The following is a 67,328-nucleotide window of genomic DNA, read 5'->3' on the forward strand; positions in this document are numbered from 1 at the left end:
CTGCCTAATACAGGGTCAGCTGGGTATAAAAACCGTCCTACATAATGAGAAAATCCGAATTGTCACTTGATTTTTTTTCTGTGTGTTTGTTGTAGGTTGAGCATGGTGGGCCTGGGAGCAGTTGAAGGAAGTGAGCATCCCATCCAACAATTAGAGTTAGTTCAGAGATTCAGTGGGATTGGGAAGGAAACCATTTCATGATCTTGCTTTTCATCTTGTTCTTTAGAAATATTCATGCTATATATACATTTTTATGAAAACATTGTAACTGATTTTTCTTAGAATGAAAGCAATATGTGTCATTTATTTAAAAAATTGAAACCATGTCAGGCATGGTGGCACATGCCTTTAATTCCAGCACTCAGGAGATAGAGGCAGGCGGATCTCTGAGATTGAGGCCAGCCTGGTCTACATAGTGAGTTCCAGGCCAGCTGAGACTACAGGGAGACCCTGTCTCAAAAAGACCAAAAAAAAAAAAAAAAAAAAAAACCTAAAACAAAACAAAAAAAAACCCAACCAGAGAAACAAAAAACAAAACACTCTGGGAATCTTATTTCTTTGCTGATTCTTAAAAATTCTTTCTTCCAGATGTGGAGGAATACCAGTAAGGAAGAGGATAAAAGTAGTTTTGAAGCCTAGAATGATGTGGAACAAATACATGCAAAGAGTTCAGAGAGGCGAAAAAAATAGAAATAACCATTCAAATTAAAATTTTTTTTAAACTTAAAAATTCTGTGATTTGGTTTTTTTTTTTTTCAAGCGGAAGAAATAATTCATTTTGAAGATCTTTAACATTATATTCTTTCTTGAGCAGATTAAAAATATGAGTTTTTAAGTAAACCAAGGGAAATTAATCAGAAAGATGATCAGATTTCTGAGTAATTTCTGGTTTTCATAGTATTCTTTGTTGAGACACTTATGAAAGGTTCTGCATGTTACACCCTCCCTGGTTCTATCTCTACAGAGAGGCTTGTGGGATACCAGAGAGGACCTGGGATGAATAAGAGGCTTTGTATTTTCTTCTTCCTTTTCTTTTTCAGTTAATCCTGGTGTAATCTAAATGTGAAGTCTGTTTTTTCACCAGATATTGTTATTCCTGGACTCAACAGCTCCACAGATGTTCAGGCAAGAATTAATGCTGGCGAGAGCATCCACATCATCCGGGGGACAAAAGGTAAGCCTAGTTAAGGGCCCAACCCCTGCCTTTGTCTGATAGTGCTAAGCTGAGAATCAGAATAAATAGTTATAGTTTGAGTTAGAGGGGGCATAGGAAATATCCCTTGAGTACCACAATTGGGAGAAACATGAGAAAATGACATTTCTATGAACTGAGGTTGAACTTGAGGATTTCAGTCCATAGTTTAAAAGAAGGGAATTAGGGTTTCTTACATTTCTGTATCTCAATATTGTTTTTATAGAAAATCTCAGGATAGAGATGTGTGGCTATAATGAGACTAAAATTGAGGGAAAAGGTTGTAGAGTGATTTATAATCCAAATATGCACTTTCTTTTAGCCAGGGTAATGATCCCAAGCTAGGAAATGTATTCTGTGGATAAATTCATACAGATGAGTGGTATTTTTTAACGGTATTTAAAAGTCCATTATGTCTCTGGCCTCCTTATAGAGGAAGGTGAGATTGCTGGAATGAAAAAATATGGGCTAAACAAAACAGTGTCAGGATATAGCTAAACTTGTTTTTCTATTAGTCTTTAACTAAGTCCCATCCCTGAATGAAGCTGCTTGAGGCTTTATATTCTGGAAGATTTTTGCTCTAACTTCTGTTGGATTGAGAACCTTTAGGCTCAGGGGAAAAGTACATAAAGTGCACAGATATACTTAGATACTCTACCCAGCTCTTTCTTGGTTTTTTCTAGAGTAGAACCCAGCCTTTTAAGTAGGCTTTCTCTAGAGCAGGAATTGACTGTGAGCCATGGGTCAAGTCCGGCCTGCTTCCTATTACTGTAACTGAAACCTAAGAGTGTTTTTTTTTAAATTTTATTTATTATTTTTATATGTGTATGAGTGTATTGCCTGCATGTGTGCAAGTGCACTCATGTCGTGCAATGCCTGCAGAGGACAGAACAGGGCGTCAGATCCCCCTAGAACTGGAGTTACAGATGGTTGTTAGCCGCCACGTGGTTGCTGGGATTTGAACCTGGGTCTTCTGCAAGAGCAGCCAGTCTTCTTAACCACTGAGCTATCTCTCTAGCCCCCTAAGAGTATATTTTACATATTAAATTGGCAGAAAAAAGAAAATAAAAAAAGAAATCAAGAATGATTTTTTTGTGACACATGAAAATTATATGAAATTCACATTTTTCAAGATTATTTTATTCAGAGTGAAATGATAGTACAAATTGAAAGACATTAAAAGAGATATAGGGCCAGCAAGATGGCTTAGCAGTAAACGGCACTTGCCACCAAGCCCGATGTCCTGAATTTGGCCCCTGGATCCCACATGATGGAAGAAACATATTGACTCCTACAAGTTGTCCTGACCTTTATGTGCATGCCCTGGCACACACATATGCATACAGACATATATATATACAAACTATTAAATGTAATAAAAATATTAAGAGATATACATTATCAAGATTGACAGTAGGGCACCTGAGCAAGGGTACTCAAAGGCCATGAATTTCACATTTCAATGTCTATAAAGATCTATTAAAGCTTGACAAGTATACCTATTTATTTTTATAGTATAACAGCAGAACTAAGTAGTTACAACAGAGAACTTGTAGCTCATAAATCCATAAATATTTACTCTCTAGACCCTTAAAGAAAACATTTATCAATCCTTGGCCTAGAAGTAGCCATGGCATTATAGAATAGTGACCAAATGACATACCCAAGACTGCAAAGAAGGTGGATTGATGCCTCGTGGGAACAGAATATAGGTCTTAAATAACCTCAATGCTATTGAGGCAGTTAAGACTCCTTCCCAGATCAAGAAATGGATCTGGGCCAGAGTGCTGAGAGTACAGAGCACCAACTTGTTTTTCACAGATCCTATTTATTCCCTCCAATGCATTGATACTTTCTGGAGTAGTTTGCCTGTATCCTTCCAGAGGTTAGGCTTCATAAGACTGGGCCCATTTCCTTCATAAGTATTCCAGCACGAAAACTACCAGGTACATGGTAGATTAACAATATTTATGAAGTAGATGAGTAATTGTGGATCCATAGTTATTATCCACTCCTTACTTCAGGTATCTTGAGGTGAGTTTGAGACCCCATTTTATAGCTGTATCCCAGTCCATGGTATCTGGAATTTCTCAGGGCTGGCTGTATTGCATGCAGGCTTCTGACAGTCTACCTCATGTCTTAGGGACATACATCCGTACCAGTGATGGACGGATCTTTGCTGTCCGGGCGACTGGCAAACCAAAGGCTCCTGAAGATGGTCGGATGGCTGCCTCAGGTGTGGTGGCTTTTTACTTTCTATTGACTTACACAACATTTGTCCTACTTGTAATTAATTTACTTTGTGAATAGATAATATATACAGTATTTATAGGTCATAGATATAAAAAAGGATAAGGTGATAGTTTTTTTGTCCTCCCAGTTGGCCAATTACTCCTCCCTAGAGATGCTGCTGCTCTTGTCTTTTCCAGGTATTTTGTACATGGTACAGTGTTGTACCATGTGTGTGTGTGCGTGCGTGTATGTACGATATCTCACACATAGAAATACAGTTTTATACATATAAACACACACGCATACTTTTTTTTTTTTTTTCTTTTTGAGACAGGGTCTTCCTATAGTCTCAGCTAGCCTGGAACTTGCTTTGTAGACCAGGCTGGCCTCGATCTCACGGTGCTCTGCCTGCCTCTGCTCCCGTGTGCTGGTATTAAAGGCATGCACTACCATGCCCAGCTTTCTTTGTTTTTTTGTTTGTTTGTTTGTTTGTTTGGTCTTTTTGCTACAGGATCTCCCTATAGACCCAGCTGGCCTGGAACTCATATGTAGACCAGGCTGGCCTCAAGTTCATAGAGATCCTCCTGCCTCTGCTGGGATCAAAAGTGTGTGCCACCACACCGAGCTTCTTTGTATTTTAAAACAAATGCTAAGTATACTATACTGTTTATCACTCACCCATGATAACTCATTTCTTATCCTTTCTTCTAGATATGCCTCATTGAAAGTATCTGGTTGATTTACATTTAGATTATTTTACTACTCCACTACTGACATGTGGATGTATTTATGGGACACAGTGCTAGAAGTGGGATTGATAGGTCAAAGGGTATATGTGTGGCACATTAACAATGTTAAGAACTCTTGCCAAGTTCTCAATGGAAGTGGTTTTATTATCTTACCATTGAGATAAGAGAGCTAGGCTGTTGTTCTAGCTTCATTGTTCTTAGTCTTCACACTTCAGTTGGAAGAACACTAATTGTCCGTGTTCCTTACACCTAGATCCAATGACTAACTTTCCACAAATATGTCTTTCCCTGCCTTTCTATTATTTGAATTGTTTGTAGGCTGAAGTTACTATGGTATTTTCTCCCTAAATACTTCAAGATGCATCTCTCAAGATTAAGGACATTCGCTTCCTAGCTGCATCATTATCACACTAGAAGGAAAGTTAACAGTAATTGCATAATCTTACTTTTTTCTTCAGATTTCAGCTTGTCCCAATTGTCTTTTATAGCTATAGATTTTGTTTTGTCTTAAACCAGGATGAGCTGCCTTTTAATTTGTCTCCTTTTCTCCCCTAGTCATTTAACTGTTACCCCCTGAAAAGTCTGACTAGTTTTAAGAATAATTTCCTAGTATTTATAGCTAGTATTTCATATGATTTACTTTGGTAGAAATGTACCAAATGTCTATTAGTTACTTTCCTTGTTGGTAAGATAAAATACCTGACAAGAGGCCAGATAAAGGAACCTTAAATGCAATAAAGTTACATGTCCTTTTATGGTTAGATTTGTCTATTAGTTACTTTCCTTGTTGGTAAGATAAAATACCTGACAAGAGGCCGGGCGTGGTGGCGCATGCCTTTAATCCCAGCACTTGGGAGGCAGAGGCAGGTGGATCTCTGTGAGTTCAAGGCCAGCCTGGTCAAAAAAAAAAAAAAAAAAAAAAAAAAAAAAAAAACCTGACAAGAAGCAACTTCAGGAAGGGTTTATTTTGGCTTACAGTTCAAGGGATATAGTCCATCATGGCAAGGAAGTAATGGAGTTTGAAGCAGCTGGTCACCTTGTATCCACAGTTGAGAAGAAGAAAGCAGTGAATGCTAGTGCTCAACTTACTTTCTTTTTGTTCTGTTCAGTACCCAACTCATGGAAGGGTGCTGCCCACAGTTAAGATGGGTCTTAACATCTCAATTAACCTAATCTAAAAACTCCCTCCATAGACATGCCCAGAGATTTGTCTCCTAGGTGATTCTAGATCTTGGTCAAGTGGACAATCAATATTAACCATCGCAACTTGTTGCTATGATCAAAGGATTTCTTTCTTCGAGACTAGGTGACTGAATGATGTTTATCAAAACAATTTTGGAATTACATTACAGGACTTGGTTTTTGTTTTGTTTTTGGAGACAGGGTCTCACTATGTGAGCCTTGACTGACCTGGAACTCATAGAGATCCACCTGCCTCTGTCTCCCTAGTGCTGGGATTGAAGGTGTGCACCAGGATGCCTGTCCTACAGGATTTATTTTTAATAGAATTTCCTCCTTTATCCTTCTTTTCTCCCTTTTCATTCTGGTCTCAGTTACCTGTATTTTGTCTCCAGGTTCCCAGGGGCCTTCTCTTGCGTCCACAAGCAATGGCAGACACAGTGCCTCATCACCCAAAGCCCCTGACCCTGAGGGGCTGGCCAGGCCCGTCTCTCCTGACAGCCCAGAGATCATCAGTGAGCTCCAGCAGTATGCAGATGTGGCCGCTGCTCGGGAATCCCGTCAGAACTCCCCAAGCACCAATGCCACCCTGCCTGGACCCCCAGCCCAACTTGTGGACAGCAGCACCATTCCTGGGACAGCTCTTGGAACTGAGCCACGCCTTGGGGGTCATTGCCTCAGTAGTTCCCTCTTGGTGACTGGCCAGCCCAGTGGTGGCAGGCACCCAGTGCTGGACTTAAGGGGCCATAAGCGAAAGTTGGCCACTCCATCAGCCACTCAGGAGTCAGTCCGTCGGCGCTCCAGGAAGGGCCATCTGCCAGCCCCCGTGCAGCCATATGAACACGGGTATCCAGTCTCTGGCGGGTTTGCCATGCCACCCGTCTCCTTAAATCATAACCTCACCACCCCATTCACCTCCCAGCCTGGGGAGAATTCCCTGTTTATGGGTAGTACCCCCTCCTACTACCAGCTGTCCAATTTGCTGGCAGATGCCCGCCTGGTGTTTCCAGTGACTACTGACCCTCTGGTGCCAGCAGGCCCCGTCAGTTCCTCTTCCACGGCTACCTCAGTCACTGCCAGCAACCCCTCCTTCATGCTCAACCCCTCTGTGCCAGGGATACTACCCAGCTATTCACTCCCATTCTCACAGCCACTCCTGTCCGAGCCGAGGATGTTTGCGCCTTTTCCTTCCCCTGTCTTGCCCAGCAACCTTTCGCGGGGAATGTCTGTCTACCCAGGCTATATGTCCCCACACACAGGCTACCCAGCTGGTGGCCTCCTCCGGTCCCAGGTGCCTCCATTTGACTCACATGAGGTTGCCGAGGTGGGGTTCAGCTCCAATGATGATGAGGATAAAGATGATGATGTGATAGAGGTCACTGGGAAATAGCTGGGGAACCCCTTCCCATCTCTCTTGGGGCCCCACCAAGTTGCCCACCAAACTGGAAGGCAGTGACCTGGGCTTTCTGAGAATAGGGTACCTGGCAGGAGGGAAAAGGAAGATGAAGAAGAGCAGTTAGCCATAATGGCAGGGATCTGTTGCTGTTTAGATGAAGGGGGGGGGTTCCAACAGAGCAGCAATAGTGGGTAATCAGGGACCGAAAACAGGGATGGAGGGGCAGGGCAGCCTGCCTCTCTTCCTTCCTGCCTTGCTTACGCTGTCTGCTTACTTGCCCATCTGAGTGTAGCTCACCATCCCATTTCTGTCTTTGGGAACATTCTCTCCCAAGAGAACTGCCTTACTGATTGACTTAGTTTGGCCTGGGGATGGGAGAAAAGGGAGGGAGAGTAAGGGAAAGGAGGGTGGGCAGGGGGAGCAGACTGAGATCCCATTTGAAGCGGTATCTTTTTAGGGGGTGGGGAGGAAGCAGACCAGGTTATGTGTGTTTGTGAGTGTATGTGTGCGTATGTATGTGTGTGCATGTATGTAGCAGAACAGGGGTGAAGGTGGGAGGGGAGGCAGAAAAGAACTAAGAGGGAAACTAAAAAATGAATTTATCTTTTTAAAAGTGGAAATCAAGAATGTGGTAGGTCATGGCTTCTAAGTTGAACATCAAGGTGAGTCCAGGAGAAGAGCCATGGAAATTACAAGTTTTCTTCTTGTTAGGTGAAGAGGAGGCCAAGACAAATGCCAGATTAAGGCTCCTACAGAAGAAAGGCTCCTCTAGTGTTTAGAGCCACATTTGCTTTTTTAATTTAGGGGAAATCATGAGAGAAAGTGGACATTACTGATCTCTTTCCACAGTGGCCATCTCTGAGCAGATCTTCCTTTCTAGATGAGGTAGAAGAGCTCTGCAGTATGAGGTTAGGGTTGTGACTAGAAGACATTCTTCACCAGGGCAGAGTTAAGGCCTTAGGCTACTTGTCCTGGTGGCCTTTCCTCTTCCTTTCCCTCTCTACTTGTGGAGCTCCATTGCTTCTTGTGGGCAATTATTATTTTCATTTGTGGGCAGGGGTGGTGGGGGAGGTTTTAAGAAGGTAGGAGATAGTAAGGGAAGTTCTCAGATATTCCAGACCCCATAGATACTGGGGAAAAAGGTCCCAGAAGGATGGTGAATTGGCCAGGGGAAGAGAAATAGAATTAACTAGGAGTAAACAACTATGTTATGGGGAAATGGCCTCTCAGGAAAATCAGGGAGTCCTGAGACTGGCTAGTTAGGGATGGTGTGACTCATTCCACAGAACTGAAACTTGGGATCATGGAATTTGGTACTGGGAAGTAAGCAACCTCTATCTACATTTGGAGCTGTGTCCCCTGTGATGATTTTAGTGTCAGCTCTCTCTGCTGAATAGTAAAGCTGTGGGTAGCTAGCTGCTAGGTTGAGGAAATGGACTATTGGTTTCCTATTAGGAATTGTCTTGGATTCTCTAGCATATCAGGTGATCAATGTGGGCCTAGTTTCTGGTACCTCCATTTTCTCTGAAGGATCATGGAGGAGCCTTTCCTCTGTAGGAGCCTTAATCTGGCTTTTGTCTTAAAAGAATACAAACACATTATTCTATTGTTTCCTTCCTTGTTGAAAATGCCAGGGAAAAGGGGGTATCTAGTGCTTAAGTATAAACACTGGCTGTTTTCTATTATTGGTGTCTACTGTGTCTTGTAGTAACCCTACCTCCTCCCTGACTATGCCAGGCAGCTCTTTATGATGAATAAATCTTGTCTGGCTTTAGAGCTTTACCACCTTCCCCTGGCTCCCACCTGATTGGGCAACCGCTGGGCCTGCCTCTTTCTCTTCCAAGAAAGATCTTAACTTCCTGCACCTCTTCTGACTAGCAACTTCCCATTGTTGGGGGTCCTAAGCAGACACTATGGGATTATGCCAGAAATGAGATGCTGATGGGGGTGTGTTGTGTGTGTGCATGTGTGTGTGCGTGTGTGTGTATGCTGTCCAGTAACGCCAAAAGTGGAACTTAAGGAGCTTTCTTTCTCTTGTTTTCATAAGCACCCTGTCAGACACTCACCTACTCATAGAAGCCTTAGATCTACAATTTAGCTATGCAGATTATTTTAATAATTTAAAAATAGCAGTTCCAGCGAGTGCTTTCTGTCAGATGCAGCTCAACAATGGACAGTCAAGGGATTTAATTGGAATGGGCTTCTGGTTGAGGCTGGTGCAGTAGGAGTGAGCTAGTCTGGATCGCTAATCTGTAGAACACATTCAGAATTTGGGTTACATGAATGCCTCTCAGACTGTGGAACACTGGGATCCCAGAAATGTGTATGCACACATGCCTGCCTGCCAGCAAGGGGAAGAGAAAAGGGTATTTCTGTGTTCACTGACAGGAAATGACTAGAAATCATTTCCGTAGGGAACTAAAACCAGTCATTTTTTAAGGTGCCAGAAAGTAAGTGGGTATTCTGGGAGGTGGCACATGTCTGCTCTATACTTGATGGTTCCTGGGCTTGGAACTCACCTCACCTCCAAGGCCATAACTTTGGGTGGGTCACCTGGCTAATGAAGGCTTTCTGGATAATGTGCAGCTTCTATTGTATAAGGATGAGAGTTAGATCATAGGAGATTGAAGTGCTTATGAGTTCCATGGACTTTTTTTTCTTAAACCTAAAAACATCTGATTTTTCTGTTGTCTCTTTGTGTGTGCTAATGTGGAGATATGCATGCATACCCGGCATGAGCATGTGTATAAGGAAAGCAGGAAGTTTACGAACTGTATTTTACAGTTTCTTTGATCAGAAACATTTGGTGGTAAATTGGGCATGCTGGTTTATGCTCATAATCCCAGCACTTGGGAAGGTGATGGCAGGAAAATCAGCTTGGGCTGCACAGACCCTGGGGTAAAGGTTGAACAGGCCCATCCATTTTTTCTCACAATTGTCTTTCATGGATGTCTCTTCAAGTCCCATCAATCTGGTATAGCCTAAATTCTTATCCTAGGGAACACTACTAAATGAATCAAGATTACAATTAATAGTAATGCTTGATTTCTATAATCTCTCTGTTCCTTCTGGCAGGGACAGAGCAGCTATTTAAGAAAGGAAGTGAACCATGTTAGGTCAGATCCTTTTCTTCTTGATTGGGTATCTATCCCTTTGAATTGTGCTGCTTAAGCATTTATATTGTCTCTGGCTTAAGGACATCTCTGGCCCTTGGAACTCTCTTCCCTGGTAATTAGTGTATAGATTCTCTATATATTTGTGACTTACACCTAAAAATGAAATTTCCCACTCAGGGAGCATGAAACAAAGAGCTGGGGCAAGTTTTGCTGATTGGTTGAAATAACAAAACATTAACCATATGGGTAGAACTGTTGCTAGCGAGCTGTTAGTATCTTTAAGCCTGACATTCATTGCATTGGAACTGAGTTCTCATTCCATGGAAGGTTTTCTGGGGACTTTACATTCCTCATTCCTAGTATTTTTAGATAGACCTCTTACTTTCCACTTTGATTTCTCACATGACCAGTCGTTCTGAGCCATGGATTTCTGTGCACTCAGCTAGGTTGCTTTTGCCCCATCACAGCTCTTAAGAGGTTACCCTTCCCCCAAAGGATGACTTTCTGGCCCCTCTGCTGACTGTTCCCAGGAAATCAGCACCTCAAGGCCTATCTGAAAATGCTGCCCTGCCCATTGCTCACCTTCAGACTCAGTTCCCTTTCCACGGACTCTTCTGCCCCTGTGTATTCAAATTGCTGTTGTCTCTTCAGTGTTTGTTTTGTGCCACTAGCTTAGTTCTAGGCCCTTTATGAATATCTGAGTCTTAAAACGATGAAATTCTGAGCAGGCAGTGTCTACACTCTTTGCTTTTCAGGGACCCAAGTCTGCGCCTTTCCCCTCTCACAGATCTCTTTGCTATAGTCATCAAGCGTACTGGGGAGAGACAGCGAGGCAGGCTGCATAATCTGCAACGTAGAGAGAGCTGGGGGAAGTCTGGGTACTCCCTCTGTTACCACTACTGGGATGATATTCAAATGAGAGGGGACCTCATACTGTGACCTGACCCAGAACTCTCCCTGGAAGAAAGCTCAGCCCAGCTGTGCTTGAATGAATGTGTGAATGTGTGTGCATGTGTGTGCTCATGTGCACTGTGTTGTAAAATGACTGTTATCTGGTTGTATTACTCAGGGTAGGTTGGGGACTTACCAGAAGAATCCTCCAAGCCTGCCCAAGGTTTTTTCCTTGTACCCTTTCCAGAGGGATCAGAGGGTCCAGGTGGGTTGAGGGGGTCACAATGGATAACCACTAAGGCCACACTGTTGCCAGAGGAGTTGGAAGGTGGGGAGGAGATGAGGTGACCCCAGGGCCCTGGCACCTGGCTTTAGTTTTCTGTCTTCTTTCCTCAGGACGCCCCTGAGGCCTGGGACCTGTGCCTGGCTTAGAGGAGCATCTGTGGCTGGATGATCCAGCTGCTGGTGTGATTATGGGCTTCCCTCCTCTCTCAGCAGGGCACGCACGTCTGCCCCAGAGACTGGGCAACTGGCTGTTTCTATGACGTATTTATTTTTACTTGTGTTTCATGTCACTTTTTTAAATCAAACAGAACAATTGTAAGTCAGTATAACTGCCTATCAGTTTTCTTTATTTCTCTTTTTGTAAAATAAAATTTAAACTAAAGGCAGTGTTGTTTGATCAAGGAATTGTATGGACAGTTGCTTAGCTGCATGATGATGATGAGAGTATCACAGCATAATGGGCACCAGGACAGTACGTAGAGGTAGGACAGGTAGGTCAGAGGACAGACTGCTAGTAGGTTCTATTGACAGTGTCGGTCACTAAGCTTTTTTTCACTTTTGCTTACCTGAAGAGTACTCTGCTACTGATGTACTTCCAGGCTCTTGGTAGAACAGTGAAGCGTTAACCTGGAGTTGAAGCTAGTTGTTCCCCAGCATGGCATATCCTCCAGGGGCCAGCCCTTTCTAGGCTGTGACTGACTAGGGATTGGGCTAGCTTTAGTGCCTTCTTCACAGGGTGGAGGATGGCAGTTGTGGGAAGCATCTTACACTGTGTCTATATTCTGTCATCTGAGTTAAGGAATCTAATCAGGGTTTCGGCGTGGAAAGAGGTAGTTTAACCCCACGAATTTTTAATTTCTTTAAGGGGAGGAGCCCTGGCGAAATAGTCTCTAGCAGTTTTCATGAGGAGATTGAAAGTGGCTCTGTGTTGATTCCTGGGAAAGAGGAATACCAAGTCTGGGCTCACAGTAAGGGAATATCCACTATTTAGAAAGAGGACTGGGAGTGGAATGTGAATAGTTTGGAAGGTTAGGCAACCGGGTCTCAGATCTATTGCAAAGGAGCAATGAAAAGGGCCTTGCAAAGGAGCCTGCTGCCTTCTGGTGGCTCTCTGAGGCCTTGCAGGGATCCTATTGAGGGTGGTGCTTGCATTGTTCGGAAGCAGTTGGGGATGAAGCCTGGTGGGCTGATGGTCTGTAGCCCTACTTGCAGGCCAACTCTCCTTCAACAACACAATGCTAAAGCTCCTAAGGCACACCTGGAATTCTGACATTGGGCTCTGGAATTCTCAATCAGGCTAAAGAAAGTGAGCAGAGAGGGCAAGATGAGGAAAGGGTGCTCCTCAACTATGATTTCTTGGGAGAAACCCATCAATCTGTGAGAAGCAGGAGAATTGACCATGCAAATCCTACAGGCAAAGGCTGTCTTGTCTCTGAACCTGGACCATGCACCTTTCTTGTGTCTCAAATGTTTCCAAGTGTATAGCTCAGGTGATCATTACGTTTGATGTTCACAGGTAAAACTGTGATGACCTTCCTGCTCACCCAGTCTTGAAGACTTAAGAGCGGCCAACTGCCCATTCTGCCAGTTTGCCCAGAGCACTGGGATAGACTTGGTCCTGTGGATGAGGTTCAGTCCTCTCTGCCTGTGGAAGGGAGAATGTGAAGCAGAGGAAAAGCAGCCAGAATTATGCCTGCTTCTGTGTACCCAGCCTACCCTTTGCTAAATGTAGTAGAGGGATTCATAAGATATCTTGTCCCATAAGATGGTTGCTGAGTTTCTCCACACCATCTTTCTGGTGTACCCTTCCAGGTGATCTTTCCAAACTTGTCGGAAGTACCAAGTTAATCTTTGGCCCAGCCTGTAACCAAATTTATGACCAGCCAAGCTTAAGAGCAGAGTTGTGCTCCTCACCTCCATCATAAATCTGGGCTTCTTGGCAAGGGCCCTTAGAGTGCTTTGTGGTTTATAGGCCCTCAGAGATAAGAGCTGAAGATTGAACCTGTTCTAAGGGAGCTTACACTTGGCTTGGGATGTTACATTATACTAAACCAGTAGGCCCTTCCTACAGCCACATCCAGGGCACTGAAGTAGAAGCTTGAGGAAAAGTACTCCCTGGAGCTGTCGTGGCAGGGAGTGGTACTCAGTAAATGTTGAATGGAGGAATGATCATTCCTGTGTTCTCAGAAGGACTGATATCTGTCCTTTCCAGTGGTTGGATCCACTAGCTCCTTTCCTTAGCCCAGACTGGGATTTAGCTTCCTCAGTTGTATAAATCCTGAGCAAGTGGCGGGCCTGCTTGGTTCCCAGGCCTATCAAGAAATCTCCGTGAAAGAACGTGACAGGGTAAGAGTGGTACAATTGCTGAGACTGACACTCCTGTGCGGGTCCTCCCTAAAATACACAAGTGCACTCTTCAGTCCTGGTGGCTTCCTGGACCCTGACTGGCCCTCTAGGACAGGTCAGCAGGATTTTCCCTGTGCTAGGCGCCCACTGTCACTTTGGTGCTTCCCCCAGCCCAGATACCTTGGGGTATTGCTGGGTCACCTTCAGCAGCTCTAGTTAGTTGGAAGTAGGAAGGTGTGTTGGACGCTCCGCCCCAGGCGGGGCGGGAAGTGTGTGTCATTGGGGGTGGGGGTGGGGTTATGCTAGCGTTGCCAAGGAGCCGGGGCGGGAGGCCTCCGCCCTCTAGGTCCGGAGCGCACGCGCCCACGGCCACGGCCACGTCTCGCCGCGAGAGGGGCGGAGCGAGCGTGAGCCGCTGGTGTGTGCAAGATCCGAGACTGAGCCCCGGCCGCCAGCGTGAGTCGGCGTCCGCGGGGCGGCAGCTGAGGTGAGGGCGGGGCCCGAGGAAAGGCGTTCCCGTCCGGGCGTAGGCTTGGGTTCCCCATCCGCCCAGGTCGGGCTGCAGGCTTCCCTGCCCCTTAGGTGGTCCACTCTGCCCCTGCGGCCTGGGCTGCCCTTTGCTTGTCATCATCTGGCCCGCAGCTGTCTCGGGCGGGTTCCGAGGGCCTGGCCACGATCGAGAGGCTGTCCTATCCCCGCCCCCGGGCCGCCCCTTGCGCAGCACATCCTGGGGCAGTGGGGCTGAGGGAAACCCGATCGAGACTCACCTTTCAACTCCCTTTCTTGAGGCCGCGCGCGTCGGCGGCGGGGCCGCAAACTTTAGCGTCTCCTAAGTTGCAGAGGTGCGTGCGGCCTGCGAGGCCTGAGTGCCGAGGGGCTGGAAGCCCCGAGCGCGAGGCGGCGCCCTCCCCGGGGTCGCGGCTGACGTTCAAGTTTGACGGCGCAGGTCCTTTTAAGGGCCCGGCTCTCCGGCAGACGCGCACGTGAGCGGCCTCGGGAAGCTTGCGCGGGTGCACAGTTCCGACCTCTGACTTGACTGGAAACTGAGGCGTAGGAGCGCGCTCCTGCTGCGCAAGGTCAGCGGCGGGGACTGTAGACGCCGCTTGGTGGGGGGCCCTCCAGGAAGAGGGCCCCGTGGAGGGCCCCGGTGAGGAGCCCAGGCCTGACTGTGGAGCTGTTGCGGCCTCCTCCCCGCCCCCCGTGGGATCCGAGGGTGGGGTCGGGCTGCTTGTAGACGCTCCTGTGGGCTTTCCCTGGAAAAGGGTTCATCAGGACATGGTGTCCTGCTCACGGGCTATTCCAGGGCTGGGGTGACTCTTCTTCTCTGCTCCCAGCGCAGGAGTACTTGAAACCTGCTGCACTGGATGCCATGAGTTGCTAAAAGTGAGCCTGGCTTTTCAGGTGAGCCTCTTTCGTCCTGCCCTTGCTCTGTGGGTTTGGGAGAATGCAAAACTTCTCCTTCCTGTGCTGACCAAACTGGGGGGTGGAGGGAGCAGAAGCATTTCCCCTCTTTTCTGAGCAGTTTGGGAAGTGGGAGAAAGAGAAAGATTGGGAACTAAGTTTCCTTACAACAGACGTGTGTAGCAATATTGTCACTACGGAGGCAGTCTGTGGCTTAGATACTGAGAGCTTCCAGCTTGGGGTTCAGCAAGGTCCGACATGGATTAAATGCTTTGGCCTTTCTGGAAGCCAGTGGAAATGGGCTGGAGTCAGACTGCATTTTGGTACAAGCGGCTCAGTTTACTACCTGCATGACCTTGGACAAGCATCTTAACCTCCTACCACCTGTTTCCTGGTATGTTCCTGCCTTACTGGATTCTTTTGAGGATTAATGAAGTAGCTGTGTTCCATTCAGACAGCATCTAGCATATAGTAAGCACTTGGTGAAGATTTGTTATTTCTCTTATCAGAGAAAAGAAGAATGAAACTAAACTGGAGGCATGATGAATAGGGCAGAGAAGCTTGCAGAAAAGATAATGAAACTTACAGGCAGGAGCCCAGATGTGTGTGAGGACCAGCGAGAGGCACCTCAATGTCCTGACAGCAGAGCTCAGAGATTTACTTGGCTTTGTGAGGCCAGTGCTGTGTGGTTTTTGATTCCCAAATTTTCACATCATATCTTACACTCAGAACCAACAGGGAACGGATCCACAGAGCTAAGTTTTCTATAGGGCTAAAGTATTGCTTTTCAGCACTAAAACGTTTTATATTTTAAATATGAATTTTAAATTAAAAGAGATATTTTGTGAGGGGTGTGCCACAGCCTGCCTGTGGAGGTAAGAGGACAACTTGCAGGAGTCAGTCAGTTCTTTCCTTCTACCATGTGGATTCTGGGGATCAAACTCAGGTCAGGCCTGGTGGCATGTGCCCTTACCAGCTGAGCTCTCTCTCTGCCCCTTAAATATGACTTAAATGATTGAAGTGGGACTGTTTCTCCAGTAGGTCTCATGTTTCTCTTCCTCTTTAAACATTCTTCTGTGTTCTGGGCTCCCTGGGCTACTCAAATTAAGAGTCTGACTAGAGTGATTCACACAGGCTTCTGTGTTGATCCTGGGTCTGTTCCTGTAGAGCTTCTCTGCCTATTATGAATAACTGCTACTTCCCCCTCTTTTGTGTTTCCACTTCTAACAGCCTTTTCCTCTTCTTAACAGTTTCTAATCTTCTGTGGGCTGGGAAAAGTAGAATGAAGCTTATTAACATTTGTAATTGATGTCTGGGAAGCCTAGGTTGGACTTTGTTCTGGCCTTTCCGGCTGTTTTGCTCTGGTCTCTAGTTCTGGATAAGTACACTGCTGGAAAGCAGGGTCCCCACAGGCCTGATGTGCCTAGAAAAAGAGCATTTCCCATAAAACTTTTTTCCTGTGGCCCATTTTCCCTCTGGGGTTTTGTTCTTTGGGTATCCTGTTAATATGTGTTTGGACCCCACACATGTCTGTCCTTTGCTGGCATTAGTGCATGAGGCTTGGGGAGGCTGTGCTGGTACTGTGGTTCAACTCTGGGAAGGAAGAGGCAATTGGGAGAAGGCTTCCTTATGGTATTTGACCCATCTTGGGGGAGTCTGATCAGGGCCAGGAGTGTGTTCCTCACTGACTCATCCCTCTACCCCTCTATGACTCAGTTTCTCCAGGTATGAGCAGAGCTGCTTGTGCTAGGCAGAGCTGTTCCAGAGCTTCAGCAACTGTGATTAAGAAATAAAGAGGCTTGTGGCTTCAGTCATCTTTCCTTGCTCCCTTCTAGGTCACTCTATGTGTAAATACCTGTGGCCCCTCCCCCTTCTGGGGCAGAGCGCTCAAGGCAGGACTGAGATTGGCGGGCAGGCACATATCAGAACAGGCTACCAGCCAGCCTCTTCTCCCTTCTGTCTCCTTTGCAGCTGCCTTCGTGTGTTGTGAGGGAGTCCCAAAACCATGTCGGACCTACTATTACTGGGCCTGATTGGAGGCCTGACTCTGCTATTGCTGCTGACAATGCTGGCCTTTGCTGGGTACTCAGGACTGCTGACTGGGGTGACAGTGAGTGCAGGATCGCCCCCCATCCGCAACATCACTGTGGCCTACAAATTCCACGTGGGGCCCTATGGTGACACTGGACAGCTATTCACTGAGAGCTGCAGCATCTCTCCCAAGCTCCGTTCCATCGCCGTCTGCTATGACAACCCCCATTCGGTAAGGAACCTCCATAACGTTCCACCCCTTGGATGAACCTGAGCAAGGGCTTGGTTGGGGAGAGGATTTGGAGTTTCTAAGGAAAGGATGGGGAAATTTGACCTGGTCCTATGGCCACCTCCTCTTTAAGCTTAAGGCCCTTTTCAGATTTAGTCTGGGCCACTGCAGCAGGCATCCTGAAGCTTTGTGCTTGCCCACATCTACTTCCCCTTGCTCATGTCTGCTCAGGAATTTCTGAGTGCATTAGATCATATCACTGTCAGTCCCCTAGCTTCTGCCTGGACCTTGATTCTCTGCTTCTTCTTGCTGTCCCTCTTACCTTCATTTGTGGCCAGTGCTCTAAGGCCTTGCCATTCAGATTTTGCCCACTCTCTAGGGGTAAATCTTGTTTGCTTGCTTTCCATTCCTCAGCTCTCATGCCAGGACTATGGGTCCTCGAAGACTGAGAGGGCAGCTTCTGGGCATGGGGCTTAGAATCCTACCTCTCTAGCCACCTTGGTACCTTCTGGCCCAATGATAGAGCATTTCCTTAAGCCAAATGGAACCAAATGAGCTATCTAGAATGCCCAGGATGCTGGGGTCAGAGACTAATCCACCATCACTGGCACCCTGTAGGCGTCTGGCTGTACTACAGCTTACATGAGTCAGGACTTGCCAATGTAGCTTCCTGTCATGCTATGGGGTGGTGCTGTTCACAGCTGGATGGAGTGGCAGCTCTGCCAAGGGCTTTCAGCCTCCATTTCTGAGCCTTGCCAAACCAAGCCTTAAGTGATTTGGATTTGGAATCCCCAGCCCCTCTCCTTTCCTGGAGAGCTGAAGTGGACAAACCCTATCGATTGCCTGCAGACAAGGCCTCACCGGGCACTCAGTTGAAAAAAGGGTGTGCTGATTTCATGTCTGTACCAGGTCCTGCTCTACACTTGTACTCTGGACTTGAATTAGACCTGGTGTTGCCCTCGAGAAACTTTGTGGTTGGCTTGTCAGCCTCACACAAATGATTTTCCAGCAAGACACTAGATTCAATGTCTACTGAAGTTTGAGTTTGTGGTTTTTGTGGGGGGGTGCTTCAAGTCTGCTGAGACGGCTCAGAGAAGAGATGGATGGGCCTTCTCACATGAGTAGAATCTTCCTCTGCCATGAAGGGCTACTTGACTAAGGAAACTATAAGAACAAAGTCTTGGGGATAGGATGAAGAGGCAGTGTGGCCCAGTGGACATGTGGTGGGTGGAGAAAGGGTGAAAATGTTCCTTGGTCTAATGGGGGAGGTACAGGAGGTTGGGAAGATGGGTGTGGCACCATTTACCACCTTTGTTTTAGGAAGCTAACTAGAAGGCAGGTGGAGGAGGGAAGGGGATGAAGCATAGAGGCCACTGAAAAGACTGGGCTTGGGCTGGGCCAGGTGAGAGATGGCCTGGGCTAGTTGAGGGATGAGTAGACATTGCTTGAGGTTTTGCAGTCACATGACTAGGAGATGGTATTACCTGGAGTTGGAAGCATCAGGGCCCAAGTGTGATGGAAAAGTATATTCCTTTGGGGTTGAAGGTGCTAATTCCATGATGGAAATGGACCAAGGTAGCAGGTTCTCAGAGGCCACTGCTGGAGGCCAGGCCTGGGAGAAATGAGACAGAACTCTAGTAAGATATATTTTCCACCGGCATGGTCACTGCTTCCAGTCAGCCCCCATGCAGCTCTTCCAGGGGTGGAGTGGGCCTTGTAGCTCCAGTGTTGGGTGCTGGTCCTGGAGAGCCATGACCTCAGAGCACAGCCATAAGGCTGGTAGTCCTGGGTTCTAATTGTATCTCATCACTTTTTTGTTATGTGCTATTGGTTATGTCATATAACCTTTCTAACTTCTATATTTTTCTCCTCTGCTATATCCTAGGGAAATACTTATTTCATAGATAGGCCAGCAGTGATTAACTTAAGTGATGTAGTTGAGACATTCACCCCAGCATATGGCTCTCAACAGATGTTTAACAACAGAAAAGCATAGAGAAAACAAACTAGTATGTGCTGAGGGATCAGACTGAGAACTCTGACCCAGGCCTAGGTGACCTGGTGGTAAACATTTGGCTGTCACAGAAGATGCATAAAGAGGTTAAAGTGACCACTCTGATCTTGTGCTTCCCAATCTTGATCACTGCAGAAGATACTCATGTCCACATTCAATGCTGGCTTACACCTAGCACTTACTTGGGGTATCTCAGGGACACTTGGGTCTCTTTGTACTCCTGAAGCTCGGCATTTTCTGTCTGGTAGAGACTGTAAAAAGGTCCAGATTCCCAGAATGCTCAGGCTCATGGCTATCCAGAATGCCTGGACCACATTCCAGCATTGTAATAGATATGTGGAGGGGAGTGGGGGTAGGGGAAAGTAAGGGGTGGATACTAAGTAAGGGTGGATACTGTATGTATGTTACTAATTTCATTTTCTTATTTTTAGTCAATAAATAGTTGAACCCTGGATCTGTACCAGGTTCTGTACTTGGGGACCATGAGACTCAACTCTTGATAGGAGAGTGTCAGGAGCCTAAAAGGGAGACCATGTTTCAGTCCTGGGGAAGGCTGAGAACCCATGCTTGCCACTTCGTAGCTGCCTCTGCTAGCATTGAGCAAAATGGGGATATAAATGGGGAAAGAGGATATAGGCTGACCTCTTGAGTGTCCTATCTCCATTCATCCTAAACCAGTACAACAGAAGTCAGCTGGGCTGTGTGTGTAGGCAGGAAGTGAGGCTGTTGCAGGCTCTGAGAGTGGGGCAGTGAGTGGCCAAGCTAGAGATTTGCTCAACTTTGGATTCTGGCCACCCTGCTGAGACATGAATTGACAGCTCCCTAGACATGACAGTTCCTGGCCTGAGCTATACCAGGGAGGCATGGTTCCTGAGAAAGGCCTGGTGAAGCTTCACTTTGTTTCACATGGGTCTAGAAAATGGCAGAAGAAAGGACATCTCCAAGGCAGGACAGAGTTGGTTGCTGTGGACCTTTACATATCATTTGCTACTTGAGTCCTGAATCCTAGAGTTTTTGGATGAGAGGAGACTATGAGGTCTGAGCAGATAGTTTCTGTGATGCAGGAAGAAGGATTCCATTCCCTGTTCCCAAAGGCTTTGGCATAATTGGGAGGAGGGGGAGCAAAGAGAGAACATGTGTCAAGAAGTGGACAGGCCCTGGTGTGGCTCACAGGTATTCTATTCCCATCAGTGGCCAGCAGGCCATTTTCTCTTCAAGGTACCTGGTGACAAGGGGTGAGTTCCAGAGGCCATGGCCAGATGTAGGTGGGTATCATTTACAAACCTGCCCCACTTCCCCTGCCCATTAGTGCTCACTGCCTTTTGCATAGCTAGGAAAGAGTCCTGGCTGAAACTTTTCTGCCCTCAACTTTATTTCTAAGTTGGGTACTAGAGGGTTGGAGTTGACTTTAGCCTCTTTTGCTGGGCCTAATTCTTCCTCTGAGAGGGGAAGGAAGAACTGGGAAGATCGTATGTACCTTCCTTGATCCTGGCCTCTCTGGCCTGCAGCTAGGCCTTGGAGGCTAGCTGCTGTCACTGTGCCTGTGAGTCTGCCCTGTCTGCCACCTCGTGCCCTAACTTCTGCTATGCTACTACCACCTCTGCTGTTTGGGGCTTATGTAACCTGTCTGCCTGCCATTGTGGTAGCCTGAGTAAGCCAAGAGGTCGTGGTAGCTAGTTGCATTTAATTGGCCTAGGCAGGTGGAGTCTGCTGCTCACATCAGTCACCTAGCAGGGGGTACTTGCCCCAGCATGAAATGGGTTGGGGAGCTGGTGGCACTCTGGGCTCTGCCTTTAGGGAGCTAGAGTACTGTGCTTCTCTTCTTCCTTTGGTCCACTGGGAATCAAGGCCTGGGACCATTAAATCTGTAGGGCCCAAGACTCCTAAGAGTTCTAATTTAGGCCTGTACCACCCTTCCCCTCACTACTCAGTGGAGTTGGGGGGCTACCCTCCCTTGAGGCATGTAGGTCAGATGGAGCCTTGGAAGGGGTGAGGAGGTGAGATCTCCCAGGGCTTGTCTCTTCCACAAGGCAAAGGAAATAGCCCCTGTCCCAATTACTCTGTGGATTTTTACTGCTAGATGAAGCCAGGCTTTTGCTTTGTAGTAAGTTAAATTTGGGAGAGGTCTCACAAGGTGTAAGCTCCTCTCTACCTCCAGTAGAGCTGCCCTTGGGAGATAAGATGAGAAAAGAGGACCCATATTCAACCTTTTGGGTCTGAATCAAGACTCCAGCTGCTTGCCAGTGTGTGATTCTGTGAGTCACTTGACCTCTCAGTGAGTCTGTCTCCTCATCTGTCAGATGGGGATAAAAGAATCCCCACCTCAGGTCAGGGTTGTTGGGTTTTTGTTTTGTTTTGTTTTGTTTTTGTTGAATATTGAACCCAAGGCCTAATTTGTGCTAAATACACACATATATCTACCCAACCCAGGTTTTGTTTTTATGGGATCTAAATGATAAAGTAAAGGCTCAGTTCTTGGCTGCTAATAGGTATATAGCACACTTGGCATCAACCCTGCTGAGAACCTGTACTGCTGAATCCTTGTGCTTTTAGGAACCCTGCCTCTCTGCTACCAGTAGCCCTTGGGTGATGTGAGGAGTCAGTGCAGGGAAGGCCACGGTGTAGTCTCTTCCTAGCCAGGACTGAATTATCAAAATCCCTAGTAGCTGTGGGTTGTGTGGTGTAGCTCCAGAGCTGGAACCCTGCCCCCAATACTGTCTTGCTGTGTGACATTTGCTTGGTTTCCTGAGCCTCAGAAACAAGACTGATAACAGCACTGACTGACCACACAGAGCTGTTTGGACTTGATGAGCTAACTGGAGCAATTGGTGAGGCCTTGCCAGGTGCCAGCTATTGATAGGAGTATGCTTCTGGGAGTGGGAGAAAAGGTAAGGGATTAAAGATGGGAACTCAGAAAGCCTCAGAGCCACCTTTGAGAGCTGACATCCTGCTGACTTTCCCTCCTTCTGAGCCTGAAGTATAAGTCCTGTCCTCCAGCCTGGTTGTCAACATCAGTCTATGTCCTGAATGATAGCTACCATGTTCCTTCATATACCAGCAAAGTTGAACACACAAGGCTTGGTGTGTTGATCTGTATCACTGGGTCAGGAGAGGAGGATACACACACACAGAGACACACACACACACACACACACACACACACACACACACACACACATTCCACTATACCACTCCCTTGTAATCCTGGGACTGCCAGTGCAAGCATAGGGCTCTGTTTTTGCTTCTCCCCTTGCCTTGATAGCTTTATGTTGAGTGAGCTGGATGAGAGAGATCAAGGCAGGTCTTCTGGGCTTGTACTGACAGATGGTGTAGCTGTCTCTGTTGGTTATACAGGTTGTGGGCTTAAAGTTGACTATGTCTACCAAACTCAGTAGGCCAGCTGACTCTTCCTGGATCCTAGAAGATATCATCTTGCTTTGTTCCTAGACTTAGTGCTGTCTTATCCAGGCAATGCTCTTGGGGTAACTCTCTTTGTTCTCTTCACTGTATTCTGGTGGTTGTCAGAGACCTCTCTGGTAGAGGTCCTGGGGCCAGCCTCAGGATCAGCTCCTTTCTAGAAGCTTCAGGTTTTTAGCAATTATGCTCTTGTAGTACGGGGACTGAGGGGACTGAAGAGGGAGCATAGCCTGAAGGAAAGCGGTGAGGCCTCGTATGTATTTGTCTGTTTCCTGATAGCCTTGACCTTGAGGGTAGGGCCTGGGTGAACTTTTCTTTACCCAAAGTGGTGATGATTGTGGCCACTGCCTTGTCTCCAGGTATGGTTCCAGACTGGCATGGTTCTCGTCCAACTCTTGTTCTGGTCAAAGGTACTCCAAAGAAATTGCTGATATGGCTTGGAGAAGGAGTAAACAGGTGAGAGACCCAGGCTTTTGCCTTGGGGCTACATCCCTGCTATTGGACCATTTCCAGTTGGATTACTGGGTTATTTTAGTAGCTGCTCCTGTCTCCTTGCTGGTCCCTGGTTCTGCCACTTCCCAACTTTTGGCTTGGCACGTACCACTTAACAGGTGATAGGCTTCCTGAGGAACCTTCTAGGCTACCCTCTAAGCACTGGCCAGGGTATGATAGGGGGAAGAAGTGACCTCATGCTTATGGATTTGGGGGGATTACTCAGACAAGAAGAGAGTCCTTGTGGTCCACACTCTCCCAGGAACTTTGTCTCTGTTAGCTACCTCCCTCCGTTGTGGAGGAACCCTTCCCTTTCTTCAGGAGGTTTGATTGTGATACCAGGCTTGTGTGTACAGCTGTGTGCATATATGTACCATCTCTTTGAGCATGCTCAAAGAACTTTTTTTGTAGGAAGGATTCTAGACATTTCTGCTGTGAGACCTGGAGTAGTGTGGCGATATGAGAAGTAGACCTGCTTTCTTGCTGTTTATTTGAGGTCAGAGCAGCTCCTGGTAGAGTAACAGAAGGCTTTGAGGAGAAGAGTTGAGCTGAGTCTTGCTAGATGAACAGGATTTTCCCAGGCAGAAAACTCAAATAGGTTGAAGAAGAACATTTTAGGCAGAGGAAGTAGCTTACGCAAAGGCAGGCAGCATGGGAAGACGTGGCATGTTTGGCTACAAATAGTTCATGTGGGTGTATACGGGGGTGTGAAGGGAGAGGAGGCTGGCAAGGCGGGCTGGGCGAGAGCCTGGTTCTGTCCCTCTGCCACGTCCTCCCTCTGCCACGTAATCAGTGACTGCCCACCCATCTGGGCTCTGGCTCAGCTGACACCTGGTCCTGAGGTCAGTGCAGTGTCATGCCTGGTCTACTTGGCTTAGAAATTTGGTTTTGCCCTAGATGTGAACTGGGATACCTTGAGAGGTTCTAATCCTATGTGTTCCAGTGTTGGAAACTAAAGAGAGTGTTGAGCAGGAGTTCCATGGGGGCTGCTGAGTGATCTCAGGAAAGACCCTGGAACCCAATCTGAGGCAGGGTAGAGAGGAGAGATCAGGTGACATATGTAACCATCTACTCATTTCTCTCTCTAATCTACATTGGATTTTTTTTTCTTTTCACCCCACCCCCACCCCTCAAAGTAGGTTGCTAGGGTTGGGGCTGCAAATAGGCTTTGTGGCCTTTACTGTCCTTTAGTCTGTCAGCTCAGGCCAATGGGAACTTCCTGCCTATCTGGCCATTGCAAGTCTTGCATGTGAATGGTGCAGGGGCACCATCTAGAGACACAACATGGTACTGCAGCAGTCTGCTGTGTTGTCCAGGTGGAATGGGAGGGACTTCAGGCCAAGAGGGCCCCTCCCATTCCCTCTTAGAAAGCTAAGACTGCAAATATTGGACTGGGTGGAGGTGGGGTATTGGGAGGGGAGAGAGTGTTACAAAGCCATCCTCAAAGGCTCTCCAAGAAGGCATTTGAACCCTCTTGGGAGGAATCCTCTTGGAGGAACTATCCAGAGGTTAGGCTACATGGGCATTCTAAGCCAATGGACAGTGGTTGGGATTGTGTGATAGTTATAGATAACCAGTGACAGCTGTAGAGTACTTCATGAGCTCTGGGCCCCAGCTAAGCCCTTGTGAATTTTCTATTTTATTTAAAAAAATTTTTAATTATTTATTTGTACAAGTGTTTTCTAGGTACACTGGTATCTATACTAGTATGTGTGTAGTGCCTGTGAAGGCTGGAAGAGGGCAACAGAGCCACCATGTGGGTGCTGGAAATCAAACTCAAGTCTTCTGGAAGAATAGCAAGTGCTCTTAACCCCTAAGCTACCTCTTTAACCCCCCTCTTTTAATATGAAAAGTCTGTAAGGAAATGTTAAGGAAGTATCAAGGAATTGGTACTCCGAGAAGCCAAGGGACTTGGCCAAGATTATATGACTCACAATTCATACCTGAGTCAGCCTTCCTTAGCTGTGGTTATGACCATTGCACTATATTGCCTGCTACTAAAGCTCCAAGTTATGCTTGATGTCATAGGATTTGAGGGAGCAGCAAGACCAGAATCTTGAGAGGTAGCTGACACATAGGGTCTGCTTAGAGGTTAGAGCCTGGAATAGGTGCCCAAGTCCCCAGAAAAGTATGATTCTAAGGCAGGAATAGGTTGCCAGAGTAGGGGTATCATCAGAGCTGAGAAAGCCCCCCACCCAGAGCTTACTGGCAGGTCTTGAAAGGGCCGTAGTGGGGTAGTAAAAGCAGACAGGTAACAGTGACTTCACAGTGCTGAGAAAGTGGAGGGGGTAGTAAGTGAAAGTAGGGGGAATGGTCCATTTAAATTTAGAGGTCAGTAGGTTCTGGGTTAGGTGAGAAGAGTACCTTCAGATGAACAAAACCCAGAATTGAGAGCAGAAGGGTCTGTGGTAACTGTCTTGGATTCAGGAACACCTTCCACTGGGGGCCCAGCCCAAGGGCTGGTATAGTCTTAGACAGCAGGAAAATGGACATGGGAAACAGAAAGTGGGACAGACTATGGCCACCTGGTACCAGAAGTGAGCACTGGTCCTGTAGGCCTTAGGTCAGTCCTAAGAAATGTTGGAAACCCCTTCTGACTGGAGCTGCTGGGAGCCAGAGGAGGGAGGAAGAGGAGCAGAATAGAAAATATATTCATGCTGCGTGTGATAGCACACGCCTTTAATCCCAGCACTCAGGAAGCAGAGGCAGGTGGATCTCTGAGTTCAAGCCCAGCCTGGTCTACATAGCAAGTTCCAGGCCAGCTGGGGCTACAGGGAGACACTGTCTCAAAAAGACCAGAAAACAAAACAAACAAAAAAACCGTTTATCAGGAACTGAGAGACTTAGGGAACTAACAGCCTGGAGTGTAGTCAGTAAGAAATTCGGAAAGAGGGCAGGTCTCAGGATGGGAAAGGGTCTAGAGGCCCTTGTGATAGTGGCTTGCCCTACCTGTAAGCCTAGGAGATTCCTTCTCAAATTTTCATCTCACTTCCTGACCAGTTCTATCCTGTGTGTTCTACTATGTACATTCACACATACTTGTTTTCATGGGAAATCCAGGAAGACATTGGTTGTGGGCTCTTCTCTTTGTTCCCATTCCTCAGTTCTGCTCCCTTGCCTGCCAGTAAAGCTTGCTCCTCTGGGAGATAAGAGGGAAATGAGCTAATTGGACTGTGCTGGATCCAGACCCCAGGATCCGCTATCTGCAATCTTTCTGGAGGCCCTGGGAGGCTGGGGGCCAGCAGAAGGCACCATCAGGAGATGGGAGGGCCCCTTGACAGTCCTGTTGATGATGGCCTATGTGGAGGATGATAGCTCAAATATCCTCTTTGTCCTTCATGCTGCTGGGCTCCTGGAAGGTAGAGACCAAATTTCTTTTTTCACTATGACCTCTGGGTCATGTATACTTCTTGGCATGTTTGTTGAAGGAATAAATGATGGGATGCATGAGAGTCCTACAACAGGATGCAGATATGGGCCATAGATGGTTTCAGTAGAGAAATGGCCAGCTCTGACCTGGTATCTAGGGCTGTGTGACCTGTCAGAGCTGCTGGTTCTCCAGGTCTAAGTTAGCACAGAAGCAGAGGGCCTGAAGTCTGAAGGCCTCCTTCCTTTGCAGAGCTCTGACCACTTGCTCTGCCTCCACAGGTGCCTCCTGAGAAGTGCCGCTGTGCAGTGGGCAGCATCCTGAGTGAGGGAGAAGAGTCGCCCTCCCCTGAGCTTATCCACCTCTATCAGAAATTTGGCTTCAAGGTATTCTCTTTTCCAGCACCCAGCCATGTGGTGACAGCTACCTTCCCTTATACTACCCCGCTGTCCATCTGGTTGGCAGCCCACCGAGTTCATCCTGCTTTGGACACCTACATCAAGGTGAGGCATAGATGTAGTATATGGAGGGTAGACAGTAAGGTCCATTGGGTGAGAACTAGGAGGACTTCCCAGGATGGGAAGAAGTGGTTTTGGGAGAACAACACCCTGAGGCCGTCATGGATCAGGTGTTTGGGGAACTAGGAATATTGGTAGAGGTGTTTTTTTTTTGGCATCTCTTTCAGATGCCTAAGAACTTAAGGTCAGAGCATCTCCCAAGAGCCTTTTCAGAAACCTGCTGTATTAGTTATTTTTGTTAAAGTAGTTAGTTACTTTTGTAAAAAAAAACCTGGTGTATTAGTTACTTTTGTACTAAAGGGTGACCAAAGGTAACTTAAGGAAGAAAGTTTATTTGGGCTTACAGCTCCAGAGAGGGAGTCCATAATGGCAAGGGAGGCATGGCGGCAAGCAGCAGGTATGGAAGCAAGAAGCTGAAAGATCACATCTTCAATCACACATAGGAAGCAGAGAGAGCAAACTGGAAGTGAGGTTATATACGCTCAACGTGTGTGTATACCCCCCCACCCCCCGTGTTGCACTTCCTGTAGCAAGGCTCCACCTCCTAAAGGTTCCATAACCTCCCAAACAGTGCCATCAACTGGGGACCAAGTGTTCAAATACTTGAGCATATGAGGGCCATTGTTTATTCAAACCACCGCACCTGGTTTAATCAGATTGGCTCTGGCTCTGTCCTACCCTGTCCCCATTTTGCTTGAGACCTGCCAAGGCATCAGTGGTCATATGTCACCCTGGTCTTGACCCTACCCTTGCTCCCTGAGCAGGACTCGAACGGTGGTGGCAGGCCTTGCCTCCTTCTCTTTTGACTTGGAAGGAAGTAATGTTGGCTATACAGCTAGTGTGGAGGAAGGAGGGGAGCAACCACCAAGGTCTCTATGTCTATAGAAGTCTTGAAAACTTGCTCAGTGTACACCCCTTCTCTAAATGTTTATAAACTTCAGTGCTAGGGAAATAACTGCAGTTTGCGCTTGAAAGCGATTATTTATTCATTCATTTGGAATGTGTTTATTGAGTGTCTCTGTGCTGAGTGTTCCTCAGCGCACATTGTGGAACACCAGCATAAAAGAGGCATGTTCAGTAAGGTGATGAAGGTAGGCAATTGCCGGGGATTCGAACCAGCAACCCCTGGGGAGGTGATGACTGGGGATGAGTAAACACGCCATTCACCAGCCCATGCTGCCCCCAATACCCGGGGACACTCAGACGCAATGGGGAGTCTAGTCAGGCCAGGACTCATTTATTGCAAGTGTTCCAAAACTTATAAAGGCACCTGGAAATCCCCCCCCCCCGAGGGTGTATCTTAAGGATGGTCACACGCTGATCATGCACTCCTTAGCAGTGCAGAAGTATTCTTCAGACTTTTAAAGCAAGCCAGGCTGCACCCCCAGTAACTTCCTTTTGGACCTATGAAAGGTGGGGCCTTTAGGTCCCCACAGGCAATAAGTATGGGATAAACACAGGGAAATAATAGGATGCAAAAGTGGTAGAGTGGTCAGGGATTGGAGGTCACTTCAAGGTTGAGTTCTAGGAGAGAGCCTTTGGAAAGGAGGTAAGAATGTTCTAAGCAGAGCAAAGGGCACAGGTGTGTTTGGGGTTTTCTGTATTGTTTTTGTTTCATTGTTTTAAATGTATTTTTTATTGAATTTTTGTGTATTTCATACACATCTTAGTCCTCTTTTTACCCCCTTCCCCATTGGCACCCTCCCATAGTCCCCCCTCCCCCACTGGATTTCATGCATTCTGTCATTTATGTTAAGGCCTATTGAGTCAAGTTAGTGTCCCCTGGTATTCCCCAGTGCAAGTTCATCCACTGGGCTTTAGTCAGCCTATCTAGAGTCACTCCCTTAAAAAAGATCAGCTCTTCATTACTTAGTAGTAATCAACTCCCCAATAGTTCATTGGCTAAGATTGGGGCCTTCTGCCCGTTTCCACAGTTCTATGCTAGGTTTTTGTCTGCTTGAGTTTGCATGGGCCTTGTGAATGCTGACACCATTGCTGTAAGTTCATATGAGCAAGGTCCCAGGAGCCGGTAGGACTCTTATTTCCATATGGTCATGCACCTCCCACCCTGGCTCTTACAATCTTTTTGCCCCCTCTTCCACATGGTCTCTGAGCCCTGGATTCATTGCTCTCTGTTGAATGAGGGAGCTTCGTTGATGAGAGTTGAGAGATAACGTTAGTATTCTCTCTACCCCTTGTTCCATTGTGTTCCTGAGTCTTAGGTGTAGAGGTTCCATTGCAGATGTGTCACTTAGAGTTGGGCATTTCACAAACACTTTAATCTCTGTGTGTGACCAGTTGTAGAACTCTGTAAGTCTCCATCTTATGCAAAAGAAGCTCTTTGATAAGTAGTGACTGGCATATTTGTCTGTAAATATAAGGATTCATATTTAGCATATAGTAAGAAATTACGGTTGTCTAGGCATGTGACAACCTTGGCGTTTTCTCTAAGGTCTATGACCTCTCTAGCCATGTATATTTGGCTATGTTTATAGTACTACACATGAGTTCCCTCCCATTAAGTGAGCTTTAGGTCCAGTTAAGAAACTTGATTATCCACAAGATAAAGGTGCTCCTGCTGCCCCAATGTAGTTTGTTGTGCTGGTCATTGTTGTGGTTATTAGGCCTTAAAGCCAGGATTGAACCTTCGATTGACATTCTCCCTTAGCAGCTTGCATAGTGTTCTCCAAAACTATGAGAGCTAGCCTTTAGGGAGGTGGCTTCTAGGTCAGTTCCAGCTCCTTTGCTCCAAGTCCTGTGTCCAAAGTATGTCTTGTCTTCAGCAATAGGGTCTTACCTTCACATTCTGGGAGGTAATCAAGGGCTATGGCAATAACCTGTATAATTTTGGGAGTCTCTTGGACTACCTGACCAACAACTTAAAGGAAGGTTTCTCCTGTCTGGCACTGTTTCTTTTTATATAGCCTTCAGCTGTACTCACAGACTCATGTAGCGATATTGTATGTGTAATTTTTCAGTAGTTTTTGGACTAATATGATTCCCTCTGGTTTTTTACACCAACTAGACATTATTTATCTCTCCTCTCTCTCCCCCTATCTAATCCTCCCTCCTCCCTCCCCAGTTAAAATACCCTCATTTTCCCCATTTCTCCCTTGGTAATACCTGGCTCCTATGGCCCCCATCTCTTGAGCTCCTTCTTCCCCTTTACCCCCATAGTTCCTTGTATAACCCTCCTTCTCTCCCTCCCATTTAAATACCCCATTTTCCCCTTCCTACTGTTCGTCTCGCTCAGGTTCCTTCTTTCCCTTTACTTCTCTGGTTCCTTTCCATTTTCCTGGCTCCTGCAGTTACACTCACATATAAAGATTTGGTACTAGAATCCACAAATGAGGGAGAGCATACATCATTTGTTTTTCTGAGTCTTTGTTATTTCACTTGCAACAGTTTCTAGTTCTATCCATTTACCTGCAAATTTCATGATTTTGTCTTTCTTCACTCCTGAGTAAAAACTCCATTGTATAAATGTACCACATTTTCATTAACCACTTGTCAGTTGAGGGGCACTTATGTTGCTTCCATTTCTTAGCTGTTGTGAAAAGAGCAGCAACAAACATGGATGTATAAGTATCTCTGCAGTAGAATGAGTCCTTTGAGTATATTTTTTGAGGCAAGGGTTATTGAGCCAGGTAACTTCAAATTTGCTGTATACCTGAGGCTGACCTTGAATTCCTGATCCTCCTTTTTCTACCTCCTAAGATCTAGGATTACAGATGTGTGCCACCATTCCTAGAAGAGAACATAAATTAAATCTAAATGCCATAGGGGGTGTGGTAGCACGTGAGCAGTGGATAACCTATGGCAGCAAGGGTTGTGCATAAGGCATGGCTAGAGCATAAGACAAGAAAGTCAGCAGGAATGGGAGCACAGCAGACTCAGACGTGCCTTTTGATTGTGTTCTGCAGGACATGTGGTGGAAATGGGAGCCCAGTCAGGCCCGGGGTAAGGAGGTACAAGAATGATGTCAGGGCTGGGGGATTAATAAATGAGATCCCAGGCCTTGATGGTTAAGGACAGGGCTGAAGAAGCAGGCAGAGCTGTCAGGAAGGTTGTTGTATTCTGGTGTCATGATGTGAGGTTGGAGGCTGAGGAAGACAAAGGTATGTTTCCTTTGTGATCTGGAAGGTGGTAGCCCGGAGCACTGCTAAGGAGGCTCTGCTTATTAGATCCTGGGTTGGACTGGAGGTGGGAAAGTAGGCTAATGTGATGGTAGGAAGGGGGACACACAAGTGCCCTAGGACTGTTCAGTATGGTACCTTAGGGGGAGGGGTCCTCACTCATTTCACTCAAAGAGCTTGAGTATGGTATTTTCCATCTTGTTTTGTCTATGCTATCTTCAACCTCAAGGGCTAATCTGGAGGAGCATCCCCAGATAATCCCTGGGTTCCCAGACCTCAGAATAGGGCGAATGGCATGTGGTGTGGTGGCAAGCGACTCAGCCACCAAAGCCTTTTCCTGGCTTCAGGGATTTATTTTTAGATATCTTTGTCCAAAATTCCCGGCCCCTGACAGCTTCACAAGTTGCCTGGTTTTGACGTCACCTCTTTGATGAAAACCCTTCCTCCTCCCTCCTCCTCCTGTGGGAGCCTGTCAGCTGTGCTCTGGGCTCCATTCTTCTGGGGTAGGGGCAACGAAAGGAAGCCAGAGGTTTGGGGCAGGGTGAAGGTCACTTCTCACCCCTGTCCTGGGTTTAGCCTGGCTTTGGGTCCTGGGGAACTAATCTGAGAAACGAGGAAGGGGCTGGTTGGTCATACCTGCAAACCACAGGATATAGCCCTGTGCCCCTCAATCCAGGACACAGAACCCAGTATAAGGCTGCCTCCCACCTCTGCCTTCTTTGCACTGCCCTGTGGTCAGAGAAAGGAAGCTAGTACTAATGAGACTCTAGCACTTGTGATTCTCCCACCCCTGCAACTGCCTATGACCACCCCCCTGCTCTCCCGTTTCCCCTCTCCCCTCTCCTCCCTTTCCCCTCTCTCCCTTCTCTCCCCTTTCCTCTCTCTCCCCTCTCTTCTCTGGATCTGAGATTGCTGTGAAGATTCTTCAAATGGAATGACAGCAGCCAGCAGCATTCTCTCTTGAGGGATGAGGGAGTAAGGAGTGAGGGAGGCTCGGAGGAATGGCTTGGCAGCCTCACCTGCACCCCTAGAAGCTACGGTAGGGAGTAGGGCATAGGAGACTTATGGGCATCAGAGAGCTTTAAGTTGGGAGATATAGAATAGCTGCTGTCCTGGCAGTTATACATGTGCCTAAGCCTGGAGCAGGATTGGTGTCATAGGACTGCAAGGGATCTTGGGGGGGCGGGGATTTACAGCAAAAAGCCCAAAGAGAAGTGTTTGTCAGGCCCTTCTGTGGCTTCTGGAAGGGATTAGCCATCCCAGCTTTGTGATCTGTGTTACAGCCTCTGGCTCTCTGGCTGGCCTTCCTCAGCTTGGCAACCTAGCAGACTGAACTGTAGGAGCCGAATTCTGCCTTTCTTCAAATATACTACTAGGGGCCTTCAGGCTGAACACCCTGGGACATTTTGTGTGAGGGCTCCCTGGGTACCATGTGACCATTTGTTTATGTAAAATATTCCTCATCTTGACCAGGCTGCTTCAGTGAAGTACAAAGAGGTAGTCTTCAGGGTAGGAGAAGACCGCTCCCTGAGTCCTAAGCAGGAGGTCTCTTTTTGCAGCTGTAGGAAGAAACTGGGCTTCCTTAAAATTGCAAGGCTACGGAGGAGATGAACCTAGATGTGAACCCAGAGCAGTGAACAAAGGCCTCAGAATTCACTTCAGGATAGAATTAGTCTGACTAAGTGTCCAGGGAAGACTTTGGGCACTCGGAGCTGCCAGCACTGAATGATGAAACGGGATCCTATGTTTGGGGTTATATATGAAAGGGCCCTAGTGTTGAATGTGACTGGCTATAACAGTTGATGTGGGTCACTGAGAGGGTTAGATTGGCCAAGCTGACTGACTCTACCACCATGTTTAGCTCCCCTCCTAGCAAGGTCCATAACCTTTTCCATCAGTCCCCTTCTCTAAGGTCTCTCATTTCCAGGGGAGGGTTCTTATAAAATGACTTAAGCATCTTCTCCCAAGATTAGGAAGACATGGTCTTGCTCACATGGTAGATAGCAGCAGGCAGGTCCCAGAAGTCAGATTTGGCCCCATACTATTAGAAAGAAGGCTAAAGAAAGAGTTGCCAGAAAATGTGGTGTGTCTGTTGGGGGAAGATGTTGGAGGCCAAATTCTGGGACAAATTGATTGACTAGGATTGTCTAACCAAGAACTTAAGGTGAGGAAGGGACCCCAGACCATACTTTTCAAGTTGCTCTGGGGTGGGAGCTAGTGGCTATGCTGAGGTGCCCTGTGACTGGCAGCTTGGGATTGGGGATGCACTCAGACCCTTCCCTTGCTTCAACTGGAGTAGCTATGCTTAAGGTTCTTGAATCTAGGTGATGTCTTAGCCTTTTGTCTGGAAGAGGGCTTCTGAGGTTCAACTAGTTTGAAAATCTCTTACCTAGTTGAAGTGTACTACCACTGGGCAGAGCCCCCTCCACCCCTGCCAGATACATGCTTATTCTGGATCCTGAGGATGCTGTGCAGCTGCGGTGTGAGTGGAATGAAGAGACAGCAGGCCAAGGTGGGAGCTTTCAGAAGAGGCAGTTGTTTCTGGTGAGCATCGCTCTGATTGGAAACTGGAATTGAATGGAGCCCTGAGGAGTGCAGGTTGAAGGTCTGTCTTGGTGGAGGTGGCTGAACTCTCAAGTGCTGGGTGATAGTATAGCCAGCTAGGATCTAAGGAGCAGGGACCCCAGCAGCATACCCGTGGAAGTGTGTCAGCTTGATGAGCTGAAGGAAGCTCTTAGCAGCCTGTTCAGAACCTGGGTTCTGCCCACTGGGCTCTGAACCCTGTCTTTGCGCCCTCTTAGCCTGCCTCTCTGAAGGAGTTACTGGGTGGGAATGAGTCCCTGCTGGGGCCAGAACATTAGAGATCAATGGGGCCATGGGAATCCAGATGAGGGAGCCCCACAGGGAATTTGAAATCTGGTCATCTCTCTCTCTCTTTCTCCCTTGCCTACCACCTTGGCCCAGCCAACATGATAGGGCTCCAAGCTTTATTTTAATAAGGAAGGCAGAGCTAGGGTGGGGCTCAGCATTAGAGCATGTGCTTAGCACACACAAGGCCATTTCCTTCCCTATCACCAAAAAACAAAGGATGATGTAGAGGCCCTCTTGACATTTAAGCCGTGTCCGTTATTCAACAATTATTTACTGAACCTTCCTTTGTGTGTCAGTGTTCTGGGCATGGAAATCAGTTAGGAGATAATCATAGGGTATTACTCAAAGTCAGTATCCCCAAATGGAAGACAGAGGCCTAGAGAGAGGGTTACCTAAGGTCAAGGGATGAAGCAGTGGCTGAATCCAGACATGAATGGAGGTGGGACCAAGAGGCAGAGGACTTGTCATGAATTTGTGATATGCTTAGAACAGTGTCATGGTGGGTCTGGGATGACAGTAACATGCACCTGCTTGATGCACAGTCCCCAGCCCTGGTAGTTAGTGTTGGAGCCTGAGGCTGCTGGGTTTTCCCATTTTCCCAGCAGGCACTCATTAATGGTGGCCTTGTAGCTGCTCCAGGCACAGAAAACAGATGCTTCAGGCACCTTATTGGGCACCCTCAGTGAAATAGAGGCTGCTTCAGTCCTAGGCTTCCTTCACTGGGTCTCCAGAGCCAGGTCACCTGACAGAGCTGCTACCTGACAACAGCCTGCTCCAGCATGGAGAGGAGAGCACTCTTGAGTAGCCCAGGACTTAGGGGTTGAATTATAAGCCCCTAGAACATTTTTTCCCATTTCCCCCATCTAGAGTTTACCCATGCCCTAGAGGTGTGGGGGTAAAAAGTAGAGAGAGATGGGGGAGGGTCTCTGGGAAAGACAAAACAACTCTCTCTGGTGTTGGTAAAGATAGGCAGTGGGTTGTTTAGGTGGGAAGGCAGGACCAGAAGAAGCACTAGAATCCACTGAGCCCAGAGTGCCCAGGAGCACAAGAGCTTCGGTTCAAACGATTAGGTTTAGGCTTGGCATGGTGGCACATGCTTTAATCCCAGCACTCAGGAGGCAGAGGCCAGAAGATCTATGTGAGTTCAAGGTAAGCCTGGTATATATAGCCAGTTCCAGCCAAGCCAGGGATACATAGTAAGACTCTGTCTCAAAAAGAAAAGATCAGACTGTGTCTGGCAAGTACCGGGGAGCCGCTGAGTATCTGCCATCATGTCACCTGAGTGACAGTGTCCATGCTGGGCTTCAGAGCAAGACTCTTGAGTGATGGGAGATGAGGAAGAACTGGAGGCCATAGCCAAACTCACAGTAAGAGAAGCAGAAGTTAGTGGAAAGTAGCAGTAACTGCTTATTCCCAGATGCCCCCAAGGCAGAAATAGACCCTCCCCCCATACCATCTCTTGACTCCTGGTACCCCCTAAGGAACTGCTGGAGGTTGAGCTGTATAGGGACCCATGAGATGCCAGGCCTTTCCCTCCTGCTGACCTAAGCACTAGAACCTGCTCTTCAGGCTTTCTGGCTTTATCCTTCCTTTCTCCCCTCCCCCAGGACTGAAAGCACAAAGCCAGCCTTTGCTGGGGTGGCGTGGGAGCCACCACTCTCGAAATACCAGCTTGGGTATTGTAGCTTGGCAGCCCTGTGGGACCCTGGGGGCTGAGGCTGTCTGGATGGTGGTGTTTGGTTGCACCATCACCAATCCAGAGGGAACACCTTTCTTAGGCAGATGGAACTTACCAAGGAAGAATTCTGTTGCTCTTCTCCAGAAAGCTTGGAATTTGGGACAGAGGAGGGAACTTTTCCATAGAGAATGACTGTGCCCTTTGATGGAACCCTCACATAACAAGAGGCTATTTGTCTAGTTAGGCCAACAGGAAGGACTTCCCTGAGAGATGGAGAAGAGGTCAAAGTGCCAATAGAACTGGGAAATTCAGGGCTGCCTTCACTCTCATCCTCTATCCTTCTTGCCCACTCATCCTTCCACTCTGGCTCTTCTGACTTCTGGCTCTCAGGAGCTTGACTTCATTACTCCATCTGCACTGAGCAGCCTTCTTGCTGCTAGATAACCAGTAACATTTTCATGAGATTGTGAGTCAGACAGAGACCAAGGTCCTTGACTGTACAGATATTGCACAGTGTTTGGGTCTTGGAGAAAAGGTGGGTTGTTGAAACTAAGGTAGGAGGAGCATTGTCAAGAGCCCCCAGATTCAGAAGGTAGAGCCATGGCATCCCTTGGCTGACCTACCCAGAGCTCTGGCTAAGTATTCATGGATTACTCACTCCCATGTTCCTAGCCTGCTGTTCCTTCTCTTCATTGGCCCAAGAATTGGAGCAGGGCTGAGCTAAGGTTGTATATTGTCTCTGGAGAAAAGAAAGACTGGACTTGGCTGCAGGACCAGGGCTTCCCGGTTTGTACAGGCACTAGCATGTGTGAGGACTTGGGTCTCAGGTACCTGCTTCCTTTCTCTGCTCCTCAGTGCCCAGCATACCTTGATACCTGACTGCCGCTGGCACCCCCTCCATGAGCTGCCTAGGAAGCTAGGGCCTTGGTAGCACCAGGGAGATGAGCAGAGGTGTAAATTGTGTGGTGAGCTGCCGGCTCTGAGGTGAAAATGAAAAGTCTTCAGGCAGCAGCAGCAGCAGGCACAGCACCAGGCCTCCCTACCTTGCTCCTTCACACTTTTCCCCCTTCTGCATTCTTCCCCAGGCTCCTGCCCAGGCCTGGCCCTGCCTGCCTGATTCCTCTGCCAACATTTAGGGGCCTTCCAGACTGACCCCAAGCTACACCTGATTCCAAGGAGGCCTTGATTTCTTCACTTCATTATGTTTTACTAGTTGATTGATTAGCACACAGAAAGGTAGGCCATCCTTTAGAAAACTGTTTCTGTTTACTAATGTTTATGGTCCCATCATTGATTCTTTTTTTTTTTTTTTTTTTTTTTTTTTTTTTTTTTTTTTTTTCTTTTTTTTTTTTTTTTTTTTTTTTTTTTTTTTTTTTTTTTTTAAAAAAAAAAAAAAAAAAAAAAAAAAAAAGAGGACGATAAATCTTTCACTGTGATATATCAAAATAAAAAAAACTTGCTGTGTAGACCAGGCTGGCCTTGAACTCACAGAGATCTGCCTGCCTTTGCCTCTTGAGTGCTGGGATTAAAGGCGTGCACCACCACTCCTGGCCTAGCATTGATTCTTTTGGGGTTTTCCACATACACAATTGCCCTGTCTTTAAATGGTGTTCTTTCCCCTAGTTCTTTACTTTTCTGAAATAATTTATTCTAGTCCTTTTATTTCATGGTTGGAGAAACTGAGGCCCAGAGGGAAGCCACTCATTTCTTGTAGCTGGGCTAAGGTTTTAGACATCTGTGGAGGGTTTTCTATGCTAACTCCTGTCTCTTCTCTCCCTTTCCTGACAGTCTGTTCCCTTTGCTTATACTTTGCAAAGCTTTTGACTTTGCTCCTACTAGCAGATGAAGGCAAGGGAAGAGGGTGTTCACTAACCCTTCAGGAGACTCTCCTTGCTGGCACTGGGGTGCTCCCAGGGCCATTACAGACAGGTTTAGGTTCTGGGCTAGAAGCTGTTGGGAGGTATGGTGGAAATGAGAGGGGAAACCAGGAAGAGGGAAGTTGACAGAAGTTCCTGGGCAGAATAATAACAATGTGCTACATTCTAACTGCAGCCCTCCCTGCTGTGCCTCCCCCAAGCACTTTTCACATACAACACAGACCGGCTGCCTAAGGGGCCTCCAGGGTCTGAGCCCTCACTTGCTGGAACTGCTGTGTGCAGGCGGGTGCATATCAGTGTGTGTGTGTAATTAAAAATGAGCATGCATCACTTCCCCCAGCAAGGAAATGGCTGCCATCGGGTGGGATGCAACAGCTGCTGACTGACTGTGTGGCTGGTTGATTTGGCCATTTGGTACAGAGGGATGAGTAGGATTGGGTAGCAGAAGGGGAACAAAAATTCCCCAAATCTAATGAAACAAGAGGTAAGAAAGCTGCATCAGGTGGCACTCACTCTTTTTGGGGCCTAGAGCTTAGGTAGGAGATGTGTGGTGCAGTCCTTGGCCTCATCATGACTTTCTCATTTAGGACATTCACCACCTACCTCTAAGGAAATCCTTGAGTAGCTGGGAAGTGGGATTTTCTTTCAGCTCTCAGCCTATGTCTCACTGCTTCTGTCTTCCACACCCTTGCACACTTGTAGCTGAAGCCAGTGCAGGCTAGAGTTCTAAGAGCAAAACACAAATGAGGATTGTTCAGATCCTTTCTATTGTATCCTTCCTTCTTCTCCCTGAATTCAGAAAGATCTGCCTGTGGGTCCTGAGAAGAAACCTTGGTCCATCACATCAGTCTAGCCCCTTATGAGAGCCCTGAGTTGTATGGGCAGATACTTGCCTCCTGCCCAGGAGATGCTTTTAGCCTGAGGTGAATAGTTAAGTTCCCAAGATGGCTGAGGTGACACCATGACAGTCTTGTGTGAGGTGGTGAACTGTTTTTTTCCCTTGTCTGCTGGTACTCTTGGGTAGGTAACCCATGTCAGTGGAGGGTAGAGTGGTGATGGGGAACAATATGCTGATGACTGAAGTCTCCTAGAACTCCATACATCATGGGTGGTGCCCCCAAGTCCCTCTCTTATTAATCTGCTTCTAGAAGGCCCAGATGGGAGGGAAGACTTGGGGGTATGTCTAAGGGACCAGGACTTCCAAATCTGTTTCTAGCAGTTCCTGGTAAAACCTTGGAAGGACTGGATGACTTCTTCTGTTAGGTGGATAAGGCTGTGGAGGTCTGTATCTCTCTCCCCGTGGGAGGGCCTGATAGTCTCTGTATATGTGAGTGAGCTCCTCTAGGATGTGGGCTTGTCTTATGGTCTGTGGCCTCAAGACCAGGAAAGAGTCCACTATCCTGGCATTGCTTCAACATGCTTTTAACTATCTTGGCTGTGAAAGTGGTATTGCAGTGATGAGGGGAGACTTCATGCTCCCTTACCCAGTACCAGGCTAGTGTGGCATTGAGTTGGTGTCCTTGGCCATTGACAGTCTGCTCTCCAAGGGCTCCCTGGAGCTAGCTGAGGGAGAGACAGCTGGCCTTACCTTCCTCCAATGATTTTCCAATATTTCCTGTCTCATCGACATGCTGCCTGGGCAAGCAGCTCCTGCTGTGTAGTAAGGACCCAAGAGCCAGCTCATGGCTACCCTCTCTTTCCCTAGAGGTTGTACCTGACTGGGAGGAAGAAGGCTTATTCTCTCTGCTCACTCAGGGACAGGGCATATGGCTGGTTCTGCCCCCTCACTTTCTGTCCCTAGTTCCCATTAGACTCATTCCTGCTTGGTGGGCAGAGCACAGAGGAGAGCATATTCTCCCAGAAAGTTATACAGGGACAGCTATAAGCCCCTTTCTTGCCTGTGGGCCAAGTTAGTTTACCCCTTTGCCTTCTCCCTGCCCGAGTCTGAATTTTGACAGGACCCAGCATGTGTTATAATGATTTGGGGTTGAGCAGGCAATGAGATTTTAATTAGCTTCATACTTTCTTCCAGTAGAGAGGGCCAGGGGCCCCCCAGGTAGCAGGGAGTGGGCCATTGCTGGATTTGGGTCTGAGGCAGGCCTGGGCAGCAAGTGTTCCCTGTGTAGGAGGCTGTGAAGAGGGAGGGATGGGCAGAGAACTGTAGCCCGGCCACAGTTTGCTCTCCATCCTCTGTCTCCCCCTTTCCTCTGTTCTCCCGATAGCTTTGAGATGAAGGCGATGGCAAGGATGGAGGATGTAGTTTCCATGGTAACGGGGCTGTCCACAGTCAGGCAACTTCAGAGCTGGGCTCTCCGGAGGAGGCAGATGCGCAGAGCAGCCACAGAGCTGCCTGCCAATGAGGGGGCTGACAGAGCAGGTGGCACAGGGTGGCTGCCTGGTTGCTGCCCACCCCGATGCCCAGCCTAGAAGAGTACTACCTCCTCTTTCCCTTATTACAGCTAAGCTTCTCAAGAAAGGAAGCAAGGGAGGTGGCATGAGTTTTCACAAGGATTAGGGCTGGGATGTAGTCCTCATACACCTGGAGTCTCTGGGTAGACACAGGCTTTAGTCTCTGGGAGCATCCCCAAAGACCAGCTGTCTGTTTCTCTTGAGATGGCCATTGGTCACTCTACTTCTGCCATTTGGACCCTTCAAATGCTCATAGCATCATGATGTTGGTGAAGGCCATGCTTTGACTGTATTTGGGGACCCTTTCCTTTTCTTTAGCTACCAGAGAAGAAACTAGACCTTGGGGGAGCCTCCATGGCTTTGGCAGACTGGCCCCGTTTGCTGAATGGAGTTCAGGTTTGGAAGATACCTGCCCTTAGGTGCCGGCATTGGAGGGGTCCCAAGGCCTAGTAGCTCCTACTTTCTGATAAAGTGTCCTGCTCCCTAACAGTAGGTTGTCATCAGCCTCCTCTTGAAGACCAGTGCTGCAGTAGCCCTGTAGGCAGGTCCAGAAACATAGGTAGCCATCAAAAAAAACAAACCAAAACAAAGCCCCAAAGCCATTGGCTTTTATGGAGGTTGCATGAAACTCATGAGATGGAGCCCAGGAGAAGAAACAGACTGGCCTGAAAGATTAGACTCAAACTATTGAAAATAATGATTTTCCTTCACTGACTTAGAAGCAACACCATTAGGATGTTGCCATCCATATTTGGGTGCATGGACACTCAAGATAAAGACTTTGCCTGGGTTACTTGTAGAGTTTAAATCTGAGCTATAGCTTTCCTGAGTTAGGCCGTCTACCCCCAATGTGGCATCCTGGATATATCTACTTTCCAGATGGCACTGAGGGTCCTAACTGGATCCTCCTGTCAGACTTTCTTCTCTTCCTCTTTCCCATCCATAGGCTCATTTTTACAGCCCTCTCAGCAGACTTAAATTGGAGGAGATTACTTAACCCTTGAGTTGGCTAGGCAGGCGGACAAGTAGATTCCTGGAGTGGCTTCTCTGCACCAGGCGATAAGTCTGTCATTACTGTTAAGTGGAAGGCTCATTTCAGAGCTCACGGTGAGAGCCGGCGGGTGCTATAAATAGCCGTGTTGTGAAGGTTAGCGGGTGAGCAGTGACAGGGCAGGGGCCTCACAGTTGTCTTGGTGGGTAATTGCATCTCATCACAGGAAAGGGAGGGCAGATTCTGGAGCAAGAGATGCTTGACCCCTGTTCCAGTTGTTCTTGCCTGCGTCAGGGTAGCTATGGCATGTGTCTGCCTGCTTTGATGCACCAGGAGGTAAGAAATATTGGTCTGTGTCTAGGCAGAGGGAGTAGAATACCTATCAGAGCTTGGGGTCCTCAAAGCTGGTACTTTAGTTCATTAGGTAATGTCCAGTGCTACCACATGTCCTGCGTAGCTCAGGTTTTATCTCTTCTTCCCTTAGAAAAAACCCTGGGCTCAGGTATGAGGAGATACAGGAGCCATATTTGATAGTCTCAGAGGTTGACATAGACCTAGCCAGGGGCATGGGAGTGAGAGTCTGTGGCAATATGTCTATGGACAGGGGCTGGAGGCCCCAGCATCAAGGGCACTGACCTCACCTGATAACTCTGTCAGTCAGCATTGTCCAGGGTAGAGAGGAAATTGGGTCAGCAAGTTCTAGGCTGGAAAGTCAGACAAGTCAGACCTTGGCTTGAGTGTCTGGGGCCATAGTTCATGGAGTTCTTGTCTCATATGGTATAGGTGTGCCAAACTTTATTCTTTGTGAGACCAGCCTTTTAGTCCTAGACATGCACATGGAATTAGCAGGTTCTTGGGATGTTTTAGTGTCTGACTTAGAGAGTTGACTCTTAAGTAGTCTTTAGACTACTGCTCCTGGAATATGGGGTCCTGCTCTTGGAAAACTTCTCTTGTGCCTCCCTCAGTATGGGTTTGAAGAAATGGATAGAAGGCACATGCCATTTATACAACAATGCATAGTGGTTGCCTGACTTGGCCTGTCATTGTCTGCCTCCCTGCTGGGGCCCTGACCTGGGCTGGGAGGTGAAAGGGGGTAATTAGTTGCCTTGCACCTCCAAAAGGAATAATAGGCAGTAGACAGTTCCCCAGGACAAGTGGGTCGGGGCTCTATAGTGCTTATACCACATTTTGCAACACTCTGGTTAGGAGCGGAAGCTGTGTGCCCACCCTCGACTAGAGATCTACCAGCAAGACCAGATCCATTTCATATGCCCCCTGGCACGTCAAGGAGATTTCTACGTGCCCGAGGTGAAGGAGACAGAGCGGAAATGCCGGGGGCTTGTGGAACCCAGTGACACCCAGATGGATGGCCCAGGTACCAAAGGTGGGAGAAATAGAGTGGGCCCCATCTAGATTTCCTCTTCCACACATCTAGGTACACAGTTGAGGAGGTTTCTCTGTTGGAGCTGGCACTATAAGTATCAGCCTCTACTTGGCAAAGGGAGGAAGGGGATGGCCATAACCCACAACCAGAATTGCCTGTTCCCAGACATGTACATCCGCATAGATGTGGATTCACACATGTTTTCCAGGCAACAAAAAGACCCTGTCTGGATTCCCTTCAGATGCAATAGGAGTTCTTAAGTTCCAAACAGCTGGATGTTCATGGAAGAGGGTTGAGTCTGCTCAGGAAGAGTCACTTGGGTGGGGCTCATCAGGGAGTAAGACTGGCACTATGTCTGGAAGGTAAGAAAGGAGACAAGGTATTCTCTTGTCTACCAGTATGGGACTCCTTCCAGAGCCCCTGCCACCAGAGCCAGCCTGTTTACCTGCTGGTAGCCATAATGCCCCAATCCAGGCAAGTGGGCTGCTTCTCTCTTCCTAGCCCTGTACCATGATCTCATGTGACCCAGGGGCAAGGGCCCTGCTTCTAACACATGGGCAGTCCTAGGGGCCCCACCCTTTGGCTGTTCTGGTAGAGCCTTGTATGACTCTGAAAGTTCATAATTTTGGGGGGTGATACAGGACCATGGGGAGAAAAACTGTCTCTCTTCTTCTCCAGGAGTCTCTCTTCAGTCTTCAACAGCCAAGGCCACCCTAGAGAGACATGTGTTGGCAGGGGCTGGTGGGGGAGGGTACTAGGAGGCAATCTCTTCTCCCTTGGGGCCTATGTCCAACATAGTTAACTTCATCTGCCATTTAATTACCTCCATGGGGTACTGCTTCCTTCTGTCTGGTAGTGCCTGGCAGATACTTTTCATGCCCCTACTGTGGGCACCAGACATGGAACAAGGTCAGCAAGCCCAGGCAACCCCCAGGGTAGGAAGGAGGAACACCTTGATCTCCCTACAATATCCTCTGCCTCCTGCCTTCCTGGTCCACCCACCCAGTTTACTTCCCTCCCAAACACTGCCTGCCAAAGGTGTTAAAGGACTGCTTGGCACTCAAAACATACAGCTGGCTGCAGCCACAGTTCCCACACCCCTGAGGTCCTTGGTCTGTTCTCCCCATCAGCCTGCCCGCCCACTCCCTACATGCATGCTGTGGGATCTGCCTACTCCTGACAGAGTCTGTCATGACACTGGGGGCAGCCACACTCCAGGTGCATGCCACTTACATAGCAATGCATAGTGTGTGCCTCGCTGCCCAAGGCTTGGCCTGTTCTGCCTGCCTCCCTGCTGAGGCCCTGACTTGGGCTGGAAGGTGAAAGGGGGTGATTAGTTGCCTTGTGCCTGTTATTACATTGATGTATTATTTAGCTGAGAGAAGCAATGAATATTTGATCTCTTTGCATTGGCTGTGGGCAGAGGAGGAAGGTGGTGGCTTCACATCCCCTGCCCAACAGCCTGGGGATTCAGGGGCTGCTTTGCCTTGCCTAGGATCCTCTCCTGGGACACAGGCTCAGGACACAGGGACCTCTTCCTGTGGGGTTGTAGGAATACCATGCTTCTTCCTTAGAACTCATTTATAAGGAGTGTTCATCTGTTTCCAAGGGCTGTCTTCATCTAGTATGCGGAGTCTGGGTTGAAGGAGGCACTCCTGGGCTCCTTCCTCTCATTACCCTTATCTGAGAAGTGGGGCTGGTCCCTGTACCCAGAGTCTTAGGAGAACCATTAGGTGGGTAGGCAGACAGAACTTGACAGTAATAGGACTGGGGAGAAACAGTCCTGTCCTTTGTGCCTTTCAGGCCCATAGCCCCTGGGACACTGATATCAGTGTGAGGGAGTGAATGAGGAGCTGGAGTCCTGCCCCAGGGTCAGTGGTAATACCCATAACTCAAAGCTTATTTTGGGTTCCTGCTCTGCTTTGCAGGCATGTCTCTACCCTAGCAAGAGGAATCCCCAGGGCCAGCAGTCCTGCACTTCCAGGGCTTACCTTACCTTTGCTAGTAGGGCTCAAGAGAGCATCTTCTGGGGACAAATTAGGGGAGCAGACCCTCAAATCCTCATCATGCTAGGCCCCGGCTGAGGCTCAAGGACAGCTCTAGGCCACTGCAAATGCCAAGCAGTCCCCAGCTGCTCCTGGCTCAGGGCCTTATCACCATGGAGACAGCTGGGAAAGCAGGCCCACCCTCACCTTCCATGATGTTTAGCAGCTTTGACAGCTGCCCCTCTCCACTCATACTAAACAGATGGGCTTTCTCCCAATCTGGAGTCCTGCACACAGTAGGTCCAAGCTTTTTGTTCTCTGTGCCACCTCCACTGGCATTCAGTGCCCCTGAAGGACTGAGGGGTTGCTCCTGGACAGGGCATATGAAGGGCCACTTGTTTGGAGGATGTACCAAGGGTAGAAGGAGTAGATTAGAAAGCACCAGTTGTTGGGAGGGGGGCTTGGTAGGTAAGGGTTCCCCTGGGATGACCCAGACATATATAGGAAGAAAGTCCTTAAAATGCTTCATCATAGTATCCTCCTTCCTTTTGGCTGGTGTATATTTGTCAGGATTTCTCCATCCTCACGTCTCAGTTCCTTCTTTATTTGGGATACAGTATGGTCAGTGTCTAGCTGATGTCCTGGATGCAACTATTCCTTGAGGAGGCTTTTGTGGGGGCAGGGACTGGAGGGTAGACTTCTTGGTCCATTCTTCAGTCCTCATGCCTCCTGGGCAAAGTTCTGTAGCTGTCCCAGGACAAACCTCTCTCCAATTCTGAAGTGAATGGCAGAGGGGACACTATTTGGGTCTCTTTGTTGTACTCTCATCTCCTCACCCTATGGCTGAGTGGCCCTTAATAGATGTGGGGGTGGAGGCCAGTGGCTTTGTGGGAGTGCAGGGAACTGAGGCTAATTTAGGGTGGGGAGGGAAGTACACAGCCAGCTGCTACCCTCTCTGACTTTCTCTTCCATACTACACACTCTCTTGGTGCTGTCATTGTAGCCCTGGTCAGGGCAAAGGGCAGAGGGCATCTGGAATGGGCCTCCTGAGCCAGGGTGGCTGTATTATTCATGAGTGGACTGCTGCATGCTCAGTTACTGAGCTGCTTGTAGAGTCCCTGCCCTCTCCGTAGAGGAAGGTACAGTGGGAATGTATAGTAGTTGACTGACTAGTGCTCCCTTGTCCTGGCCATAGGAGCTGACACAACAAGTGACACAAGTTCTGTAAGCCTGGAGGTGAGCCCCGGCAGCCGAGAGGCTTCAACTATCACACTATCTCATGGAGCAAGCACCCGTGGCTGGGATGATGGTGACAACCGCAGCGAGCACAGCTACAGCGAATCGGGTGCAAGTGGCTCATCCTTTGAGGAGCTGGACCTGGAGGGCGAGGGGCCCTTGGGGGAACCACAACTGGGCCCTGAAGCCAAGCTTCTGGGGGCTGCTCGGGAGCCTAGCACCCCTGAGAGGGGTGAGGAGTAATCATAGCCTTCACCCTTTCATGGTGCATTTGTTAAGGAACTGAGCAAACTCTCCAGCTCTCATTTTCCTTCACCTCCCCAGCCTGGGCTGGGAATACCAGGGGTCTGACTTCTACCCCAAGCCTCTAGCTAAACCTTCTCACTGCCCTTTTGGCTCCCAGGGCCAAAGGAGCTAGAGACTGTTATCTGCACCAGCCTTCTAGGCTGCCAACTTTTTTCAAACTCATATTGGAGCTTCCAGAACTCAGAATAAAGTGAATTACTTTCTTGTTTCACCTGGATTTGAGCTGTGCATTTGTTCTATCTTGGGGAGCCCTGTGCAAGTAGACTGGGAATAGCAGGAGCCTGCCCAAATACAAAGTGAGGAAGGAACATGACCAAGTATACCCTGGGGAGAAGGGTATTGGCGGTCCTTCACTCCCTGCTCTATCACCCCAATGAACAGTCACCTCCGCATCGCAGCAGCCCCAGGGACTCTCCAGGCTGCTGAGGAGCAGAGCAAGGAGTATCCTCCAAGGGCTGGGGAGGGGGGAGTCCCAGCAGCCTCTTTGCTTTGTGCCTGTGGCTCCAGTGTGCCTGGGCTCATGCTGAGATCTCCCCAGCAGGTGAAGACATCCCTGCTGGGCCTGCCTAGTGCCTTTGTTCCTGGGTGTGTGCACAGGTAGGGCAGTGACTGTGAGCTTCAAGATGTGACTGTGGTTGCACATGGCCATATATGTGTAGGCAGCTGTGTGGCTATATGCTTGTGTTGCTGCATGTTCTGTGTTTATATGGTTGCATTTATAGGGATGCATGAGACTAGCTGGAAACATACGAGGGCTTTCTCCATATACAGTTACCTGTGTGGATCTGCCATAGGTGTGTGTGTATGGTTGTATGTTTATGTGTAAAGCTATGTGTTTTACTGCATATCCATGGATAAAGCCATGGGCACAGCTGTGTGTCCATGATTATAACTGTGTTGGCGGTGGGCATGTCAAAACAGCTGTTTGTGGCTATACATACTGCTATGGTTGTATGGCCATGTTCATATGTGTAGTTGTATGTATATGCCTGTGTTCACATGCACTTTTGGGCGTTATCCCCATGTATAGTTAATGTATCATGGCTAAGCTTGTTTATGACTTCCCATGTATACAGCTATGTCTGTTCAGCTGGGTGTGTCCTTTGTATGCCCAGCCAGGTGTGGTAGCTACATAGCTGAGTGTCACTGTGTATCTTTGTGCTGCAGTGGGACAGTACAGCTTGCTTGCTTCAGACCATGTGATGGGCTTCTTGTGCTGCTGTGTATAGCAACATCTGTGTATAAAGTCCTGTGTCTTGTGAGGCTGTGTTGGTGAGTGGGCTGGAAATGTGGCTGGGATCTCTGTATGGCTTCTCACCTCAGCACTTTCCTGCTGTCAACCCCTCTGCTCCAAGAGCCTGGCCCATCACTCACCTACCCCAGGGAGTATTGCTCTGAGCCAGCCAGAGGGTGAGAGCAGCCGGTGGCAGAGCTGGAACTGGAAGACAGCATTGTCTGTCTCCCCAGCTCTGTCTGACAGCTCTGAACCCTTGTCCCACTGCCACCTTGTCTCCCATTAGTGGTTGGGCTTGTGTTTATTTGGGTTTAATGTATGTTTTGTTTAAAAGCTGTGTTCTTTCCAGAGCAGTGGGGCATTGGATTTCTGTGTCCAGGGAAAAGGCCTATCTTTGTCATCCTCTTCCCCCATAATGCCACAGGCACATATGGGGCAGGGGTTCCAATGGGGCCTGGGCTTCAGCACATATCTGAGCTGACCTTGCTTCCACTGACACCTGTGGAAGACAGGTCAATGCTGGGGGAATGGGAAGGAATGCTGTGTTCTTTAGCACTTGTTAGGGTGTGTAGATGCTGGGGCCAGATGGCACAGACTTCCCCCTAATCCTTCAGTGTAGCCTGACACAACAGCTTATCCACCAACCCCTACCCAGGAGTGTCCTTCCCCATTCTGTTGTGGGAGGGAAGAGTCAAGAGCATCTTTTCAGAGCTGTCCTCCCTCCTTTTGGGCTCCAGATCTCTCCCTCCTACGCAGCAGCCAGTTCCTGGAGACTTTACTCAGCCCCCTTCCCTTCTAACCCTCACTGCAGGCCCAGCAGGTCCCTGAGGGTTGACCCTAGTCTCTTACCCTGAAGCCCTCCCCCCATGAGCTGATATCTCTGCCTTAAATGCCTTTTGTGCATGGTAGCAGAGATTAGTGGGGGAGGGGCAGAGGCTTTAAAGGTCATCTGGAAGGAAGGGAAAGCCCCATCCTCTGACCTCCCCCTCCTCCTAATCTTTTTCTCCTTGTGACTCAGGCCTTAGCTCTCACATGGGGCCTGCCTAGTTTGTAGACTGAGCTGCAGTCACTGGGTGGACAGAACGGATGCGAAGAAAGGGACAGACTCTCCACCTACCTCCCATGTACCCCTTTACCTGTCTCCAAGTGTTAGTGCACAGCCCTAGGGCCACCTCTTCCTCTCTAGCAGATAGAAACCCGTAATACTGTGCTCAGTCTGCGAACTCAGTGACCTTCCCAGGCCAGCGCCTCATACCCTGTTCTTGCTGTTCTCCGGGATGCAGTCTGACTGAGGGGCAAAAGGGGCCCTAGGGGCACCTGCTCCAGGGCAGAGCTGGAGCGTCCGGGGATTCAGCACCACGCTGCGGACAGCTCCAGGCCCAGGGGCCCTGTGAAGAGCGGCCGCAGCCGGAGGTGCTGGGCTAGGAACCCGGGAGGGGTCCGAAGGGAGGCGGAGACGGAATTGGGAGGGGGGAGACCCGGAGTGAGAAGGAACGGAGGAGGAGGGGCTGGGGGCGGGCCGGGGCCGGGGGCGGGGCGGGCTGCGATTGAAAGCGGCGAGGCGGGCGGGCGGAGAGCGCAGAGCCTGCGAGCCAGCCTGCAAGTAGGAGCCGAAGCCCTGCTCCCCGATTCTCTGTGCCAGAGCCGGGTGCGCCAGGTAGGGTGAGCCTGTGGTGCCGCGGCCACTGCCGACCGTTTTTGGCCCTGACCCCACGTCCCAGGGTCCCGTGGGTCTTCGAGTTCTGGGGCACCTGAGCAGGGACATCCAGACAGCGCTCCCCCGGAGCTCCGGGAAGTGGGAAGACGATCCCGGGCATCCCGCCTTTCTTCCCCAGAGAACGCATGCCCTGCATCGTGCTCCCCGGTCCTCCTGCTCCAGCGTCCTCTGGTCCTTCTTTCAGTCTGTGCTTCTGTCTTTGTCTCAGCCTCTCGGGCTTACCTGCCCCGATATCAGATTTTGTGGTCCTGCCCCTTGGCTGCTGGGCTCTGGGGTTCTGCCCACTTCCCTGCCTTAGCATCCATCCGGGCCTCCCCTGGGTCTCTGCCCCAACTGTGCTGGTCTTCATCCCTGCTTCTGTCTTCTTTCGGGTCTCCACAGGATCTGGTCTCACAGGATCTGGTCCGCCTGTCCTGGCACCAGAAGGAGACTAGTCCAGTGAGTAGCCCTAGCCTCAGTGGCCAGGGCAGGGGGTCCATGAATTAGTTGCTGTCCTCTTAAACCTTAGTTTCCTTTCCTAGTCTGAGGAAAGATGAATCCCTCTCCCAGCCTGCATGATCCTAAGAGCCTATGTAGAGTTAATGTAGGATGGGTGTTTAGATACAGATAATAGGATGCAGGGTGAAAGGGGAAGGGAGGGGACTCTGAGGGCCAGGGTCAGGGTGCCCAAGGCCCTGGGGTTGAGGATAGGAAGACTGGAAATGACTTTCTCTGCTGTGTTTGGAGTGAAGAGAAACAGAGGCACAAAGTCTCAGCCAGCTTCCTATATAAAGCTAGGGTATCCACAACTCACCTTCAGCACTGTTTAGAGATTCTGACCAGGTGACTTGTCATCCACCTGTGACACACACATACACACACTCATATCTACTTTCCCCACTGACTTAGAACCTTTAACCATGTGGTGGTGCCTTCTCAGGGGCCATCTCTTCCACCTTGCTGTCTCACTCAGAGCTAAGGGTCTCCATTCCTTTCTCAGTCAGGAGACTCTGGGGGCTGGCCCTTTAAGAACCAGAGGCTAGGACTTTGAGTGTTCACCTGGGTTCCATTCTCTCTAGCACACAAAGATTTTACCTTCTCCCTATGGTGGGTCTTCCAATGCCCCTGCTCTGGAAATACAAGGCTCAGGATGGGAAACAAACCCTGGAGTTTGTAACTCTGACATGGCCTCAGCTACTACAGTATTGACATCCTGGGAGATTTGTGTGGGACCTTTGGTTTACATAGGGCTTGGCATTGATGAGGGTTCCCTGCCCTCTGCCTGCCCTCCCCCCACACCTGCTCTGCTGAGTTTGGTAGGGGCACAGAGCCCATCTCTAGCCAAGATTAGGGCAAGGCTGAGAGACAGGCCCATGGGAGTGGCTTAGGAGCTTCTCAGCTTAGTTAGTGACATCACTTTCCCCGTGGCTCCTGAGTACCTGGGAAAGGGATGTGGGGAGGGACAGAGTCAGAGGGGAAGCTAGAAATAAAAGGGGGCAGCCACTCTCCGATTCCACTTTTCCCTGTTTGTCTATCTCTCTGCAGGAGCTGGGCCCCTTTCATCTTTCTTCCTGTCTGTCCTTTCCTGGCCCCTGTTTCCTCCTCCTTTGCCTTTCCTGATTCCACCCTCATCCCTTGGAGACCCAGGTCTGCTGGACCTGTCCATCTCCTTTGGGGCCATGGGATCGCTGCTTAGTCTTCTAGCACTGCTGCTGCTGCTGTGGGGTGCTGTGGCTGAGGGCCCAGCCAAGAAGGTGCTGACACTGGAGGGGGACCTGGTGCTGGGTGGGCTGTTCCCAGTGCACCAGAAGGGTGGCCCAACAGAAGAGTGTGGGCCTGTCAACGAGCACCGTGGCATCCAGCGCCTGGAGGCCATGCTTTTTGCACTGGACCGCATCAACCGTGACCCCCACCTGCTGCCTGGTGTGCGCTTGGGTGCACACATCCTCGACAGCTGCTCCAAGGATACACATGCCCTGGAGCAGGCATTGGACTTTGTGCGTGCCTCGCTCAGTCGCGGTGCTGATGGCTCACGCCACATCTGCCCTGATGGCTCTTATGCCACCCATGGTGATGCTCCCACTGCCATCACTGGTGTCATTGGTGGTTCCTACAGTGACGTTTCCATCCAGGTATGTGGAAGCCACCCAAATGGTTACTGGGAAGGGAGGCTGGAAAGGGTGGTCCAGAATTCCTAGTAAGCAGGGGCTTCTCTGATGGAATGCACTGGAAAGGGGACTAGCATCCTCCTTTCAGTAGCTTTTTACAGACTACCAAGAAAGTTCCTCTGTAATATAAAAGGTTGGTTTCTAGAGATTGTGTAAGAGAAACTCCCCTAAGGGGGAAAGGAGAAACATTCTAACACACATACACACACACACACACACACACACACACACACACACACACCCTGATGTTAAACAGCCCAAAGGGCTTACTAGGCAGTCTTTAGACTCAGCCTTTGGGATTGAATCCTATTTCCCCCATGTACTGATTGCATGACTGTGAGCAGGTTCTTCCTCTTTTTTTACCCCCCATGTCTGTTTCCTCTTTATAAAATAAGATTGATAACATATTCTACTTTTAGGTTTGTAGTAGAAATTTAATGACGTGATGAATGCAAAATATACATTAGAGAGGCTGGTAGGTCATAGGGGCATAGTCAATATTAGCTGATGTCAACATTAACCCATTTTATAGATAAGGAAACATGTTCAGAGGGAGGGAGGTCATAAATCGAAGTGGTAAAGAGGAGATACAAAGGGCTCTCAACCAGGTCTTCCTGATTGTCTGGATTAGAGTGGGATGGACAGGTAGAAGCCAGGAGCAGCCAAAGATACAAGATGGGGGACCCAGGAGGAAGAGAAGTGGGGTTGGGGGAGTATAGATGGGGAGGATAGCCTAAGGTCTTTGGCAGTTACAGAATTTGAGGGAAGAAGGTAAAGGATGTCCCACCTCCTGTTCTTCCACAAGGGGTCAGCAGAAGGTGCCCCTACCCTGCTAGGCTTCAGCAATGAGGTCCTGGTCCAGCTGCCTTCTTTTTGCAGCTCTTTGGGCTGCACCCTGGGCTAACCTGGCTTCTTTGACCCATCCAGAATCCATCCCCTTCCTAATTGGGTCTCTTTTCACCCATCTGTGTCTAGTGTAGGCTGCAGAAATTGGGCAGGGCAGAATTGGGATCAGGGCTAGGCAACATTGCTGTTATTGAAATAGTACTTAGACCCCTTGACCAGGGATGTTTGTTAAAGAAAAATGAAGCCAAAGTAGGAACCATGGAGATGGGGAAACCTAGATTGTCTGTCCTGCTAATCCTACTAGAGGTGGTGAGGTTGGCTGTTTGGATAGGTGTGGCTAAGCCAGTACCTACATCTGCGGCCCACCGGGAATAGGGATGGGTGGGTTGCCTTCTACTAGCAGTCTCAGGGGACTCTAGGGGTGCTTTACCAGCACCCTTCCTTTTCCATAGTTCCTTTTGGGGCCCCATGCCTGTGTCTGTGAAGCCAGTCACTTTCTTTCCATTCCAGGCCACCTCCTGCTTGAAGCAGGGCCCATCCTTCAGGGTGTCAGGCTGCTTTCTGGGTCATATTCAGCAAAGGCCTGGACCTTAGTCCCTAGAATATACTTATATAGAATGATTCCCTTTCATTCCAACCCCTCTAACCCATATCCCTATCCACTTCTACATGCCAGGTACTGTAGCCTTCACACATGATCATTTTCATCCATTCAGCAGCATGTGATTCAAGGATGAGAACCTGAGGCTCAGGGAGATTTTCATTATTAGATGGGTACAGGGGGAGAAAGTGTGAGAGAGGACATTTGAGCCCTAAACTATCTGAGCTTCTTTCCCAGTTACAGGAACTTTGTCCTCTCCTGTGGGTCCTGGGCCATGCCCTGCTTTTATTTACCTACCATCTATCAAGTCCTTGACTAAACCCCATTCCCATGACCCTAGGGACCCAAGGATAAAAATTAGGGTACCAGGCAGTTAGTGGTAGAGTGGGAAGCTTTACTTATTTGAGACTCAGGAATCTAGTGGAGAGCAAACCTTGAACTTCTAGGGCCATGGTGTTCTTGGAGCTAGGCCTTTCTCCCTGAGGCAGGCTTTCTCCAACATCCTGTAATGACTGACACCAGAGAAGGGCAGTCTGCACTAAACAAGGAGAGAGATTGGCAGCTATGAGCATTCCATATGCTATTTAGTGTCTCCCCTGTGCTCCAAGTGTAGCCAGGTGCCAACCTCTCTTCACCCCAGGCCTTCCTTCCCCTGTCCTGTGCCTAGTTCAGGTATGGCTCATGACCCTGGGATCTTGGCCCAGGTGTTCTTCCTCTTAGTCCTTGGGGAAGGATAAAAACCCTCTATCCTCAGGCAGAAGACTCATCAAGTTCAGACCCAGGACCTTGAGATAGGCAATGCTCAAAGCTGACTTGTCTCAAAGTTCAGTAGGTGTGGAGGATGCACCTGTTTTCAGTGCTTGTTTGACTTGATCACTGACCTTTGCCTTCTTTACCTTGCCCAGGTGGCCAATCTCCTACGGCTGTTTCAGATCCCACAGATCAGCTATGCTTCTACCAGTGCTAAGCTGAGTGACAAATCCCGTTACGATTACTTTGCTCGCACAGTGCCCCCAGATTTCTTCCAAGCCAAGGCCATGGCTGAGATTCTCCGCTTTTTCAACTGGACCTATGTGTCCACTGTGGCATCTGAAGGTGACTATGGAGAGACAGGCATTGAGGCCTTTGAGCTAGAGGCCCGTGCTCGCAACATCTGTGTGGCTACTTCAGAGAAGGTGGGCCGAGCCATGAGCCGTACAGCCTTCGAGGGAGTGGTGCGAGCCCTGCTGCAGAAACCCAGTGCCCGGGTGGCTGTCCTCTTCACCCGTTCTGAGGATGCCCGTGAGCTGCTCGCAGCCACCCAGCGCCTCAATGCCAGCTTCACTTGGGTGGCCAGTGATGGTTGGGGAGCCCTGGAGAGCGTGGTGGCAGGCAGTGAAGGGGCTGCTGAGGGTGCCATCACCATTGAGCTGGCCTCCTACCCCATCAATGACTTTGCCTCTTACTTCCAAAGCCTGGACCCCTGGAACAACAGCCGGAATCCTTGGTTTCGTGAATTCTGGGAGCAAAGGTTCCGCTGCAGCTTCCAGCAACGAGACTGTGCAGCCCACTCTCTGCAGGCCGTGCCCTTTGAACAGGAGTCCAAGATCATGTTTGTGGTCAATGCAGTGTATGCCATGGCCCATGCGCTACACAACATGCACCGTGCCCTCTGTCCCAACACCACCCACCTCTGTGATGCCATGAGGCCTGTCAATGGGCGTCGTCTCTACAAGGACTTCGTGCTCAATGTCAAGTTTGATGGTAATAGTTCTGGCCAGTGTCCATTAGACTGCTGGCCTTCAGGTTCCATCACTTGGCTACGAAAACACAGGATGTAATGTAAAACAAGGATGTAGCCAGGAGCTAGTATCACAGCCAGGACAAAGGATGGCTAGGCAGAGAGGATTCTACCTGCGGCCAGGGCTGAGGTCCCACTTTCTGAAAATCTTCCAGAGAGTAGACATCTGGTCTGGTTCTGACACTTGGCTCCTGCTTAGAGCAATTCTCTCTCTCTCTCTCTCTCTCTCTCTCTCTCTCCCCCCCCTCTGTCTCTGTCTCTCTGTCTCTCTCTTAATGTGTGAATGTTTTGCCTGCATGTATGTAAATGCACCTTTGTCGTGCAATGCCCATAGAGGCCAGAGAGTGTGTTGGATCCCCTGGAATTAGAGTTATGGAGGGTTGTGAGCCACCATGTTGTTGGGAATCAAACCCAAGTCCTCTGCAAGAGCAACCAGTGTCCTTGGGAACTGCTGAGCTATCTCTCCAGCCTCTTTCGCCTCTATCTCTTGACTCCTTATCTTGCCAGGGGATTGCAAATAATTTACAGGCCACAGTGAGTGTCCAAATCAGGGTAGGTTGAGGGTGACCTTAAGGAAAATAATTCTAAAGTAAATTCTGTATTCCTAATCTTGTTTGAGACAGGATCATGCTATGTAGCCCAGTCTAGCTTCAAATTCATGGCAGTCTTCCTGCCTCAACCTCCTAAGTGCTAGAATTATAGGTGGGTACCACCACAGCTGCCCTAATCTTTGCCTACTCAAAGTAGCCAAAGTGTCCTCAAATCAAAAGTAGAAGTACTAGTTTTAAGGAATGCCTTAGGACTAATGGGCTTCAGAAAGAATCCTTGAGGGTACAGCAGGAGAAACTGCCAGGATGACAGAGCTTGGGAGCACTGACCCAGACTTAGACCAAAAGGAAAATTGTCTTTGATATCCTGGAGTTGGGGGAGGTTTCTAGGACCCCTGTGGGTACCAAAGTCTAAGGGTGCTGATCCTTTATATAAAATGGCCATAGAATTTCCAAATAACCTGCACTAATCTTTCCATATACTTTAGTTAGCTCTAGATTAGTTAGACCTAACCCAATGTAAATGCTATGTAGATAGTTGTTACGCTATATTGTTGGGCAATAGTCACAAGGAAATCAGTCTGTGAATGTTAGGGGTAGACACAATCACTTCAGGCCTAACTAAATTTTTAAATGTTTTATTGCATTTATTTATGTATTGTGTGTGGATGTATGTGCTGGCATGTGTGCTACGGCTTGTGTATGGATATCTGATGACAACTTGCAGGAGTTGGTTCTCTCTGTCCACCAGGTAGGTCATGAGGATTGAACTCAGGTTGACAGGCTGGCAGCAGGTGCCTTTATCTGCTGCACTATCTTGCTGAGCTCTAACTAAATAGTTTTTGTTCATTTGTGGTGGTTTGTTTGAGACAGGGTCTCCCTGTAGCCTCAGCTAGCCTGGAACTTGCTGTGTAGACCAGTCTGGCCTTGATCTCACAGAGATCCACCTGCTTCTGCTTCCTGAGTGCTGCGATCAAAGGCATGCATCACTATACCTAGCCCATAACTGGATTTTTGGCATTATTTTTAGCAATATTTTTGCCATATAATGCTACCATGCCTGTAGTCCCAGTGCTCAGGCAGCTAAGACAGGAGTACTGCTATGAGTTTAAGTCCAGGCTGGGCTACAGAGTGAGACACTCAGAAACAAATCTTACATTTTAGATTGGCCAATTTTGCAGCTGTGGGAACCTGTGCTAACTGTAATTCCACCAAGATGGACACTCAGAGAGAGCTGTAATAGAGTCAGGGTAGGGGGTTAGAGCTAGAGTTTGGGGTCTCATAAGTTGATGTTAGAGAAAAGCCATATTCAGCCTTTTGGGTTTGAGTGTGATTTATGGTTGGGTAGAGTTGGGTTCTGAGAACTTGGAGTCTGGGTGGAAGAATTAGGAGCCGGGAAGTTTGGATTTGAATCCAGGCTGCACCATTCATTCATGAAGCCTTCAGTATGTCATCTGCTGGCTTGAGCCCTGATTTCTCATTGGGACCAGGGATGGCTGTCATCCGGGCTCCTGAGCCTGGATGGGTGGCAGGGGTTTGGTAGGGGATGGAGTGGGGCCAGAGTGTGGTAGTGGCCATTTAGTAGAAGGTAGTAGTTTAAGGTGACTATTGAGGGTGGGATTCATTTTGTAATGGAACCAGTTAAGATTGACAGAGGCTGGAATGGGAGTTCTTGTGAATAGGATTAATGGGACCAGAGTCCAGATTTAGCTTTGGGAATCTCTGTGTTTATTTTTGGGTGAGAGCTGTGTTGTGTATCATGATAAAGCTGGGATTTGAAGACTAGATTAAAGATTGAGTTTGGCGAGCCATGATTGGGGATTGATACAAACACATTTGGGGCATAGGGTTGGTAAGAGGTGAGAGGTGAGTTTTGATGTTGGAGTCTTAGGTCATAATTTCTTATAAACTGTCTTCTAGAAAACTAGCTGGGGTCAAGATGGGCTTTTAGTGTTGGAGTGAGGATTAGAGGTGCCCTTAGCTCTGGGATTCAAGATCCATCTGAGGGTAAAGGTTGAGGTAACATCAGAGTAACCCAACTGTCCAACTCCCTCTTCCTCTCTTCCCTCCCAGCCCCCTTCCGCCCAGCTGACACTCATAACGAGGTCCGCTTTGACCGCTTTGGTGATGGTATTGGCCGCTACAACATCTTCACCTACTTGCGGGCAGGCAGTGGGCGCTATCGCTACCAGAAGGTGGGCTACTGGGCCGAAGGCCTGACCCTGGACACCAGCCTCATCCCATGGGCCTCCCCATCAGCAGGCCCCCTTCCTGCCTCTCGCTGTAGTGAGCCTTGCCTTCAGAATGAGGTGAAGAGCGTACAGCCAGGTGAGGTGTGCTGCTGGCTGTGTATCCCCTGCCAGCCCTATGAGTACCGGCTGGACGAGTTCACCTGTGCCGACTGTGGTCTGGGTTACTGGCCTAATGCCAGTCTGACTGGCTGCTTTGAGCTGCCCCAGGAGTACATCCACTGGGGTGATGCCTGGGCAGTAGGACCTGTCACCATTGCCTGCCTGGGTGCCCTGGCCACCCTCTTTGTGTTGGGTGTCTTCGTGAGGCACAACGCCACACCTGTGGTCAAAGCCTCTGGTCGGGAGCTCTGCTACATTCTGCTGGGAGGTGTCTTCCTCTGCTACTGCATGACCTTCATCTTCATCGCCAAGCCATCCACCACAGTGTGCACCTTACGGCGCCTTGGTTTGGGCACTGCCTTCTCTGTCTGCTACTCAGCCCTCCTTACCAAGACCAACCGCATTGCACGTATCTTCGGCGGGGCCCGGGAAGGTGCCCAGCGGCCACGCTTCATCAGTCCTGCCTCACAGGTGGCCATCTGCCTGGCACTTATTTCAGGTCAGCTGCTCATTGTTGCTGCCTGGCTGGTGGTGGAGGCACCAGGCACAGGCAAGGAGACAGCCCCTGAACGGCGGGAAGTGGTGACATTGCGCTGCAACCATCGTGATGCAAGCATGCTTGGCTCACTGGCCTACAACGTGCTCCTCATCGCGCTCTGCACGCTTTATGCCTTCAAGACCCGCAAGTGTCCTGAGAACTTCAATGAAGCCAAGTTCATTGGTTTCACCATGTACACCACCTGCATCATCTGGCTGGCATTCCTACCCATCTTCTATGTCACTTCCAGTGATTATCGGGTGAGCCATCTGTTGCAGAGGCAGGATGGGGTGGGACACTGGACCTCTGTTTCTTGTTATTTCATTTTATTTACTGACAATTCTAAAGTTAAATGGACCCCAAGGAAAGGTTTAAGGCATGAATAATGCTTGAAGAAATGTCTAGGGAGGAGGGGGAGAGAGAGAGAGAGAGAGAGAGAGAGAGAGAGAGAGAGAGAGAGAGAGAGTTTTATGTCATTCTCTAACCTGGGACAAGTTTGGGGTGCAGAAGTATGTAGAATGCAGCCTCTGCCTTGCTTCACTGAAGGGTCACCTGGAGAGGGGTGGTCAATGAATGAAGACAAAGGGAGAGGGAAGAGATGCTGGCTGAAGGCTGAGAAAGATTCAATTATGTGATCACTATACTCCAGTTGGTGGCTTCCAAGCAGATGCTTCCAACTGGCACAGAGTGTCTTAAGGGGTGTCCACAGCTCCAACAGGCAACAGCTACTTCCAGTGAGATGGTCAAGGAAGGCCTCTCCAAGGAGGTGACAGGTGAGCTGAGCTTAGAATGTTAAGAGGATTGATCATCTTGTTTAATCCTCACAGCTCTGGAATAAGCTTCATAGCCCTCATTTTTTACTGATGTAGAAGCAGAAACTTGGGGAGAGTCAGTCCCTCACCAAGCTTACTCAGCTTCACAGTGCAAAGCAGGGTGAAAACAGTCTCAACAATGAAAGAAACAAGAAAATTATGGCAAAAGCCCTGGCATGAGTCCTTTTAGAATGTTAAGAGGATTGATCATCTTGTTTAATCCTCACAGCTCTGGAATAAGCTTCATAGCCCTCATTTTTTACTGATGTAGAAGCAGAAACTTGGGGAGAGTCAGTCCCTCACCCAAGCTTACTCAGCTTCACAGTGCAAAGCAGGGTGAAAACAGTCTCAACAATGAAAGAAACAAGAAAATTATGGCAAAAGCCCTGGCATGAGTCCTTTTCTCTGGACAGAGGTGTGGTAATGCATTGCTGGGGGCTGGAGACTGCTGGGCTTGGTGGCTTTGCTTGCACCGGCTGGGCTACCTGCTTGGGTAGTGAAGGCCAGGGCTAGGGAGGGAATCTACTCTGACTCAGTCTATATTTGCATGTGATTTGCATTTTCATGACAATCATAGGCAGCTAAGGACTCACCAGAGACACACAGTAGTCAACAATGCATGTATACACTGTGCACAAACACACATATCTGCATGCATGAAGATGCATACACATATTCCCTCATGCATCCACAAGTGTGTGAACACTTCATGGAACACCTAGAACACACACACACACACACACTCACACACACACACATCTTCTTGCCTACCCACACACATCCATACCCATTCATCCACCCCATCCCTAAACACTTGCACATACTCTGCACACTTACATACACATACATACATACACTCACACAACTATACATGCACGTATGTGAACAAACACCATACCTGCAAACCCCTGCATGTACATACCCTTGCATATATACACACCCTTATACAACACAGCTGCAACTCTGGTGTCCCTCAAAAAATGGTTAACTGGGGCTGACACTGGGATTGGGCGCACCCTTCTTTGGGGCTTGGCCAAAGGACCAAGGAGTGGATGCCATCTTCCCCACTCCCCCTGCCTCAGCCTGGGCAGGGAGTCCTGGGGCTAGGCCCAGGAATTTGGGATATCATTGTTAACCTGTGCCTGCTCATACCTCATCCCTTACAGGTACAGACCACTACCATGTGTGTGTCTGTCAGCCTCAGTGGTTCTGTGGTACTCGGCTGCCTCTTTGCACCTAAGCTGCACATCATCCTTTTCCAGCCGCAGAAGAACGTGGTGACTCACCGGGCACCTACCAGCCGCTTTGGCAGTGCTCCCCCTAGGGCCAGTGCCAACCTTGGTCAAGGTTAGCATCTCCCCACCTGAGTTCCCCTCTGCCAGGCTCCCCAGGAATGGGATCAACTCCCCAGATTGCTGAGATTCCTTATCTGGAAGTAGGGTACCATCAAGATGACACTGGACACAAGAAAGGCGTGGGCAGATGTTCCCCTTTAAAGCCATAATTCCTTCACTGTCTGTCCTCTATGGAAGACCTTGAAGTCAGTCCTAACCTCTTGTTACCTTTCCCTAGGGTCTGGATCCCAATTTGTTCCCACTGTTTGCAACGGCCGTGAGGTTGTAGACTCAACAACATCGTCACTTTGAAGACCCCACACTCTTGCCCTGACATGGCTGCTCCCGGAACCCATTGTAGACCCACTTCCATGGCCAGAAGGAAGTTGGCTGGAGCACTGCAATAATGCCCACCCTATACCTGTCCCCAAAGTCACTTACTCATCTACTAATCCCACTTTCAGGTCAGAAGTCAGGGTCCTTAGCTGGGGAGCCTCTGCAATCATCCCCACTGCCCCTGCAGCAGTGTCCCCTGTTTGCCAGGCCTGGGACTCTGAGGAGAGAGAGCCAGTGTATACTGTGCCCTGGAACAAGATGGCTGAGGTCTACAGGCCCAAATCTGAATCAGCAAAGGTGCTTCCAGTCCAGTCCCTCCCCAGGCCTTTTTAATTTTTTATATGTTACTCTGGGATGGAGAGGGTGGTTATTGTGGGGACCATTCCTTCCCTCCCCCTTTCACAGTAGTTTGTCCTGTTGTTTATTTTGTATTATCTGTAAATAAAGCTTTATTTAAACTTTTTTTGGAAAGAGAGTCTCATGTATACTAGGTTGGCCTTGAACTTGGTATGTAACTGAGGATGACCTTGAGCTTCTGATCTGCCCGCATCTACTTCCCAAAGGCTGGGATTATAGGCATGTAGTATTGTGCCTAGTTTTTATGCTGGGTATCTAACATAGGGCTTCATGTATGCAAGGCAAACTACCAGTTGAGCTACATCTCCAGCCAATGTTATTATTTTTTAAAATCACTCTTTGTCTTTGCCTCAGGGACACCTTCCTCAGTCTTCCAACCTTCATTCTGCTAATTTTTGTTGGCTTTAGTCTGTACCCACAGACTGTGCAGGAGGGCCTGATAGCCACCAAGGCAGACCTAGTCCTGCCCAGTAGAGAGCTGAAAATGAATTAATGGTCTGCCCTTGAAGGAGCCATTGAAGACTGGCCAACATCCTCCTGGGGTGAGAACTAGAGGCCTCAAATGACAGGGATCATTTGATCCTCTAGGAGACAGGTTTCCCTGGGGAGCCAGGGATGGCGTGGGAAGGACAGTGACTGGGACCTCAGGGAACAGTGGGCTTTCCATGACTAACTGATTGGAAATTGGATGAGCCAGACTGAGCAGCAGTGCAGATGGAGCTGAGACCAGGGACCAAATGTTACCTGTTCACAGGGTCCATACAAAGCCAGAAGAGGCTCATGAGGAAGGGGTGAAGCAAGACAGTACAAACGCTGGGAGGCTGGAGAAGCCATCTGCTGATGGGTCGGCAAGAAGTGAGGAAAATATCCTTCCTCCAGTCTCTGAGGGGGCTTCTGGCCTCAAGGGCTGGGGGCATAGCCCTGCACCCCTTAGGCATCTCCTGTTTGCCATCTGGGGATCACCAGTAGGGGGCGCCAAGGGCCAGCCTCAGCTTCTGCTCCCAGGGCAGGCTATGGCTGCCCTCCTGTGGCCTAGGGGAGTGAGTAATGAACCAGAAGAATATGGCAGGTTCCAGCAGAGCTGTGAAAGCTTACAGGAACAAAATCCTGTGTTAGAAGACAGAGACATTTATTTTCAAGTGAACTAATTTGCATCAGTGGGCTGGTGTGGCTGTGGAAATTTGGGTTAACAATTTAAAAAATGGAAACAGAGAAATGAGAAAAGAAAATTGAAGGAATGATTTCTCTGCCAACATGTGGGATGAAGGGATGAAAAACTAAAATGTAGGCTGCTCGACTACAAATTATGGAGGTCATAATAGTGAATACTTTCTTTTTTTAGCATAGATACATGTCCCACACAATATTTGGAAAATACTTACACTAAAAGTTTTTTTATTTGACAAAATAATATTTTTTTCTAATTTAACTTAGATATCTTGTATTTTCATCAGTCAATTTAGCCAAGATTATTGGAGTAGCTGGCATAGACATTCTAGCTCAGTGACCCTACTGAACCCGGACTTGTTCCCAGGGGGTGCCCGGAGGACTGGTCTGTTTCCAGTGTTTTTCTTTTCTGGATCTGCCTGCCACCCTCCACCCAGGGAGTGGCTGCATCTCAGTCTGATCCCCTGGAGAAGCCAAGAGGAATAGTATAGTAATACGAATGCATATTAGTTGTGGACACACAGCTGAAAAAGTACAAAGGGTACTTGGTGGAGAATCTCCTACCTCTGCTACCCTCTGAGGGGAAGAAGAGCCAGAGGTCTAGGGGTGTAGAAAGAAACACAAGAAATGGGTGGAGAATTCCTGAAGTGCCTCACATTTGCCCACTACACCCTTCTTCTCCTGCCCTCTTCCTTCCCTTGCCCTTGTGGGTGCAGGATCCATGGTTACAGTACATGGCTATACCTTTCCCTGCTCTGTAGTGTTGTGGCAGCGAATCTTTGCGTGCATGTGTGTGTAGTGTGTGTAGCGGAGGCCAGAGGTCACTTTGGGTGTTAGTGGTCAGGAGATGTCCACCTTGGTTTTTTGAGACAAGATCTCTCCCATGGCCTAAAAACCACTGATTAGGTAAGGCCCAGGGATCTGCCTATCTTCACCTCCCTGTGGGCACTGGGATTACAAGCACTTGCCACCACACCTGGTTTTTTATATGGATGCTATGGATTGAACACAGGTTTTTGTCTTTTTGAGACAGGTCTTCCTGTTGCCCTAGCTGGCCTGGAACTTACTATGTTGACCAGGCTGGCCTCAAATTCACAGAGATCAGCCAGCTTCTGCCTCCCAAATGCTGGGATTAAAGGCGTGTGCTACCACACCTGGCTGTCAACACTCAATTCTTACCAGAGATTATGAAGACAAGGTGGTGCCGGCTTCTTCCGTCCCAAGTCTCCCTCGCAGGTGTGTGTAGCCTGGGCTTATGTCTCTGCTGTTCGCTTCTCTAATGCCACATCCCACATCTCACAAAGTCCTGACACCTCTTCTAGGAAAGTTTATAGAGACATAGAGTCCCGGTTGAGTTTGCTTATGCTAAACATAGAATCCTAAAGCAGCCTGTTCATTCTGGGATCTGAGGACTAGAGCTGCCAAACACCTGGGATTTTCCCCTGGAGATGCTCATCCATCATAGTGAATTGATCATCCAACTGTACCTCCCAACTGCTTTGCTTGAGGAGTCAGAGTTTACACAATGGTGTGAATGCTTCCCTGGTGGTTTTGCTCAAAGATTCTCCCAGCCCTACTTCCATCCTGTCATCTGTCTGTTATGTTGGTCCTGTGAAAACCACAGGGAAGCCCTCATCCTGCTTTTGTGGGTCTATCTTATTCAATCCTGAGTTCCAGGAGCTTGGGGAAGAGTAGCTCAAGCATCTCTGGTTCCCCAGTCCTAGCATGGCACAGTAGGGGAATGGCCATGTCATAAAGGCAGCTCTGATGAGAGATGCTTCCTCATATTGAGCCCTGTCCAGAGCAGACCCTTGAGACAGCATCTCTATCCGTGTACTATACACTGGAGATGAAAAGAATGATATGGAGCCAGGAATAAAGTCCAAGCTCTTCTATCCCTCAGCATCTCTCAGGGAACATTGCTCAGACCTGCTCCTTTCCCAGGCTGTCCCATTCCACTAAACCTATCTTGCCTCTGCTAGTCTGAGGCTCATGGGAAAGAAGGAAAAGGTTTTGCTGAGGGCTTCAAAATCCTCTGAAAATATCCCTACCCTCAAGTCACACCGCAAAAGGAATAGAAAGCACACTACCATGGGCTATTAAGGGGTTAAGCACTAAGAGATGGGATGTTCTCAGCCTGGGGAGAGAGGCTAGCTCTGGGGAGAGCAGGGCAAGGAGAAATAAGGGATGAGAAGGGAGGGAAGAGCTTGGAACAGGGGACAAGGAAGAAAAAAGAAACAAAAGCCTGAATCCCCAAGGGCTCTTACCAAGATGTCAGAATTATTTTTTTTGAGAAAATTTTTTTTTTCTGTGAAAACAGTATATGTGCCTTATAAACAGTTTAAGCACTGCAGAAAGAAAATCAAAGTATTACCTCAAGTTTCATGATTCAAATATAACCGTCATTAACATTTCTGGTACAGCATGCTAGACATGTTCCTATGCATTTTTTACAGATAGAAGAGATAGAAATACTTTCATAAAAATGGGATCATACCATATGTCTTTTTTTTAGTGGATTTAATTTTACTTGACTCTAATTGAAGAAAATAAATCTGAAGTAAAAATGGGAGAAATTCTTGAACTTCACATTTTTTTTCACCACAAAAGATGTTTTTTCCCCTAGAAAGATCTGTCTAAGCTTAAGAAAAGAGATGGTGCGACATTTAAAGGTAAATGTTCCTTCAGTCTCCAGAGAATTTGACCCATTGTCAAGCTTCTTGCAATCTGAATGGAAAGACTCATGCACAGGGGCACACCAAGGGTCTGCAGATACTATCTGGTCCACACACACAGGGCACCTGGACTATGGCCTGTCTATCCTGTCACTTTTGCACTGCTATTAATACTGCTATTAATGGAAGTAGCAATGAGAGTGAGGCATTCTGGGTATTTCAGCATCTCTGTGGAGGAATGTTCTCCAGAAGTTATCTATGCCCTCATTTTCTCCTGATTTGATTCTAGAGAGTTGAGAGTTTTATCTTTTACCTTTACATCTCTGGCCTTTGATGAATTAATTTCTTTCTTTTTTTTGTTTTGTTTTGAGACAGGGTCTGCCTATAGCCCCAGCTGGCTTGGAGCTTGATATGTAGACCAGGCTGACCTCACTCTCACGGAGATGTGCCTGCCTCTGCCTCCTGAGTGCTAGTCGCTACCATGCCCAGCTCATAAATTAATTTCCTTCTGTGGTGTGAGATAGGAGTCAATATTAATTTTTTTTTAAATTTTGGTGGGTAAGAGCACTGACTGTTCTTGCAGAAGATGTGGGTTTGGTTCCTAGCACTCACATGGTGGCTAGCAACATAAAATAAAAATAAACAAATCAAAAAATAAAAATAAAAATCTTATGTGTATGAGTGTTTTGCCTACATTCTTTGTATGTGCAGCATATGTATGCAATGCCCATGGAGGCCAGAAGAGGGTGTCAGAACTTCTGGAACTGGAGTTACAGGTGGTTGTGAGCTGCCCTATAGATGCTGGGAACTGAACATGGGTCCTCTACAAGAACAGCAAGTGCTCTTAACTGTTGAGCCATCTCTCTAGCCCCTCAATATTAATTTTTAGAACATGAATATTTAATTCTGGGTTTTTTTGCAGACTTCCTTTTCTATGCACTTGAGGCACCTAAAATCAGTTGGCCAGAAATAAGTGTATTTCTGGATTCTATTGTGCCTCATTGACCAACATGCTTATCCTAATGAACACTACCTTGTCTAATTACTGAAGCTTTAAAGTAAATCTTCAGATGAAGGAGGCTCAGTCTCTTCAGCCTTATGCTCCCTCTGTCCAAGACTGTCTAGGTTGTGAGGTCCTCTGCTTTCCAATGTAAATTTTAGAACCGGCCTATCCAGTTGAGGGGCAAAAAAATCAATTTGTGGAAAATTGTAGCCTTAACAGTGTTGTTATTCAGCGCATGAATTCAGCATATTTTTCATTTCAGTCTCTTCATTTCTCTCATTTCTTCATTTCGTAGTTTTCAATGTAGGAGTTTTATAATTATTAAGTTTATTCTTAGGTATTTGGGTTTTTGATGCTACTGGAAATGATTTTTTTAAGTATCATTAATTTTCCAGTTGGTTGTTGCTAGTGTATAAATGCACACTTGATCTGTGAAACTGTGTTAAATTATAAATGACAAAAAATTTAAAACTGCATTTCATGATACCACATAATTATCTTGTGTGTGTGGTGACATTTTGAAGATCTCGCTTAGCAATTTTCAAGTAGATGATACATTACTATTAACTACAATCAGCATGGTAAAGTAGATATTCAGAGTTTATGTGCTCTAACTGAAACTGTGTACGCTTTGCCCCAAGCCCCGGCAATCGCCTTTCTACTCTGTGCTTCTTCCTCTCCACCCCTTCACGAATACTTGTTATCTTTTTACAAGAGCCATGTGTGGGGTGGTAACTCACTCTTGTTTTCATTTCATTTCCTGGATGATTAGTGAAGCTGAGCACCTGTTATATTTTCATTTGAGAAATATATATTCATATCTTTTGCTCCTTTTTAAAAATGAAGTTACTTGAGGATAGAGAGACGGTTTGGTTAGTAAAGTGCTTCCTGCACAAACATTAGGAGCTGAGTTCAGGTCCCTAGCACTCCTATAAACAGCCGAGCAGAGCACTGTACTTCTGTAATTCTAGAGCTGGGGAGGCAGAGACAGGAGGATTCCTTGGTGCTTGCTGACAAGTTAGTCTTTCTGAGTCCATGAGCTCTAGGTTCAGGGAGAGACTCTGCCTCAAAACCCAAGTTGAGGAGTGATAGAGGAAGACTACCTGATGTCAGCCTCTGGCCTGCAGACAGACACACGAATGCACGCATGAATATACCACACACGTACATACAATAAATAAATAACTGTTATGCTTTGTGTTTCTTACATATATTGAATATTAACCTTATCAGATATATGACTTACTTTTTTTTTCTCTGAATCATGGATCATCAGTTCATTCTGTTGAGTGCTTTGCTCTGCAGGAGCTTTGGGGGTGGGGACGGGTGTTTATTGAGGATGGAACCTAGGGCTTCATGAATGCCAGGCAAACACTACCACTGAGCCATATTCCCAGCTCCTTGTAGGAGCTTTTTAGTTTGAGTCAGTCCCATTTGTGTATTTTTATTCTTGTTGCCCATGATTTTGACACCATATTAAAAATATATTGTGTGAAATTCATTAAATAAAAGTAAAATTTCTATTACTTGAAATAATATTTTAAAATTCAGGTACTGTGAGTTCCCTAGCTTTATTCTTTTAACTCAAGATTATTTTGGAAGTTCAGGATCTTTTGTAGTTCTATATGAAATTTAGAATGTTTCTTTTTCCCATGTCTGTAAAAAACAGCACTGGAATTTTGAGAGATACTAGCATTGTGTCTGTGAATCACTATGGACATCTTAACATTAATTCTTCTTATCTATGTACATGGGTTGAGTTATTTATTTCCATTTCTATAAAAAATTTCTTTTATTGGGGCTGGAGAGATGTCTCATCAGTTAAGAACACTGGCTGCTCTTCTAGAGGACTCCAGTTTGGGTCCCAGCACCCCCATGGTGGTTAACAACCATCTTCAACTCCAGTTCCAGGAGAGCCAACTCCTTCTCCTGGCTTCCATGCCATCACATGCTTGTGATATACTTATATATGTGCAGACAAAACACTCATATACATAAACTATGAATTTAAAATATACAGCTGGGCGTGTGGTGCAGGCCTTTAAGCCCAACACTTGGAGGCAGAGGCAGGTGGATCTCTGTGAGTTCGAGGCCAGCCTGGTCTCCATAGCAAATCCATACCAGCTGTGGCTACAAACAGACCCTGTTTCAAAA

The 67,328-nt window shown here is 48.1% G+C and overlaps 3 protein-coding genes across 18 annotated transcripts in view; all 3 read left to right on the plus strand.

The window, feature by feature from the left end:
• Rad54l2 (RAD54 like 2) overlaps positions 1 to 6,901 on the plus strand; it is a 126,338-nt gene extending 119,437 nt beyond the window's left edge. For 3 of the 6 annotated variants that reach the window (XM_008849614.3, XM_029554368.1, XM_029554364.1), the window contains exons 20-22: positions 1,085 to 1,174; positions 3,336 to 3,428; positions 5,748 to 6,901. In XM_008849614.3, coding sequence (XP_008847836.1) covers positions 1,085 to 1,174; positions 3,336 to 3,428; positions 5,748 to 6,742 — 1,178 coding nt within the window. In that variant the 3' untranslated portion in view covers positions 6,743 to 6,901. Of the gene's footprint in view, positions 1 to 95; positions 156 to 1,084; positions 1,175 to 3,335; positions 3,429 to 5,747 lie in introns of those variants that run through there. The other 3 variants (XM_029554372.1, XR_003846532.1, XM_029554377.1) reach the window with 3 other exon arrangements.
• A 6,816-nt stretch (positions 6,902 to 13,717) lies between these two features.
• On the plus strand, positions 13,718 to 45,945 carry Tex264 (testis expressed 264, ER-phagy receptor). Of its 11 annotated transcripts, none has more exons than XM_029554388.1 (7): positions 13,718 to 13,873; positions 14,175 to 14,462; positions 14,726 to 14,787; positions 16,759 to 17,050; positions 26,619 to 26,840; positions 42,024 to 42,201; positions 45,382 to 45,945. In XM_029554388.1, the coding sequence occupies exons 4-7, from the start codon at positions 16,793 to 16,795 to the stop codon at positions 45,663 to 45,665; spliced, it is 942 nt and encodes a 313-aa protein (XP_029410248.1). In that variant the 5' UTR covers positions 13,718 to 13,873; positions 14,175 to 14,462; positions 14,726 to 14,787; positions 16,759 to 16,792; the 3' UTR covers positions 45,666 to 45,945. The 11 variants fall into 11 exon arrangements, with proteins under 11 accessions (XP_029410248.1, XP_029410253.1, XP_029410257.1 ...); XM_029554393.1 differs by having other exon boundaries at positions 13,727 to 13,873; positions 14,221 to 14,462; XM_029554397.1 differs by having other exon boundaries at positions 13,727 to 13,873; positions 14,227 to 14,462.
• Positions 45,946 to 48,586: 2,641 nt separating this feature from the next.
• Grm2 (glutamate metabotropic receptor 2) lies at positions 48,587 to 60,430 on the plus strand. Its single transcript, XM_008849680.3, has 6 exons — positions 48,587 to 48,619; positions 50,204 to 50,790; positions 53,179 to 54,016; positions 56,675 to 57,750; positions 59,469 to 59,649; positions 59,875 to 60,430. The coding sequence occupies exons 2-6, from the start codon at positions 50,338 to 50,340 to the stop codon at positions 59,946 to 59,948; spliced, it is 2,622 nt and encodes an 873-aa protein (XP_008847902.1). The 5' UTR covers positions 48,587 to 48,619; positions 50,204 to 50,337; the 3' UTR covers positions 59,949 to 60,430.
• The last annotated feature ends 6,898 nt before the right edge of the window (positions 60,431 to 67,328 follow it).

Source organism: Nannospalax galili, unplaced genomic scaffold, assembly GCF_000622305.1.
Source record: "Nannospalax galili isolate Female #2095 unplaced genomic scaffold, S.galili_v1.0 scaffold851, whole genome shotgun sequence".
Taxonomy (NCBI): domain Eukaryota; kingdom Metazoa; phylum Chordata; class Mammalia; order Rodentia; family Spalacidae; genus Nannospalax; species Nannospalax galili.

Coding starts and splice junctions, on each gene's coding strand:
- Tex264 (XM_029554388.1), top strand. CDS start 16,793: ATGTCGGACCTACTATTACTGGGCCTGATTGGAGGCCTGACTCTGCTA. Junction 17,051..26,618: donor GCTATGACAACCCCCATTCG/GTAAGGAACCTC, acceptor CTGCCTCCACAG/GTGCCTCCTGAGAAGTGCCG. Junction 42,202..45,381: donor GGATGGCCCAGGTACCAAAG/GTGGGAGAAATA, acceptor TCCTGGCCATAG/GAGCTGACACAACAAGTGAC.
- Grm2 (XM_008849680.3), top strand. CDS start 50,338: ATGGGATCGCTGCTTAGTCTTCTAGCACTGCTGCTGCTGCTGTGGGGT. Junction 50,791..53,178: donor ACAGTGACGTTTCCATCCAG/GTATGTGGAAGC, acceptor TACCTTGCCCAG/GTGGCCAATCTCCTACGGCT. Junction 57,751..59,468: donor TCACTTCCAGTGATTATCGG/GTGAGCCATCTG, acceptor CATCCCTTACAG/GTACAGACCACTACCATGTG.